The following is a 60,948-nucleotide window of genomic DNA, read 5'->3' as shown; positions in this document are numbered from 1 at the left end:
TGTGCTGTGTGACCTTGCCTAAGTAGCCTCAGACTCACAGAGATCCTCCTGCCTCTGCCTCCCAAGTGCTAGGAGTAAAGGTGCATACCACCATGGTAGGTAATTTCTACATTTTTTTTTTATCTAGGTCTGAGATTTTAGATTTCTTTCTAAGTCATGTGCAAAGTATATTAGGTAAATATATATAAATATATAGTTAGGAAGATAATGAAAACATATAGTATTTTAGAGTATGTGGGCTGGAGGTGGGCTGCCTCTGTCCTGCTTGACAGGGAGCAAAGACTGTGCTCTATAGGTTATCCCAAGGGAAATATATAGCCAATCCTTCATTTTCTGAACACTGGCATTTCCTTGGACTCCTCCTGTAGGCTGTCCCCAGAGTCATCATCTACAGTGTCTCCCTTAGGTACCCTGAGCTTGGTGCTATGGTTGGATTTCCACCTTGCATCTATCTATCTATCTATCTATCTATCTATCTATCTATCTATCTATCTATATTTTTTGTTACATTTATTTAATATTTTTTCTTATTTTACATATTGATCCCAGTTTCCTCTCCCTCCCATCCTCTCATGACTCCCCTACAGATCCCCTCATCCCAACCCCCATCCACTCCCCAGGGAGGATGAGGCCTTCCATGAGAAATCATCAAAGTCTGTCAAGTCATTCGGGGTAGGGCTAGGCCCTACCCCTTGTGTGTCTCAAGGCTAAGGGAGTATCCCTCCATGGAGAATGGGCTACCCAAGTCTGTTCCTGCACTAGGGATACATCCTGGTTCTATTGTCAGAGGTACCATAGATTTCCCAGGCCTCCTAACTGAGATCCACATTCAGGGGGTCTGAGTCGGTCCTATGCTGGTTTCCCAGCTATCAGTCTGGGGTCCATGAGCTCCCCACTATTTAGTTTTATTTATGTGTGTATATGATTGTATCCTGTCTTACAGAGCTTGCTTAATTCCATAAGCAGGTGGTCCAGCCCCTGATTTGTTTTAATTAATCAACCAATCAGCTAATATGCCCGTGTAGAGGCTGTAGGTTAACCTCAGGCATTGTTCCTTAGGTGCAATCTACTTTTATTGATTGATTGATTGATTTTTGGCTGAGGGCTCACTGACTAGGTTCTACTGGCTGGGCTCCAGGGACCTGCTTGTCCCCACTTCCCCCACACTGAGATGTGTGTGCTAACATGTCCAGTTTTTAATGTGGGCTTTGAGGGTCTGAATTCAGGCCCTCATGTTTGTGTGGCAAGCACTTTTACCAGCTGAGCTACGGTCTTCCCAGCTCAGTCTTCCTTTAAATGCACACCACACCTTGACCCTGTCAAGACAAGTTTCTTTGCAAGAGGACAGATTTTGGTCCCTTTGCCCCAAGAAGAGTTCAGTGATTTTTGCAAGTCAACAACAGGAAGAACAGGTCCAGTGTTTGTAAATGTTGAGGACCATGAAACAGCTGGGCTCGGTGAGTAGTGCATCTGCTTTGGCTTGTTTATTTAACAGATTGATTGAGTTTCTGCAGCTGCATTGCAGTGTTGGCTGCTGAGGTTGGGCACTTCAGGATACCGGACAAGAATTCAGCGGTCCGTGAACTCCCAGTACGGTCCTGGGAGGGACAAATAAATAGACTGGTACAATGATAAGTATGACTGGGAACGGTACCAGAGTAGAGACCTGAGACTTCAATGAGGGGCTCCTTGAGGTGCTTGGCTGGCTTTGAACTTGCTATGTAGCCAACTTGCTATGCCTCCATCTCCTGATTTCTGGAAATAGAGGCATGATCGGGCACACATGTGGTACTGGTGGGGGCATCAAATCCAGGCCTTCATCCTACATGCTAGGTAGGCACTGCACCAATTAAATTGTATCCTTAGGCCCACATTCAAAGTTTTCTACTCCTAAAGATAGCCATGGTGTAATTGTAGAAAACAAAGACAATATTTCCTACTATAATTTTTGAGTGTTCATATTTCAAATCAGTGTCTTTGTGTTGCACTCTGTTGGAATGTTTGATTTTGAAAATTGCTATTTAGACTGCTGACTTGAGTTTCATTAAAAAAATGATTAAATGTGTTTTGGTTTGGGATTAGGGCAGAATTTCCAACAATTTCTGAAAATGTCTTAAACACACATCTGCCATTTTTGTACTATGTATTGGTGTAATGCATATTGACAACTTTTGGCACTGATGGCTATGAATCACAATACTGACCAACTCTGGAAAATGCTGACAGTGCCTTGTATTCTATAGTGTCAAGTATCTGGTCAGAATTAAATTTTGGGGGCTGGGAAAGAGTGATTCCTGTGCAAGCACAGGGACCTAAGTTAAAATCCCCAGCATTTAAATAAAATTCTGAGCAATGAAAGGCTGGTGTGGTGGCTCACACTTTTAGTCCAAGCACTTAAAGGCAGAAGTAGCCAGATCTCTGTGAGTTCAAGGCCATCCTGGACTACATAGGAAGTTCACAGTAGGAACCTGCTTTTTCATTTTCTTTTCTTTCTCTGTTTTAAGCTAAGCAAGACTATGAGCATTTATACCTCTAGCATTGAAGGGGAAGAGACATGAGGATTCCAGGAGTTTCCTGGCCACCCAGCCTATCCCAAATGGCAAGCTTCCTGTTTATCAAGAGACTCTATCTCAAGCAATAAAGAGATATGGAAGAGAGAGAAGATACCCAATGTTCTCTTCTGCAGTTGCACACTCATGATCATGCCCACCCACACACTCACATGTACTACACACACACACACACACAGAGGCACACACACATACAGAGGCATAGGCACATGCACATACCCAAAATTTTAATTTACTCATGTAAAAGCAAACTAAGTATATCTGTTACTTTAGTATAAACACTTGCTTTGTCTTTAATAATGGTAAAATTACATACATATTAAATAATTGTTTTAAGATGAATTTCTGTATGATTATAAGTAAATATCTAATTTGTGTACTTTTTTATATACTTATATACTTGGGGTCATTAAAATTTATTGGGCATGAAGGGGTTCTATGTTGTTGTCAGTGTGTTGGGGACATGAGGTGTCAGTGTGTGGGTGCTGGGGGAGCTGAATCTCACTCTAGCTACAAGTCGATACCAGGATGCTTTTTGTTTTGTTTTTGTTTTTGTATTTTATTCTTACAAGCTAGATCACTCCCTCCATATGAGTACAACTGATTTATGTTTTATTTTGAGTGGCTAAGAAAAACTCTTAAACTGTCATTTCACACATTTGGAATTCCTAATATCATATCTACTTTTCATAGAAATGTGAAAGATGGAGCAATGCTGGCAGAATAAAACTTAAAAAAATTACCTATAAGTCTATGAGTCAGAAATGATCACTACTATCATTTACCAATCTTTGCCTTGTGTTTTTCTCTCCTAGAGCAATTGCTTGATTTAAATTTTTTTACTATAGAATTTTAAAAACATAGTAAAAAGAGAGCAAACAACAGAGCATCATTTCATTATTGATAACCAGTGTGCTCCTCCATTCTCTGGGTAAATCTGAAAGTGATTAGCAGGTTTTCACTTTTATAGATTTGTTTTTGAGACTGGGCCTTACTATGGAGCCCAGACTAGCGTTTAAGTCCCTGCCTCAGCTTCTTGAGGATTACAGCCTGCTGTCATTACAGGTGCATACTTCTACAGCAGAACATATTTTCCTTTAATCTAGACACGCTGTGGTGTGTGTGTGTGTGTGTGTGTGTGTGTGTGTGTGTGTGTGTGTGTGAGTGTGTGTAGGCCAGAGGTCAACCTGGGTGTTGTTTAGGAGCCATCCAACTTATTCTTGAGATTGAGTCTTTCTCAAGAACCTGGTGCTCTCCATTAGGCTAGTCTGGCTGGCCAGCCTGCCCCAGGCATCTATCTGCCTGACTCCACTCTCTGCCCTCACTAGTGCTGGGATTAAAAGTTTATGTCACCATACCATCTATATTTTTTTTTTTTTTGCATTAAGTGGATTCTAGGGATTGAACTCAGGTCTTCCTGCTTGAATGTCGAACACTTCAATGACTGATCCACCTCCTGAGCCTTGATGTTTAATTTTTAAAACATCTTTTTTTTGTAATTTTGTTGTTATTGTTTTGAGACAGGCTCTGGATGGCCTTGAACTCACTCTATAGACTAGGCTAGCCTCAAACTCATAGAGTCTCCTGCCTCTGCCTCCTGAGCCTGGGATTGTTGGCATGTACCACCATACACAGCCTCCACTCTGACATTTTCATACACACAGATGTGAGGGACTTCAATCATACTTCTCTCCTATTATACTTTATAGTTTCGCTCTTGTAGTTCTGAATGTTTGTCCTGTGCTAACTTGGTTAGCAGCTTAACTCTCTTCAGATGTTAAACCTTTACCCAAAACATCAAATTGGGCAGGAAAAAAAAACTATTTGAGCCTCCAGGAGACCCAACAAAAACACCCAATTCTGTGCCTTCTTGGGGGGAGGAAATGCAGTGTAGAGGAGAAACATTCCCAGGGCAGAGACATCTACTGCAGGAACAGTGTTTGCTATAACATACTCACCATGGTTGTCTCAGCAATGGAGCCAAAGCTGTTGATGAAGATGTTGCAACTCACATTCACAGGGGGACCTGCCAATCAAGAGAGTCCCATTGAGTCTTAGGCTGCAGAGAAACTAACTTCAAGGGTAGACCTCCCTATAGGGCCAAGGAGCCCCCTGCTTGTTATCCACCCCACCCCCAAGTGCCTGGAATCCTCAGCTTGCATTTAGCATCTCTGCCAGACTAGACTCCCCAGTTTCCAGGTGAGGGGCAGGTATACTGCAGAGCAGGCTGAGCCAAGCTGTGCATTCATTAACACAGGGTGATTCATCATTCTGCCATCTGGCTAAAATCCCTTCCCCAAGCCCCATCGGTGCCTTCTAATCTGTGTCTGAGATATATTTATGGCTACAACATTTGGAGGCCATCTCAGGAATTGCGAGGGGCAGCAAATTCTTTGCCTTGAACTTGTGAACTGAGAATGAAGGGGTGATGATGGGAATTACCAGGTGAGGGATCTGGAGGGAGCCTGATGGACAGTCAACAAGCCTTTGTTAAATACTTTCTGGACAAGTGGTTTTTCTTTTTTAGCCCTGTTCTGTCCAGAAAAGAAGGGAAGGAATGCCACTGCCTTGGTACTTGTTTCTGGGGGCCACTCAGCTGAAGCTAGGGCCCTTCATTTCACATTCTGTAAATGGCAGAAGTTACCAGCCTCTGAGTTGCTTCAGTGAGACCTTGACTGTCATGGTCTCACTGTGTCCTCCCAATGGCTCTGTGAGAAGGCTGGTTATCACCCACATTGTGCAGAGTAGGAAACTGAGGGTCAGAGAGGCCAAATTATTCATTTATGGCCTCACTGCTAGAGAATGATGGAGCTAGGGTCCCAGTTCTGATTTGTCTAATTCTTAACAGCTGGTTGATAGGGAAGAAGAAGCAGGGTCAGATAGCCAGGGGCAGAATGTGTGTGTGTACGTGCACAGATGGAGGTCAGATAACACCACCAACTATGTCAAAGCCTATGGGGGGCATTTCTCATTTAAACCACCACAATAGGCTAGGCTAGCTGGCTATCAAGCTCCAAGGACCCACTTGCCTCTACCTCCTAGCATTAGAATGATGTGATTGTTTTCATCCAGGTGCTGGGGATTGAACTCAGGTCCTCAAGCTTGCAAGGTAAGTACTTTACCAATTTAGTTATTTACTCAGCTTTCCCCACCCCCTTTATGGCACAAGTCCTGTAGTGCTACACGACGACAAGCTGAAGTGGAACTACAGTGATCCTTTGCCTCTCCCTTCTGAGGGCTGGGATTTCCAGGCATGTTCTATCATGTCTGGAAGAATCTAGAAGATGGAATGGGGTTTCCATATAAGCAATTGTAAAACAGCTAGAGAAAGGCATAGCACCAGGAGCAAAGAGGGCTCAAAAAAAGAAAGTTCAGCTGAGAAAGGGTCTGAGGACAAAGACAGGAAAACCTCAGAGAGGAGTTGACCTTGGTCTGACCTGGAAGGTGCTTGGGACTCAGATAGGTCTTAGACCTTCACTTGAAGGGTTATAACTGTGAGTGCCTCCAGGACTTATCTCTTGTTGATTCCAGGAGATGCACCAAGAGCATAATTGTCCTCACTTCTCAAAGGAGCACAGAGGGTTTTAGTCACTTATCTGGGCTCACTGGATAGAAGGCAGTAGAGCCAAGACTTGAATCAAAGTTTTCTGATTGTGGAAAGAAGAGAGTAGACAGCTTTATGTCCTCTGGTACCCAGTCCATCATGTCCATCTTCAAAAGGTAGTCCAAAGCTTGCACATAAACTTAGCTAAGATTCTTTCTCTTGGAAGGTTTGATGGATAGGAGGAAGCTTTCTCTTGGGGTGAGAATCCAGGTCTCCCCTCAAGGCAGTAAGTGTCAACCTCTGAGGTATGCATACAACTCCAGCCTCACCTGCTCTTGGGGCAAGGAACAGACTCTTCTATTTTCTGAATCTCAGTCCTCCCAACAGTTTAGAGGGAAGGCTGGACATTGTTATTAATATTATTATTAATTATCATCATTATCCTTCTCCTCATCCACCTCCTCCTCATCTTCTTTCTTCTTCTTTTTTTTTTTGGAATCAAATTCATTCAAAGCTGGTCTAGAGGAATATTAAGGAAATCTCTATCTCAAATAGCCATCTTTGAGGGCTCAGGGAGTATCAAGAACTTTTAGGGATACAAGGGTTTTTGTAAGACAGTGGGTAGGAAATCCCACAGGTGGCTGAGTGTTTCTCATTAAAGGGCCTTCCTCCTCCTTCTCCTCCTTTCTCCTGAGCATGAAACTCAGGACCTAGCCCATGTTAGGCAAGAACTCTACCACTGAGCTGCCCCCCCCATCTCCCCAATTTTTTCTTGAAAGTCAGTCTGCCTCTGACCTCCTGGGACATCTGTATTTCCTTTTCAGATGAACCAGTTCATAAGAAGAAGAAAAGGCAGTGTGTGTGTGTGTGTGTGTGTGTGTGTGTGTGTGTGTACATTCCAGAGAATATTATGTGTAAAGTACAATTAAAGGATAAGGAAAGGGTGGTAATGCGAGGGGCAGGGGACAGCCTGAGTGAGGCAGAAACTGGTGAGGGAAACTGGGTGGCCAGTTTTAGCTCTTGATGGTTTGGCATCCTCTCAGGGAAGCTAGCCTATAGTCTAGATTATGAGCTAGTGGGGCTGGGGTACTTTGCATCACTTCACCAATTACTTTCCAGAATTAGGTGTGGCTGAGGCCATCTGAAAAATTTTAATGGCAGAGCCCGAGAATTGTTGTGGCCCATGCCTGTCATCTTAACACCCTAGAGGCTGGCTGATACAGGAAGGCCAGAAATCTGAGGTCAGCATGGGCTCCAGAGCAAGACTCCTGTCTCAAAAAAACAAAAAAAAAACAAACAAAAAAAAAAAAAACCCAAAACCAAACCAAAACAGAACAAAAATTGCAGGGCCCTTGGCTCAGACCTTAGCGGTGACTCTTAGCACAAGGCCTATTGTCTAACAAGCCACCTGGGTGATTGGAATGCATAGCTAGGTTTGGGGGTTGCTGGGAAGGATCACCCCCTTCAGAATCCAGTGCCTCCATCATGGATAATTCTGCATATTAAAAGTATTGTTTGCCTATGCTGGGCAACAATTACTGCTTTGTTAAGGTCACATAAACAGATGCTTATTTGCCTTATTCATTTAGCCCCAGATCCAGGTTTTTCTTTTTATTTAGCCTCGTATCATTTAGATGCCCCAAAGAGTTACTGCTCGTGCCTTGAGGTGATGCACACAGGGCCTGTGTGCATCTGGCGCTGTGACTTCCATATAAATGAGATGCTGATGTATGAGTGTGAGAGGGCACCAGCCAAAAAGACCCCATGGGGAGGTTTGGTTTGTGGATATAAATCTGAAATTAAATTATCTTGAGAAAATTACAATCCAGTTGCCATTGGCAGCAGGATAATGTATATATTTCATTAAATATTAAAGTTTAATTTTGCTTTTGTGTATGTGTTTGCATTGGGCTATGCTGCTGACCCTGGAAGCTACTGCAGCACACAGAGCCTTAGCTGAGGCAAAGCCTCAGAGCTGGGAAGGTCTGGTCCTTCTCTTTGCATCTCTCTTTGGATGCTAAGACAGAGGCTCGGGCCCACGAAGGGATCTCTCAGGGCCGGGGGTGGGGGGAGTAGAGTGGCAGAACATAGGCTGGATAAGTAGTCTTAGTGCTATTTACATCCATATTAGAGTGTAAACTGACTTTGGACTCCTCAGACCAAGTGTCTGTAGTCCTTAGCCACCTCAGACTTCAGGCTGGTAGAAGCAAGTTGCTCATGTTGTACAGGCAAGCTGCAGAAGGAATAGCTACTGAGGCTTCAAACTGTGTGTGTGTGTGTGTGTGTGTGTGTGTGTGTGTCTGGGGGGGGGGCTTTGAAGTCTGAGCTGCAAGGCCATTTAAGGAAAGCTGGGGTTTTCCTGGGCTTTGGAAGTCTTGTTTGAGGAGGTGGGGTACAGTAGGCTTACCTTTCTGCTTTAGTCTTAAAGGGGAGGAGCAACGCCCTACTCCTAGCTCCTGGGTGAGAGCTGCACCTGAGATGACCTTGCTGCTAGCCAGGCATGGGCTGAAGGGGGAGCGAGTGGGGAGGAGGAAGATGTCTAAGAGATTATGTAGTCCTGTAGATTTAGGACTGAGGCAGGAGGATCTTGACTTTGACTCAGCTTGGGCTACATAAGCTTTTAGAGGGCCTTCTGTGTGTGAAGTATGGTGGCATGCACAAAGAATAGTCCTTGAACCTCAGCGTTAACTCTTTAGAGCATCTGTATAGTATGAGGCTCAATAAAAAGAAAAACCTTGGTCTGGGGCTCAGTGAAGGAGGAAAATAAGCCCCTGTTTAGGTGCTATCAAATCATAGCATTTGACAAAATGGATCCTTGAGGTACAGGACGTTGATATGGCGAAGTTCTGAAAGAGTCCACCAGGGGGCGTTGTAGACAGAATTCCTAAAAACAGGAGCTAGGGGCAATTAGAGCAGCCTTGGTGGCTAAGGTCCATAGCCTACTCTACCAGAATTGGTTTGGCTTAGCCAATGGTGTTATCAAAAGATGTTATTTAGTGTCAGTTTCAGAGATTTTGACATAGAACCTCAAACTTAAGTCCTGTCTTGGAGGACCTTACTGACCACCATTTTCATTCCTTTCTGGAATCCCTGGGCAGGAACTGAGGAAGACCGGACCTTGCAGGGACTCTGGTTTTCTACATTTTACTTATTTATTTGGATAAAGAGAAAACAGAAGGGGAGGTAGAAGTTGGGTGTCTCTGACTATTGCTCTAAACTTTATCTTTTGAGACAGGGCCTCTCACAGAACCCAGATCTCATCAGAGGGATGCTGGGGGGCCAGAGATCTGCCTGTGTCTATATTACTGGTGTTAGTGTTAAAGTCATGTGTGGACATGCCTGGCTTTTACATCAGTGTCAGAGATCTGAACAGCAGATACTTTTAACTCATTGAACTGTCTCTCTAGCCCCTGAGTTCTCTGTATTTTTCTTATCTTCATCTTTTTCTACCCTTGAATATAATATCTGCTTGATTCTGCTTCAGACATTTGAGATTTTAACTTGGGGAAGAATTCCAGTCAACTGTACTATCAAAGAGAACCAAGGTGTGCTAGCTAGTTTTATGCCAACTTGACACAAGCTAGAGACATTTGGTGACCTCAGTTGAGAAAATGCCCTCACCACATTGGCCTACAATGTATTTTCCTAATAAGTCATTGATGTAGGTGGACCCAGCCCATTGTAGGTGATACTTCCTTTGGAAGGTAGTTCTGGGATGCATAAGAAAGCAAACTGAGCAATCCAGTAAGCAGCATCCCTCCATGGCCTCTACATCAGTTTCTGTCTCTAGGTTCCTTCCTGGTGTTCCTGTCCAACTTCCCTCAGGGACTATGATGTGGAAGTGTAAGGTAAACCAAATTCCTTTTCCTTCAATTTTTTTGTTATAGTATTTACTTGGCAACAGAGATGCCAAGAAGCAAGGCTGTGCTAATGATGATGAGGGCCAGTGAAGGAGCTGGTAGGGAAACAAGGCTAAGAGGTGGGCATCCACACAAACTCCCAGGTGTCTCCCAGATTGCTTTCTGTCTGCAGAGAATTGTGGACAAAATGGTTAGAAAAGGGCTATAGGGAATGGGATGAATGTGTGTGTGTGTGTGTGTGTGTGTGTGTGTGTGTGTGTGTGTGTAGGCAATATAAGAGCAATCAGAGGAGGGGGTGTGGGAAATGGAATGGGGGACATGTGGAGGCACCCAGTAGGTAACTTTTCCCAGATGTCAAATCCATCTTTGCTCTTGGACTTGAGCCACAGGAGTGTCAAGAAGAAACACCAAGAACCGAGAATTGATCTTACTATTATTGGCTCTTAGAATAAAAATTTTACAGAGTGCTGTGTAGTAGATGTGGGTGCACAGGAACCTAAGAGGTTCTTAAGGCCATTTCTGCAGATTCAGGTCACTTAAGAGAGTATTCAAAGGTGTTAGAGAACATAGAGACCTGGTCTCCTCTTGTTAGTGGTACTAAGGTCCCAATGGGACTATGAATGCAGAGAACTTTGTCTAACTGCCTGGATCAGCATGTGTACTTTGGCAGTGATGGACCCTGAACATGTTTTGTTTGAATTTACATGATTTAGAAATTAGGAATTTCTTGTAGGGCTCAGTTTTGGGTCTTCATGGACTATTGGTTCATCTGGCCATGTGGGGCCCACATTCCCACCTACATGCTGGGGGCATCTTCATTTACAGGATCCCGTAACTCTTTTTATCCACTGTCTCTACCTGGGAGTGTCTGACCTTTGGCTGGGAGGACCCATCCTGAATGTGGGCAGCCCCATGCCATGGGCTTCCATCCTTGACTGAACAAAGAGGAGAAAGGGAGATGAACCCCAGAGACCAGCCCTGCTGCAGGGTCTTCACCGCCAAATGGACTGTGTCTTTCCAGACTGTGAGCCAAAACAACCCTTCCTTCCTCAGGTTGCTTTGTGTCTCAACAAGAAGGGAAATCAGAACTCTCTCCCAGCTTCAGTAGGCATGTGAAATAGTGAGTCTCATTTAGATGAGGAACTTGCAGAATTGTTTACTAGCCTCCTACAGCTGGATTTGAGGAGGACAAATGGAAGTGGTGCTCCTTGGGTCAAGGCTGGGGTGGACCCAGTTCTCACCCATGTCTTCTTCTCAGAGCTCCTGGTGGAAACCTAAAACCCCAAGAACCCTGCCTCATGACTGTACATGCAGCCACGCTTGCATTGCAGAAATGTGAAAACTGAGACCCAGACAAAGGGAGTGGCTTGTCCCAGCTCATAGAGGAAGCTGGTGCTTCAGCCAAAATTTGACCCACATTCCTTGTTTTACTGCCTATGACACTAGATATAGTAAAATAGACCTTAATTCACTTACTGACTCCCAGAAAGCAGATATACTATTGAACTGAATTCTCTGAGGCTCTGTCTGGACTTGGGAAAAGAGATTGCATTGATTAGCAATGTCTGCCTTGGGCGAAGAAGGAAATGTGTGTGTGTGTGTGTGTGTGTGTGTGTGGGGTCACAGCCTGTGCATACCATGGGAGAACATTTCCTGTGATTCTGAAAGAAATGTTTTCCTACCTTTAAAGTTGGGCCTGATCCTGGCATCATACCCAGAAGTTCTCCCCATGAGCTTATCCAGGAAGTCTGAGGGTGACATAGGCTTGGGTGCAGAGCGGGCAGCTTCAGCCTCCTTGGAAGCAGCAAGGCTAAGAAGAGAGAGAGAAACACAAGGTTGATGGTGGCTCTTCTCCATACTCTGATCAGACACCAGCCTTGTCTATCCATGTGAGACCCTGGGAGTGCTTTGAGTTTGAGCTGGTCATTAAGATGGTCTTTAATAGGAAGACACAGGCCATACTGTTTACGCAGCTCCAGTGGAAGCCAGCCTGGAGCCTGGCAGACAGCCAGTGTCTGACAGCTTGAGAACTCTTGGGCTCCTCACGGTGTCTGCAGTCATGAGTCATCACAGTGACTGCTGGGTCTCCTTGGGAGAGGAGGCCAAGGGGTTGGGTCTGTGTCTCCCTTGAGGAGGAGTGTGAGGGGTCAGTCTGGCTGGCTCAGCTCTGCTTTGGGTACCTGTGCTCTCACAGGTACATGGGCAGTGAAAGGATCTCAGAGGTAACACAACCATTTCCTTTCAAGTTCTCCTCAGAATCCTCCATTGTAAAAACAAACAAATAGATGAATAAAAGTTGCTACAGTCAAGTGCGTATGGAAATACAAATTCAACCACTGACCTTTTACAGGCTTATATACTTATGCACATAGGTGCCTACATTACAAAACAAGTGTTTTAGAAATCCGCCATTAGAAACTGGAGGTGGTTCTCTTCTGTAATCTCAGTACTCCAGAGGTTGAGGCAAAAGGATTGCTGAAGTTTGAAGCCATCCTATGTTACATAGTAAACACTACCCTCCCCCCCATCAAATAAAAAATTTGACTTCATGGATGTTTTTCTTGCTGAGCACTTCTCTTTTTCTTAGCCCTGTGCTTAAAGTCTATACCAAAATATCTTCAGTAACTTACAGCACTGCTTATAAAAAGGGAGCAGGGTAGGCAAAGTTGAGGCATGGTAGTGGAAGCTTGGAAACCAAGTGTCTGGTGGTGCTCCAAGGTATTGCTGTTAGGTCTCTTTTCCCTAATAAGGTAGATTAGTAATGTCTAAGCAAAGTCCCAAATGTGCCCAGATTTCAATACGAGTCACAGTTGGAGGCCTAAGGGTTGAAGAGCAATCATTTGGGTTGCTTTGGGTCCCTAAGAGACCTGAAGTCTACAGCTATGCTCAGATAGAGGAATCCATGTGCTGTCCTGACAGAAGCATGTGGGTCTTCAAAAATGGGGTGTGTGTGTACATACTTGTGAGCACACACTCATGATAGCCCTGTGTACCCCAAGGGTCCATACTGAACTTGACTCATTCTGTGCTTGTCTTCTTTCTTGAACCTTTGTCTTCATTGATGGGGACTGACCCCTGGGATCCGGTACACATTAGGTAGGCATTCCATCACTGACCGATTCATGACTTTCCCTCGCCCAACTCCTTCTCTATTGGCATCCTTGCTAATTGTCTAATGATCTGCTGTAATGGCTAGTGTTCATCTCTGTACTTCACCATGTCAGGGCATGTCCCTTTTCCTTCATGTCCTGCTGCAGCCCAAGTTTACCCACTGAATTCCAGGCCGCTGCTTCCTTTCCAACTCTACCACTATCCATGCTACCTAGGACTCCCAGTCAGTGTCTCCTGTGTCCCCATCTTCTCTCCCTCACTCACCATGTCCTGTTAAGCCATGAGACAGCTGTTATACATTTATTTACAGGGTTGTGTTTCTTGTCTCAGCTTCCTGTATGACAGGATCCCAGATGTACATTACACTGACTTTAAACATTTTTAATTACATCTATCTATCTACCTATCTATCTATCTATGGCATGTGTGTATGTATGTGAATACATATATGCATGATAGTCTGAGGACAACTCGAAGGAATATATATATATATATATATATATATATATATATATATATATATTTATGTCCACCTTGTGGGTCCTGGGGATCAAACTCAGGCTATCACTCCTGATGGCAAAGCACCTTTACCCAGTGAACCACTTGCTAGTCTCAACTGTTTGTTTTTGAAGCTGTATCTGTTTATATCCAAGGGCAAAGATCATATAATTTTCTTTTATTTATTCCCTATTCTATAATACCCCAAGTGTCTCAAACTTAATTGGTGTTCAGCCATTGTGTGATGACTGAATGATGAGTGAGACATTTATTAATTAATCAAATATACCTGCTAATAGGAAGTGTTTGTAAATATTGGTACATGGGTTAACAATTTAAAAATAATTAAACCATTATACACAGTAATAAAAACACAGACACAGTCTGGTGTTTCTTAGGAGATTTGTAAGGTATGTTGGGATTTCCTGGATATCCTTGCTCAGGCTCTGAAAATGCCCTATTTAGATCTCAAGGAGCTGTACTGGACTGATGAAGGACATAGCCATTGTATGTGGCTACTGGTGCAGCTGGGGTCCTGTGATGGGATGATCTTCTGCAAATATTGTTGGTAGTGTCATGTATCCCAAAGGAGGGCATGTAACAGCTGTGCACAGAGACTAGAGTGTGAATATGGAGCAGATAATGTGTCAGAGATTGTTGTGTGCAAACATGAGAGTGCCTGTATCTGTGTCAGGTCAAGGTCATTTATAATTGAGTGGGGTGCAGTGTGTTCAGGGATGGGTAAATGTTGACAACTATTTATGTATTTACTATACAAGTTTGTTTTGCTGTGCATTGTAACATAGAGTGTAGCAATGGCTCCCATTGGTGCTGCCTGTATCATCCCAGTAGGGAGAGGAAAGAACTGAGGGAGAGCCACAGAGGAACACTGCTTGCTCCCATGTCTTGCTCAGTTTGCTTTCTTATATACTCCAGGACCATGGCCTGGGGGGGGGGCACAGCCTATCATGCACTGGACCTTCCATATCAATCATTAAACAAGGATCATCCCATAGGTTTGCTTACAGGCCAATCTGTCGGAGGCAATACCTCAAGTGGGATTCTCTCTTACTGAGTGATTCTAGGTTGGGTCAAGTTGACAATGAAACCTAACCAGGATAAGGACCATATCAGTCACTACAATGTAAAGGGAGAGCTTTATACACCGGCACCTCTGCTGCTTGCCAGTGTCCACAGTCTGAGGTTGTCCTCACCAATCAGGGAAGAGCTGTGTTGGAAGCATTATAGATACACTCAGACTTAGCAATGACTGTCTCGGAGGCGATGAGAGCAGCTGAGAGAAAACTGATTCAATAATGATTCAAGCTGGGGATGGTGGCACGTCCCTACAGCCTCAGGACTTGAGTGGATGAGGCAGGGGGTTTGTTACAAGTTTGGGTCCAGTTTGGGATACTCAGTGAGATCCCTTCTGAAAAAAAAAAAAAAAAGAATGGGGCTAGAGCTGGCTCAATAGTTAAAGCATTTTACTGCTCTATCAGAGAATCCAAGTTCAGATAGTAACACCCACATCAGGTGGCTCACAACTGCCTGTAACTCCAGCTCCTAGGGATCCAACACCCTCTCCTGGCCTCTGTGGACACACTGGACACAAGTACAAGTGAAATAAATCTTGAAAATATGCTTCCCCACAGAAAAAAATTAGACGCAAGCAAACAAACCAACAAACATTAAATTCAACATTATTGTGTATGTTCAACAACAGCATCCAAATCTCCAAGTCTTCCTAATATTCCTCAGAAACAAAGGTTCCATCTTGATGCCAAAGTGGCCATTTCCCTGCATCTGACAATTCTCATCCATTCTCCCTCTGTTTGGACAGTGCAATTTGCATAGGATTATTTTAAGCCTCTTCCCTATCTTCAATGGATCTGTGCTCTGGGCATCTGTGGACAATAAACTCACTGCATTTGGAGTCATTGCCCCTGGGGGCTTTACAGATGCTGAATGAGTCTGGAAATGAGGCACCTGGCCACTTATAAGTACTAGGAAGCAAGGTAAATTACTTCACTTAAAAAATTATTTTAGATTTTGTGTATGTGTGCATATCTCTCTCTCTCTCTCTCTCTCTGTGTGTGTGTGTGTGTGTGAGAGAGAGAGAGAGAGAGAAAGAGAGAGAGAGAGAGAGACAGAGCGCTTCTGTAAGGCAAAAGAAACAATCAACAAGACAAAATAGCAGCCCACAGAATGGGAAAAGATCTTCACCAACCCCACATCTGACAGAGGGCTTATTTCCAAAATATATAAAGAACTCAAGAAGCTAGTCACCAAAGCACCAAATAATCCAATTAAAAAGTGGGGTACAGAACTAAATAGAGAATTCTCAATAGAGGAATCTAAAATGACTGAAAGACCATTAAGAAAGACCCTTAGCCATCAGGGAAATGAAAATCAAAACAACTCTGAGATAACCATCTTACTCTGGTCAGAATGGCTAAAATGAAAAACACCAATGACAGTTTATGCTGGCGAGGATGTGGAGAAAGGAGTACACTCCCCCACTGCTGGTGGGAGTGCAAATTCATACAGCCACTTTAGAAATCAGTATGGTGGTTCCTCAGAAAAATGGGAATCAGTCTACCACAAGATCTAGCAATTCTCCTCTTAGGCATATACCCAAAAGGTACACATTCATGCAACAAAGACATCTGTTCAACTATGTTCATAGAAGCATTATTTGTAATAGCAAGAACCTGGAAGCAACCTAGGTACCCCTCAACTGAAGAATGGATAAAGACAATGTGGTACATTTACACATTGGAGTACTACTCAGTGGGGAAAAAAAACAATGGAATCTTGAAATTTGAAGGAAAATATGGATTTGCCTTCATATATGGATTTTAGACATAGAGCAAAGGGTCAACAGCCTACAATCCACACCGCCAAAGAAGCGAGGAAACAAGGAGGACCCCAAGAGAGACATATATGGTCCCCCAGAGAGGGAAAAGGGACAAGATCCCCCAAGCAAATTGGGAGCAGTGAGGGAGAGGGAGTTAGGAGAAAGAGATGGGGAGAAGAGGAGGGGAGAGAAGAACATGAGGGAGCAGGAAGATTGAGTCGGGGGAAGAATAGAGGAGAGCAAGAAAAAGAGATACCATAATAGAGGGAGCCATTATAGGTTTAAAGAGAAATCTGGCACTAGGGAAATATCCAGAGACCTACAAGGATGACCCCAACTAACAATCTAAGCAATAGTGGAGAGCCACCTTAAATGCCCTTCCTGATAAAGAGATTGATGACTACCTTATATGCCATCCTAGAGCCTTCATCCAGTAGCTAATGGAAACAGATGCAGACACCCACAGCTAAACACTGAACTGAACTCCTGGAATCCAGTTGCAGGGAGGCAGAAGGGCAGGGAGGCAGATGAGCAAAGGGGGTCAAGACCAGGCTGGAGAAACCCACAGAGACAGCTGACCTGAACAAGGGGGAGCTCATGAACCCCTGTCTGATAGCTGGGAAACCAGCATAGTACTGACCCAGACTCCCTGAACGTAGGTCTCAGTTAGGAGGCCTGGGCAGTCTATAGGATCTCTGGCAGTGGAACCAGGATGTATCCCCTGGTGCATGAAAGGACTTCCCCATGGAGAGTTATTCCCTTAGCCTAGAGACAAAAGAGAGAGCCTAGGCCATACTCCAAATGTCTTGACAGACTTTAATGATCTTTCCTGGAAGGCCTCACTGTCCCTGGGGAGTGGATAGGGGTGTCAGTGGGGGCATGGGAAAATGGGAGGGAGAGGGAACTTGGATCAGTATGTAAAATAAGAAAAACTACACAATAATAATAATAATAATAATTTTTTTAAAGAGGAGAGTCCAAGGGTAGAAGCATTTGAGGGTGATTAATGGCTGTTATTAAGAGATTGGCTAATGTAGAGGAGTGGTTCTTAACCTTCCTAATGCTGGACCCTTTAATACAGTTCCTTGTGTTGTGGTGACCCCAACTATAAAATTACTTTGTTGCTACAACATAACTGTGATTTTGCTACTGGATCGTAATAAAAATATCTGTGTTTTCTGATGGTCTTAGATGACCCTTGTTAAAGGCAGTTTGACCTGAGGGGTCATGACCCACTGGTTGAGAACCACTTTTGTAGAGGTTGGACACTCAATGAAGTTGTGGGAGTGGGGACAGGCAAGAGGGAGTGTGGGTGGGATGACATTTGTGCTCAAACTCCTAGGCTGGTGTGGGGCTGCCTTGAAGACACTGGGGGAAAAGTGTGGGCAGGAGGATCAGCTTACTTAAAGTCTAGAGGGAACTTGGGAAGCAGAAAGAATTTTAGTGTGTGTGTTTGTGTGTGTGTGTGTGTGTGTGTGTGTGAGAGAGAGAGAGAGAGAGAGAGAGAGAGAGCAAATGAGCACAGTGGCAGGAGGGTAAGAGATGAGGGTGGAACACAGCACAGGTTTGAGTTGTGTGGTCATGTCTTTATGGTGGCTCTAAAGTCAAGGGAAGTGGGGGCTGGGCCTATGACTCAGTGGGTAAAGTGCTTGGTATGCAAGGATGAGGACCTGAGTTTGAATTCCTAGAACTTGTGGAAATCAGGGCACATAAGCCAGGCATGGTGGTGCATACCTTTGATCTCAGCACTTGGGAGGCAGAGGCAGACGGCTCTCTATGAGTTGGAAGCCAGCTTTGTCTACCTTCAGGTTTATTAATACATATCCACTATATGCATCAGGTGTGTGCAAATAAAAATGTCGATGCCAAACAGAATAACTCTCCATATGGATCTCCATCAGTTCCTGGCACAAAGCAATGGCCCTTTGTCATCAAATGGAATGGTCGTTGCCTACTGTTTATTTTCGTGTGTGTGTGTGTGTGTGTGTGTGTGTGTGTGTGTGTGGTGCATGTGCTCATGTGCCCATGTATACATGCAAACCCAGCATTGATGTCATCCTCAATAGCTCTGCACTTGTTCTTTTGAGACAGGGTCTCTCACTAGTGAACTTAGAGCTCACTAATGAGGCCACAGGGATCTTCCTGTCTCCAACTACCCAGGGATTATAGGTGTATATTTCAACTCTCAGCTTTTTAGTGTGGCTTCTGGGGATTGAACTCAGGCTTGCAATGCAAACACTTTGCCCACTGAACCATCTCTTCAGCTTGCCCTCTGGCTATTGATTGTTCAAAGGACAGGACTGGTATAGCTTTTAGTAGAGGAAGTTGCCATCTGGCTTAGATGGCACCATCAGACCTCTGTGGTAGTCTGGAAGAGGAAGGCAGTATTTGGATGATCAGAGACTCTGAGGTTTTAGCCATTTGAACCTCTGTGCACTTTTAGAAAGACCCAACAGACATCTGCCACTGAACAAGCTGTGCTTTGAATGAAGGGTATGGCAGATGGTAGGGAGGTGCTGTCTTCTGAGCTCTGGGGAAGAGGTGCCTCAGCCAAGCTGGTGTTCTTGACTTGATGGACTGGACTCATTTCTGTCCCTAACAGGTTTGGAGGTTGTCATAAGCAAGGGTATGGCTGGTCACCCCCAGCTTCTCCTGAGTTGCATCATCAAGTCAACATCTGGCTTCCCCTGGCCAGCTGTGCAATTCTGATTTTATTTGATTGCAGTAAGGGGCTTAATCTGGTGGGGGAGAGCCTGACATTTTATTACTTCCATTTCATGATCTGCTAAGCAGTTCCAGAGAGTAGAATGCCACAGCCATGTGCATTAAGTTTCTCTCCCTGGGATCTTAGGGAACAAGATGCCCTTGCTGTATCCTGATTTCCATGGTTGCATGTGGGAAAGAAGTATACATATTTCAATGTGATTCTTTTCTGCTATTGAGATAAAAGTCTATGCCCAGGGAGCTGCAAAGAACCTCGGAATTTTTCTGGTTCTGATTATGGTCTCTGTTGTCAATTCTTGTTTGGTGAGCTCAATAGCATTCCCTAGCCTTCCATCCACCAACTCTCTTTCTTTCCATGTTTGCACAGAGAAGGGCCAGCGCAGAATGGTTCAATGAAAGGACTAGAAAAATTTAAGGAGGCTCTCTCCTTATCAGGGCTGTGGAAGTTCCAGGCTTTGACTGGCAGGGACCTCAGAAAGAAAGCACCTCACTTGCTCACCTCACTGTCATGCTGGCATCTTGTAGGTATACTCAGGCCATCATTTCTTGTCCATTGTCAAGTATATTCAGCTGAAGAGAGTTTGTCTGTCTCTTTCTTTCCATCTGATTTTCAAAAAGCTTTCCTTGGGGGCAGGAAACATCATGAGCTGAACACTGACTGTAACCAACATGCACCCTGGATATACTATATCTTATTTTGTAGAAAAGTCCTTTCCATTTTACACAGAAGGAAGCTGAGGCTTAAGCATGTGACTTGATCAGCCCAGCTTGAGGCCTTCCACTGGGGACTTGCTAAACAATGTTCATGCTTTTCTTTATTCTCAGTTCCTCCCACTTTACAGGTATGTGTCAAAGCTTGGGTCAGGGAGGTCCTTATTCTTTGGTGGTTGGAGGCCAACCCTAAGCTCCATAGCCTTCCTTCCCTTAGAACAGGAACAATTGGTTCTTGTGCAGAAGGACTCAGCATAATCTCTAGGTTCATGGCTGTAATTCCGGTACTTGGGAGACTGAGGCAGGAAGATTGCTATGAATTTGGGGCTTTATTGTGGGTTTGAGGCCATCTGGGTGACAGAGAGAGACCCTATCTTAAACTAATCAACCAACCCATTCCTAAATTCTGGCCCTGGTGTCTTCAATCAGACCATTGGGAAGATTCTTTGTGTGTGTTTGTGTGCACATGTATGTACATGTAGAGGCCAGAGGTCAATGTTGTGTGTCTTATTCAATTGCTTTCCACCTTATTTTTGAGACAGGGTCTCTCACTGAATTTGGAGCTCATTACTTTGCCTAGACTGACTTGATTCTTCTGTTTCTGCCTCCCTGTCACTGGGGTTACAAGGGTGTGCCATAGCACCTGGGTTTTTCTCATGGGTGCTGTGAGTCAAATTCAGACTTTCGTGGCAAGTACATTACCAACAAGTCATCTCTCCAGTCCAAGTTCTCTGGGAGGATCCAGGACAATGAAGTAGAAACCATTCCATTTTGTTTCTGGAATATTCCTGAATAATCTATGGAATGACAGGGCAGCTTGCCATGGTCAAACCCATGTCATACATAGGCCCACATTCCTGATACCTTATGTCACTAATCAGAATTCTACATCAACTACTTTTCTTGTCTCCGACTCTCTCTGTGTATCTCACTGGATGGGAGTGGGGTTTCATACCAGGTGGGGTGGGTGGTAAGTGCTCCTGGATGAGACAGGGACAAGGGGATTCAGGAAACTCTTTAGAGGCTTTTGTGTTGGGGGACAGGTCTGTGGCGTTGCTGTAGCTGAGTCCAAGCTCTTAGCAGGCCTGGTATCATCAGCATGCATGCCACGAGTCAGCCTCAGCCGGGAGAGCGGACAGCTCTTATTACCTTCAGTGCGGCTTTCTGTTTAATCAGATAAATCTCACTGGAGAGATGTGTGTGTGCAGAGAATGGAGCTCAGGGATTCTGAACAGAAAGTTTAGGGAAAAGAGATTGAACAGACGAGTAGGGATTGGTCATTTGAGGTCACAGGTGGAAGAATATAAACATAGAGGACAAATAGGACTGAAATGGTGATGTGTGTTGGAGAGCTTGGGATGGTGGTGGCTCCTATTCACTAGGCACTTTGCATATATTACCATATTCAGTCTCCTTAATGACCCCACAAAGATGACATCATCACCCCATTTTACTGATGCAGAAGCTGATACATTCTCTTTCAGACATTCAGCCAAGATTGCACCTCTAGTGAACAGCAAGCCTAGGAGCCCAGCCACCTCTTTTGTCCACACTGTGACATCCACACTTCTGAAGACAGTGGCTGCTCTTTCATGTTAAGGTTTCCTCAACTCTTTGGAATTGTAGGTGAGAACCTCATGCACTTGGCATTGAAAAACACGGTTTGGGAACAATATGGACAACATTCTTGACCCATGACCACCTTAGATCCCCATAACAACCCCATAGCAGCATCACCAGCAAAGAGGCTTGTTTATGGCCCTAGATAGTAGGGCTGTAAGACATCGGGGGTCCCTGGATCTGATGTGGGACATTTGCTTGAAGATTTGCTCATTCTCAAAAGGCATAGATGAAATCTTTCTTTATTACTTATGAAATAATCTCTATCAACACTTGTCTCAAGGAAATCAGCGGTGGTGGACATGGCAGTGGGGTTGGAATTCACAGTAATCCCATCAATTTGGTATGTGGAGATAAGAAGATTGTGAGTTCAAGGCCAGCAGGAGCTACAGAGTGAGAGCTTTTCTCAAAATGCCAAGGACCAGGCATGGAGTTCACTATAAGAGGGCCTGTCTGACATATGCAGAAAAGAAAAAGGATCAAAAAAATCTTCCCCTTATCCCTTGCTGTTTGTTTTATCCCCTTCTGTCCAGTTCACACATTGTTAAGGCTCTGTTGTCTTTACGAACTCTAGCTCTTGAGTGATGAGAAGGCCCAGTGTGTGTGAGTGTGTGTGTGTGTGTGTGTTTTTTTAAATCAATGTTGTGGAAACAAATGTTAATTTCTCAGATTAGTCAAGGGTTTTCTTTATTAGGCACTTCAAGTTAATAACCATCAAATTTGAGATAGTGTTAAGTTCATTAGTTCATTTATTTACTTACTAAAATTTACTTACTAAAAAATAATTACAAATACTTATTACATGTCTGAATAGTCCGTGTTGGAGCAGAGTTTAAAAACAATATCTGCTAGTCCTTCTTGAGTGGCTATAAAATATCAGACATGAAATTAATTATATTCTGGCTGGAGAGATGACTCAGGGAGTAGAAGTATTTGCTGTACTGGAGTGAGAATCCACATGAAGCATGGTTGCACTCATCTGTGACATGAGTGCCCCTGTCACAGGATGTGAGGCAGAGACAGGAGACTCCCTGGAAGCATGTGGGCCAGTTGGTTTGGTACATAAAGTAACAAATCAGAAAGAGATTGTCTCAAACAAGGTAGAAGGCAAGGACCAACACTTGAGGTTGTCCCCTGACCTTCACACATGCTCTGTGGCAAGTCACACACTAGAACAATCCCAACACACACACACACACACACACACACACACACACACAACTAATAGCATCATATGTGCTGTTCACTCTCTTATACAGCTAAGAATGAGGAAGCTCGGGGATCCTAGAGTTTTAGTATTCTACCCAGCTCCTCTCTCTTACCTGTATCGGTAACCGATTTGTGTCAGCCAGTGTATCCCAAACTAGTAGGTGGAAATCTGAATATCTGTCACAACCCCTCCAAGTTTCAAAGAACTTTGTGGAAGTGGAAGTCCAGCATGCATGAGATGTTGGGTTCAATCCCCAACACACACACACACACACACACACACACACACACACACACTCATACACACTAGTTGAAGACAATTTAATACACTACAAATAAAAGCTAGTTTTGTAGCAGAATATGCTTTCTTTTTCCTATTGCTTCTCTTTCTAATCCTCTAGAACTATGAAAACCAATGTGTATTGTTTAAGTATGAAGCTCAGGGATTAAAATTTTTTTTTTTTTTAAATTTAAATGGAAACAAGCTTGTTTTACATGTCAATCCCAGTCCCTGTACCTTCCTGTCCTTCCCCTTCCCCCTCACCAACCCCCCTCCCATGCCCTTTCTATTCCCCAGGGAGGGTGAGGCCTTCCATGGAGAGTCTTCAAAGTCTGTCATATCATTTGGAGCAGGGCCTAGGCCTCTCCCATGTGTCTATGTGGAATGGGCTCCCAAAGTCCATTCATACATTAGGGATAAATACTGATCCATTATTAGAGGCCCCATAGACTGCCCAGTCTTCCTAACTAACACCCACATTCAGGGGCTCTGGGTTGGTCCTATGCTGGTTTCCCAGGTATCAGACTGGGGTCTATGAGCTCCCCCTTGTTCAGGTCAGCAGTTTCTATGGTTTTCTCCAGCCTGGTCTTGACCCCTTTGCTCATCACTCCTCTTTCTAGCTCAGGGTATTTTGTTGTAGCAGTATAAGGTGACTAACACACTGTAGGTAGATCATGATCTCCCCCCAGCCCCCATGTGTGTGGTGTGTATACTTGCTGTTAACTGGGGTGGGGTGGATTTTTATAGAACAAGTAATTGTTTTTTAATTCACATTATCAATATTAGAGTACTCCTATGTCGTCAGTGTTAAATAGCTTTCATTGACTCAGAGCTGGCTGCTCTGGGCTCTGTGATGGTGAAGCAAGGAGGACCTTCTAGAAATTTCTGAAAGCTTTTCTGTGCTCTACACTGGAATCTACTAGGGCAACTCATACTCTCATCTATAAGTATCATTCATCCCTCGGGTGATTATTCTGCCACACCCTTAGTAATTTCTCTGTAGTAAATTAATAGCCTTGCATTAGCATTTTGACAAAAAGGGTTAGTATCTAATGGTAAGAGGGCAGTCATTGTACCCACACAGATGGATGCTATCCAGTGGCAAAATGTCTAGCCACTAGCTGGCTGCTGGCCTTCAGACAAGAGCTATGCAACACTCTAAAACACAACATTTTCTTCCAACTATGGAGGCAGTAGATGCACATTGGAAAAGTACAATGAGGATTCGGTAGAGATGAAACTCACCAGCATCCTGTCACTTGGATCATATCAGGAATCCTTTTGATCTTTTGATAAAATACTGATAAATTTCTTCTAGTTTCTTCTTCTTCTTTTTTTTTCTTTTTTCCAAACAGGGTTTCTCTGTATAACAGTCCTGGCTGTCCTGGAACTCACTTTGTAGACTAGGCTGACCTTGAACTTACAACAGAGACCTACTCGTCTGCCTCTGTCTTAGGTAGTTTTGTTTCTGGGGTTTTCACAGAGGATTCTGAATGAGCATTTTTTCTCATTATTACATTTTTAGAAATATGGTTTTAAATGACAGCACATGCCACTGTGTGTTTGTCTTTGTCTTCACTCAGAGGCCCTTCTGTGGATGGGCATGGACAGTGGTTTCCAGGGCCATACCATTTTGTAAAGCAGCTCCATTTTGGATAAATTGAGGTAATTCCTGTGGCTATCCTAATTATTTAGTTTTCATGCTAGAGAAAGTTGTTTCTCTAGATTCTTGTCTCCCTTGGCCTGTGGATTCCCAGTAATGGTAAGTCAGGAAAGATGCCTGTCAATCATCTGACAGTCTTTAACTGACTTCTCATTGGTTAACCTTGGCAATGTCTGACTGTGGCCTAAAAAGAGGAGAGTTCAACCTACCCCCTCCCCTTTTCTCTAAAGTATACATACGTGAAGGGACCTCCCCCTGTCATGTGGACCTGAACTCACTTCAGAGCCCCCACCATGCTGCTATTGTCTGACAAATCTGTTACTCAAATAGCCAGTGCCTCAACATCCCCCTTGAACTGCAAACCAAAACCTTTTTGGCAGTAATTTCAACTTTGTCATAAGTCATGCTGAAAGTCCCCCTGTGACAAATCTCTGCTCCTGCCATAGAAATAAAAGCTGCTGAATCCAAAGCTGGGAATGTGTCTGAGATTGATGGCAGTGACAGAGAGAAGGAGCCCCCCTACTGCATCTGACCTATAGCACCATCACCACAGAAAGTCAGAAATGACATCTTCATAATGCAGGGTGTGAGCAGTTGACAAGAAGGGATGTGCCCCCCCACCTTCCCTTTTCTGGCACCAGCTCCCACTGCCCAGGTAGCCACAGTCACTGATGCAGGCTGGTGGGAGCCAGACGGCCTCTGTAGCAGATGGTTCAGATGCCCATGTGGTGTGGCACATTGCGTTGCTTTCTCTACTGAATCCCTCTGCTTGTGTTTGCCACCGTTTTCATCCTGACAGTCCTCACATCCTTGGATGCTTACGATATAGGAAGATCACGGTCAGAACCAAATACAGATCCTGCTTTTTTATCACCCAGTGACCTTGCGCAAGTCCCTTGAGTCTCACAGGACTGTTTATTAGGAGTAAAAGAAAGGTGCTAGCAGAGAACCCTCCAGGATTGCTGGGGTTAAATAAGAAAAGACATCTGAGGTGCTGACTGTACTGCCCGGAACAGGCACAGAGAACTTGTTTTGTCTGATAGCCATCATCACAAGTTCAGATTCCTGCAGAAGGCATAGGTGGCTTTCATTGCAATTTGATTCCAGTCTAGATTAAGACTCTTCATTCTGCAAACCCCAGAAGAATCTAAAGCCTGTAAGAGGCAGGGAGGGCAGGGACTGCTGGATGTGGGCTGTACTTCAAATCTTGGCTAATTTATTGTGTTCAGTTGTAGGCCCTGCATTTTAAGAGGGATATTAACATCTGGAACAGGTCCAGAAAGGAACAACTGGGCTGGTAAACAAACTTGAAATTGACCTATAAGGAATAATTAAGGACTCTGGGTGTTTGGCTGAGAGAAGATTTCTGCAAAAGGGACCAGTGTGCTGGGCTGTTGTAGGGGAGGCAGGGACCTGACTTAATGAAACAATGGTCTGGAAGTCTTCTTCTATTTTTCTAGGCACTGAGCTAAGCTGTTTGCAAATATTAGTTATTTTTCTTCTGCAAGATGCTCTGCGAGGTATATATTTTGTATTCCTTTGTATAGAAAGAAGGGGGCGAATGTTCAGGAGGCAGAAGTGAAGTGTCAGGAAGCTACATGACCCGTAGGTGGCAGGGTAGGAACAGGACCAGGTGTGTGTGTATGTGTGTGTGTGTGTGTGTGTGTGTGTGTGTGTGTTCTCATTTGTGTATTTGTTTATGTGTGTGTTTCTCATGCAGGTGTAAGTTCACATGAGTGTGGAGGCCAGATGTCAGCTTCAGTCATCAATCCTCAGGCACTATCTACTTTGTTTTTGAGAACAGGGTCTCATTGACTTGGAGTTGAACTCACAGCTAAGGCTAGCTGGCCAGTGAGCCCCAGGAATCTGCTTTTCCCAGCATCTTCAGTGCTTGGATTACAAGTGTATGCTTTTTATGTAGGTTGTCTACATCACACCCTAGGCTTCTATGCGTATACAATAGGTACATTACCGACTGTGCTGTTTCCCCAACCCCGAGTGTTCTGGTTCTGTAGTTTTGTAGGCTTGTTCCAAGCAACCAGGCAAAGTGAGTGGGGCTTTCAGAGTGTGACTGCTTCGTGCACACAAGGATGGGATATTCTGACCCTCAGAGCTTTCTTGTAATGGAAGAGGCTGCCTGAGGCAGGATGAGTTCCTGGCCAATTTTCAAGTAGAAGCTGGAATTTTGCTTGGCCCTATGATCTACAGGGCATAGCTAAGATGGTGGGTGTTGGGACTCTATTATGCACTTGTGTATTTTTCTGATAAATTAATTAAAAATTACTTTTTGAGGGGTTGGAGAGATGGTTTAGTGGTTAGGAATGCTTCCTGCTCTTCCAGAGGACCCAGTTTCAACTTCCAGCACCTATATGGTATCTTCATATAACTGCCTGTAATTCCAGTTCCAGGGAGTCACCCATCTCTGACCTCCTCAACCACCAGCACTCATGTGTTCATTCTGTCTCCTCCTAAATATACATGATTAAGAATGAAGTAAATATCTTAAAAATATAAGCTGAAGAATAGTTTTTGAGACAAGAGTCTCAGGTAGCCCATCCTGGCTTCAGACGCACTGATGAGGGATGTCCTTCTGTATATGTGTTTCTCTTACTTGTTGATGAATAAAACATTTTGGCCAATAGAGGAAGGAAGGACTAGGAGAATTTTGGGAAAGGTAGGCAGAGAGAGACCGTGAGGAGATGCCATGTAGCTGAGGAAGGAGCGGCAGGTCTAGACCCTTCTCCAGTGAGATTAGACCATGTGGAAATACTTAGATTAGTAGAAATGGGTTAATAGTTAAGGCAGAGCTAGCCAATAAGAAGCCCTAGCCATCAGTCAACAGTTTATAAATTAATATAAGTCTCTGTGTGTTTATTTGGTGCTGGGAAGGGCGGTGGGACCTGGCTGAGAAAGAAACTCCAGCAACAACACACTATGTAGGTAGGAAGACCTCAAGCTCTTGACCCTCTTGTTTCTACCTCTCCAGTACTGGAATTATAGGTACTTGGTCTATGTGGTACTAGGGATCCAACCCAGAGACCTTTGCATGATGGGAAAGCACTCTACCAAGTGAGTTACATCTTCAGCCCTCTTTTAGTTTTTATGAGTTTTTGTAAAATAATATTTTATTTGATATGTGTGAGTGTTTTGCTTACATGTGTATCTGTGCACCATGTGCATGACTAGTGCCCAGAGAGGCCAGAAGAGGGCACTGGATCCCTTGGAACTGGAGTTACAGATGGATGAGAGCTGCTATGTGGGTGAAGGGAACTCAACCTGGGTTCCAAATCTCCTGGTGCTAGGTAAAGAAGAAACCTGGACTTTGTTGCAGCAGAATTGGGGTGGGGGAAAGTCTGTCACCTCCTTTCTTTCCTGATAGACAAGTCTGTGATTTGGGGTGAGCCATTTATCTTTTCCTCCTCAGGGCCTTTCCGTTCTTTCATCACATCTCACGGCATAATCTTTTGCATATGGAAAAACTCACCAGATTCTGAAGGAAAATGGCTTTTCCACATGAACACTTTGAATTTGCATTAGGCAAGATGACCTTAAGGAGCCTCATGTTGGTTAAGATCCCAGTTTTAGGCTCTGCATGCAAAACATGGGGGTGATAGTGGTACCTACTTCATGGGGTTGTTATTAAATCAAATAGTTGTATACCCAGAGTGCTTATCTTCTTAGGTTACTAGGAATTGAACCCAGGGATTTGCACATGCTGAGTTAGGCACTCTACTACTGAGATGCACCCTTATCTCCACACATGGAACATTTAGAAATTTTCTGAGATATGGCAGGCTGAAAGCACGTGCTATTTGCTAATGCTACTAATTATGAGAATTCTTACTTAGAGGAATTCTTGTCTATAAGGCAAAGTTGTCATTCTAAAGTGAAATTCATGATGATGAAAACAAAATCATCCCATATCTTTGCTATTTATCTGCATGTCGCCAGCAGAAGTGCTGGGGAATGTTGTCATGGGAATGAGACATGGAGTCCTAGGCTCTAATCTAGTCTGGACATTAATCCATTGTGACTTTGGAGAAGATCTTTCCTGTGGCCTCAGTTCTCCCTTGGAATGTGAGGCACTAGGCTAGAGAATTTCTTCCATCTCCAGCTTAGTTCTCATTCTACTCCCAATCTTTTTGACAGTTTTATACAACAGCCCTCCGTATAGGGCTCCAGTTACCCTGTTGAAAATGTGTCTTGGCCATAACTTTCTTCAGTCCAGTGTTGGGGAGATGGCTGAGTTGGTAATGTGTTGTCATGCAGGCATGGGGACCAGATTTGGACTCCAGAACCTATACCAGAAAAACTGGCTGCTCTGGCATGTGTTTGTCATCATATCCCTGGGAAGTGGAGACAAGAGGATTCCTGGGGCTCTATAGCCTGGCCTGATTGGTGAGTCCAAAGTGGATGAAGAGCCTGTCTCAGATACCAATGACCCTGAGGAACTATAGCTAAGGTTTTCCTCTGGCCTCTACATACATGCACAGACATGTGCACACATACCCTCCATATGTATGAACATACTCTAACACATAAACAAATTAAAAACCCAAGTCTATAGCATAACTCTGGTCTTTCATGTTCCAATGACCTTGTACTTCTGGCATCATGATTTCAATGTGGAAAACATCTTCTAGTTGCTCAGAAAATCCCTGCAAACATACCAAAGGGTCTCAACCTTTATGCTCATTTACTCCATCTCAACCATAATCATTTTGGATCTGCCTTTCCTCTATGTGACTCAGGGGTGTCTTTACTCTTACAAGGTGGGCCCCCACCTTTATCATGCTTCTCTCTGGCATTCTCTTCCTTTAAAAACATTTTTTCACACTTAAAAGTGCTTTGTAATATTATGAAACATCCAAGCATTGCAGAACCATTTAATGCCAGAAATAAGAGTCCCCCACAGTCTCATTCTCAAGAGATGGTAATTATAAACAGTTTTGGGTCCATATCTCTTCACTCCTCCCCCCTCACACAGAACACTTAACCACATTAAAAAATGAAATTGTTTTCTACCAAATACACTTCTTTGATGATTGAGTTTCCCTAACCCATTCAATCTCATCATTAACCTTGGATAGTAAAAGATGTTTTCATTTCATTTCACTTATTTGTTTATGTGTATATGGAGGCATGTATGGAGGTCAGAGGGTAACTTGTGGAATCAACTTTCTCCTTCTACCATGAGAATCAAACTCATGGTCTGGCTTGACATCAGGTGTGTTTACTCACAGAGCCATCTCATTGGTTCCTCTCTTGGACATTTTTGACTTTCCTCCATGAAATGGGATAACTTTGTGCCTCTTTCTGGTCATATGCCATTGGTCTCCCACCTGACTTTTAGCTATAGGAAAATACAGTTTCCTCCCATCCGCCCATCTCTCTGTATTACAGGTGCAATGAAAAGAGGGATGTGGTGAAAGAGAAGGCTTTTGGACAAAACTCTGGACTCTGACCCATTCTCCTGTTCTATAGGTTTTGTAATGCTACCAGTCTCTGAAGTTATTGTATGTGTGTTATATACTGGTTCTTGTGTGTGCCTATGTGTGTGTTTGAGGGCACACATGTGTTGTAAGTATGCTAGCCAGAGCAGAATGTCTAGTATTTCCCTCAATTACTTCTCCACATTATTTTTTTTTGATATGGGGTCTTCTACTAAACTTGGAGGTCACTAAGTTGGCCTAATTGGTTGGGCAGTGAGCTCTGGGGGTCTTCTTGTCTCTGCCTCTCCTGGGCTGTACACTGTCCCTAGCATTTTCTGTACCTTCAGGGGATCAAAGTCATGTTTGTGCAGCAAACACATTACTGAGTGAGCTACAGACTCTGAACTTCTCATTTTCTCATTAGTTCATTCAGTGTGTTACTTAAGCCTCTCTAGAAGGAAAGCATTCTAAGGCCAGGACTCTCCTGCTTGTTCCTCCTTGTAACTTAGAGCAATGGCAAGCCTCTAGTTGGAATTGGTATTTTTTTGCAGAGTGAAGAACTGACCCACTTTCAGCTGGATAGAAGGCCACTGGGAGGGGATAGGCAGAGTGTGAGCAGGCTGAGCCTGGGTGACAGGGCCTAGAACTGTGCACTCTCGTCCTTGGGCTTAGGGTTACTCTTTTCCTTTTATCTGCCCCACTCTCTTTACATCCACTGGTCCCTGTGAATTAGTCATTTCCCATGGCCCAGTTTAATAATCTGGGGCCTCATGAAGCTGTGGTCATCTTTACACTGTCTTCTCATCTCCAGACTGCTAGTCAGGCTCCTCTATGCTCCGCCCACCCTTGGCAACCAGCCCTCTTTAAATGGCCATTGTGATGACTTCCTTGCTTTGCATGATGTCCAGGTATCTGAGGCAGTACACCTACACTCTGCTAGACACCTGTCATTCAACATAAATGGTCCTGTTAGGGAGGGATTACTATTTCCATGTCATAGATGAGGACAATGGTGGCTACAGAATCCTTTAAACAATTTTGCTCTAAGGCTTACATCTAACACATGGCGTTACCAGGATTTCAGAAAAATGAGATTCCAACCTCAGGGTCTCCTGCTAGTCAGCTTAAATGAAGTCTTATGCATGGCAGCTGGAAGCACCATCATCTTTATGTAGTATCAACTCATTCTAGACGTGGAAAACCTGAGACTCAGCTATAACCCTCTGTGAAGCAGAGGGATGGAGAGATAGATGGCTCAGTAGGCAGAGTGTTTGCCTCACAAGCATCAAGACCCAAATTTCATCCTGAGAACCCATGTTAAAAAGTAGGGGGTGGTGGCCTGTGCTTTTAATTCTGGCACCGAGGAGGTGGAGATAGGAGGATCCCTGGAACTCATTGGCCAGCTAGTCTAGTCTACTTGGTGAGTTCCTAGCCCATGAGAGATCATGTCTTCAAGCGAGGACACATACATGTACACACACACACACACACACACACACACACACACACACACACAGAGAGAGAGAGAGAGAGAGAGAGAGAGAGAGAGAGAGAGAGAGAGGATCTTGCTAGTGGAGAAAGATTTGAGTAGCTTTCAATTCCAGGTCATGTAACCTGAGAGAGTGTAGAACATCCCATCTTTTACTTGGTTTGTTGCAATCTTTCAAGAGATGTAGCTTTTTATGTGTTGAAACCAACAAACCCTTTTAAGGCTCTTTCCAGACATGATGTGACCCTTCTCATTAAGAGAAAATTTTTTTTCTAGTAGCACAGAAAAAGTCACCTCCAAATAAAGTCCATGCCTTCTTCACAAATAAAACCATTCCTAATGAGGTCACATGCCTTCAGGGTAGTAGGGCCATAGAAACAAACACCTTAGAAAATCTGTCTTATTCCATTTGGGCAGTGGTGGTGCACCCCTTTAAGCCCAGAAACTTGGGAGGCAGAGGCAGGAAAATCTCTGTGAGTTAGAGGCCAGCCTATAGAGTGAGGTCTATAGAGTGAAGTCCAGGACAGCCAGGACTGCTACACAGAGAAACCAAAAAAAAAAAAAAAAAAAAAAAAAAAAAAAAAAGTGTCTACTTGTCCTATTCCATAGAAGAGACTTTACTGTTTGTCTGCTGGCATGCTGGGAAGCAACCTTATCTTATCTGCAGTAGCTCATATATTTGGGGGAGGCCCAGCTCAGACATGCCCTGGTAGTCTGTGAGGATAAGGCTGAGCGACTTCCCGCAGCTGTGTCAGAGACAGCACTTTTAAGTCCTGCTCTTCCCGTGACTCATTTATTGGAGCAGAAAGGGGTCACAGTGAGACACAGCAGTGCTTCAGGGTTGGTTGGGCGGAATCCTCCAGGTCCTAGGCTTTGCATAGCCAGTGACAGGAGGCTGTGAACAGATATGTAGGGACAGAGCAACAAACTCTGTGTTCAGTGTACCCGAAGCCACAAGGATGGCACAGCTTGTGAAGGGCAAGAAGGGCTGGTTGAAACCTTGGGAGGCACCAAGGGAGACAGCTTGACTTTTGAGGGGTTTATAGTTCAGTGAGGAAGCCAGAAGGGCTCAAACTGAGGGCTGAGGGTAAAGCCAACATTTCCAAAGACTTTAGAAAAAAAAAAGATTTATTTTTAATTTTTGATCTTTATCATTTTTCATTTAGTGCATTTGTCACTGTGTGTTGGGATATCCACAGAGGTCAAAGCATCAGGTCCCCCTGGAACAGGAGTGACAGGTGGCTATGAAACAATTGATGTGGCTGCTGGCACCTGAACTCAGGTCTTTTGGAAGAGTCGTGTGTGCTCTTCAAACAGGCTAAGCCATCTCTCCAGCCCGAAAGGAGACATTGAAAGGAGAATTCGGGCTGAGTTGGTGGTAGGGATAGTGGTTACCCAAGGGACGCCATGAAAGAAGTGAAGCTAGTGATGGGTCTTGAGGTGTGGCTAGAATCTCAGCTGTGGAGAGGAAATTACTGTCTGTTAAGGACTTGTATTCCCCCATGTATAAGAGTTTAAAGTGTTTAAGGTGAACCTCAGTCCCCATTCCTAGCTTTAAAAATTGTTTTTGAGGTAGTGTCTCGTGAAGTTCAGTCTGGCCTGGAACTCATCATGTAACCCAGGATGACTCTGAACTCCTGATCCTCCTGTCTCTACTTCCTGAGTGCTGGGACGACAAGCTTGAGCTCCAAGGCCAGGTTTGTGCAGTGGCAGGATCAAGCCTAGAGCTTTGTGATGGCGGCAGGCTTCATCCCCCAGCTCTTTAAAGACAGGACTCTTGAGATGGGGAAAGGTTGAGAAGCCACCAAGGTCCTTCAACAGGGAAAGCAGGGTCCAAATAGATGTACTCTAGCACAAAAATAGCTGTTCTGAGTGTCTCTGAGGGGTGTGCAGTTCCCAGCTTTATGTGGGACGCTGGGGGCCACTGACAGTCCATAGCAGTGATAGAAATAAAGGTGGGAGCTTCATGGGGCAGCTGGGAGGTTATGTCAGGTCAAGACATGGTGTGCTCAATGGAAAGCCAGCACAGATTCTGGAACCATTGTGGTCCTGCACATCATTGACTGTGGATTGAGACTAACTCCATCACTGTATGGCATATATAGCATCACCACAGCAAGAAAAGGGTCTGAAGGCAAACCACTTGCATTCCTGTCTAGGATTGCCTGGTCCAGATTGGGTGGTCCTAGGAAGACGCTATGCTCTTCCGTACAACAGGTTGAATAACAGGTTTTGCTTAACATCATAGCACTGAGGAGCCCACAGACTTATATTCATCATTGAGTGTAAAGCCAGGTACAAATGCACTAATATTTTGGTGACTGTTATGGTATAAAAATCATCTGAAAAGATGGATATGAAACTGCTAAATGACTCACCCTAGGGAACAAGATGCCTGCGTGTTTTGGCCCTGAACTTTTCTTCTTATGTTGCTTAACTCAAACCAATTATAATGTTTATAACATAAAGAGATAAAGGAAATGAAAGGGACCAAGCAGCAGGTCTGTCTCAAAAGTTGATTGCCAGAGACTTGTGTGTAATGACTTTTTTCCCTCCACTGGCACTGGCCTGTTAGAGGCATATGGGGGAATGTTTCTGTATCATTTGGAGAAATGCTAGGAACAAGTTTCAGAGCCAGGCTGACTGACTCAAGAGGGTCACCAGTAGCACCTGGTCACCCAGTGTCCTGATCTAGAGAGGTTCTGAGGAGACTTCTTCCTCTGTTTCCTGGCAGCACTGTGGGAGGCATGGGGTGAGGTGGTCCAAACCTGAGGCAGAACTTCCTCTCCAAAGTCTCAAACAGAAGGTAAGGGTACACTAAGACCCCCATGCTCGGGTTAATCTGTGTGGCTGCACAGTCAGTTAGTCTGAGTACAGGGGACCAATAGTTCTTAATATTCTGTTCCTAGGCCAGAGTGCGTGCTGCCCTGCACAAGCAGGAATGTACTCCCACCATCTAGATAGCTCTTCAACTCAGATGGTTTGGGGACAAACAAGAAAAGATGCCTTAGCTACAGCCTTCCTGTGGGGATGTAGGGTAGCCAGCTTCCCCCAGTGGAAGAGATGAAGGTTGGAAACTTGTGTGTGTGTGTGTGTGTGTGTGTGTGTGTGTATTAGCTAACCATGGAAACTGTTACTATCTACATCCACCTGCAAGTAATTGGCTCTTGATTCTTTGGAGAGACAAACTTGCCTCCTCATATTCCCATCTGCTTCAGGGTTTCCTGGTGTGTGTGGGAGGATCAAAGATAGTATAATAATTCTGAGGACCTCCTCTCCTCTGCTCTCCTCTCCTCTCCTCTCCTCTCCTCTCTTCTCCTCTTCTTTCTTTTCCTCTCTTCTCCTCTCCTCTCGTCTTCCCCTTCCCCTCCCCTTTCTTCTCCCCTCCCCTTGCCTCCCTTCCCCTTTCCTTCTATACCCTAGGCTGTCCTGGAACTCATTATGTAGTCTAGGATAGACTACATGTTTCATGGTAATACTCCTGCCTCAGTTTTCCAAATGCTGGGATTACAGGCATTCCCTCTTGTGGTTCCCAGTAGAGAGGAAAGGTTGCTAGCTTGATAACCACAACAGTTCTCCAGGCATGTGACTTTGAGAGATTAAAAAATCCCTGTGGTGATTTATAAGCAAGGAGAGCTGGCTTCTCTCTAGTATTAGAATGTCTAGAAAAGAGAATGGGTGCATATGTCATATGATTAAAATGATTAAGAGAGTTCAGTGAGATGGGTGAGGTAGTGAAAGTGTTTACCACTAAGCCTGAAAACTAGTTTGGCCCATGAGACCCACATGGTTGTATTGAGAGAACAGGTTCTTGCAAAGTTGTCTTATGACCTCTACACCCTGTATTGTAGCATATGCACATTTGGAAACATATGTGGTGCACACAAAATAAAAAGTATAATTATTTTAAAAGCAATTAAGAAAAAGGGAAGGAATAAATAATATGGCTCTGTTAACTCCAAGGCCAGATGGGAAATTTCTAGTTCTCTTCTCCTAAGGTTGCCCCCACCTCAGCTTCATTGTGTAGACCAGGTTGGTTTTGAACTCATGTCGCTTCTTTTTCAGCCTCCCCAGTGCTGGGATTATAGGCAAAATTCACAGCACCTGGCTTTCACAGAATGGGAGGATTAACATCTTGATACCAGCCTGGAGATGTCAACTAGTGTGGTGACTTAGCAGCCAGAGTTTGAACCTTGGCTTTATCCTGTGATTATCAGCCAGGATTTTTGCATCACCCAAAGACTCACAGTATTTCTCCTGTAAGCCTCAGTTCTCTCAGCTTTGGAATGGAAATAGGTACCATTGTCCTAAGTGTTTTTAAGGTGATTGGATGACTGGGCAGTTTATTCTACAAACTGAAGTGCTACTGCTGGAGCAGGGTGGCTTGCTGCAGTCCTCTGGAACTGGGGAGGATTGCAGAATGGAACATATAGCAATAAACACACTCTCAAAAGCCAGAGGAACAGAGCAGTGGCTCTCATGGGTCTGAGGTAGCAACAGATTCCTTGGGAAGATGGGCCAGTCAAAGGGGTGCAGAAGGAAGGACATAGTCCCGAGGTCAGAACAATGATGGCATGATGCAGAGCCTTCCAAAACTCTGGGAGTCCCAAGAAAGGCTCTAGTTGATGCCGAATTGAGAGTATCAGGTGCTCAGGAAGATGGGTGAGTGAGATTTATAAAGAAACCCTATTCTCTGGAGTCTCTTCTGACATTAGATCTTCTCCTCCCCCAGTCCTTATGGATGCCCATTGCTGTGTCCTAAGGTCTGTGGGGCCAGGGTAGCATTCCCATCTCTTGATGCCTCTTTGTCTGCATCCTCTTGCAGAGCAGGTCTGGTGTGTGTGTGTGAGAGTTGATGTCTCAGGGACTGCATTGACATCTCAAGGTGGGGCTGGCTGCCCAAGGGAGGAGCTATCTTCAGGAGTGATTATGTTTAGGAGAGGGAGACAGAACTTGCAAGGAATAAATGGGGACACAGTGGCATCATCAGGACACACAGGCTCTGCAGACAACACACAGTGACTATGTTTGGGGAATGATATATGACTGATGATTTGTGGAGCCCTGTCCCCCTATAAGCAACTTGTTTACATTTTATTTTTTATTTGTCAAGTGAAAGAGCTTCTCCACACATGGCCTCAGTCAGGATGACCTAGGGCCTTGCTATTCCCATTTCCTATCCTCGTAAGCTTCTGTGCTTGTGAGGGGACTGGCAGGGAGACTGACTTTCATGCTCTGGATCCCAGAAACTGCATCTCCACAAGACCCTTGGCACTTTCTATGAGCCCGATTCTGTAGTGTGGTCGGGTATTTGTATTTTACTATTAAAATACTGCTACTTTGCGACACTAGGGACTCTATCCATCATCTCATCCTCAGTAGGTACTATACCACTGAGCCACTTTTCACCCCCAACTATTTAAGTTTTAAAACTATGCATGATTGACATGGGCAAAGCTTACATATGTATCCATCTGTGTGCACTTGTGAGGTTATCTCCACCATCAATCCACTGAGTCTCTACATCACCCCCATCATTGACTCTTGCTCTTCACACTCTATTATTTAGTAAGAAGACACTATGTAAGCTTGAACCTCTCAAATTCTTGGGATCTGTCTCTTTGGCAAGTCCTTCTCAACTCGATTTGACAGACAGATCTGCTCAGAGCTCATTCTGCTTTGGACTCCTTGACTCATAGGGACAGTGTGATTGATCCCCCTGGAGGGAGTGGGTGGCAGATCCGAGGACGTAGTGTCAGAGGATGGGGTGGGGTGCCTTGTGGGCAGCTCTTAGATGTGAGGCAAGAGAGGACTGCTGCCCACTTCATGACTGGGATTCCCAATTATCAGCAGCATCCCGTTAAGATGGTAAACTCATTAAGTAATAGATCCTACAAAACAGGCGGATTCAAAGGCTGAGAGTGGTAATCTAATTGTGCTGAATTAGCTTCAGACAATATCAACTTCAGAAAAGCCACAAAGGGATCTTTAAACACCATTTCTAAAGCTCTGGTGTCCCCCGGCTCCCCTCCTAAGGAATCACATTCCAAAGCCTGGATTCTGTGTGGCTAAAACCCCTATCCTATCATTCAGCCTCTGTTCTCTTCTAACTGCTTTCTCAAAGAAGTTGCTGGCACCCTGTTGTGTCTTTGGTTGTGTGTTAGGCTTAACAGAGAATGGGTCTGTGTGAGACAGTTGGAGCAGTTCAGGGTAGAGAGGCCATAAGTGCCAGTAACAGCAACAGTGACTGTGCTTTATTTGTGGACTGTTAGTTTTTCTGCTAGGTCCTTCTATTGCATTCTGAAGTCCTTTTTCTTTCTTAAATGCAGGTTTTTATATAACTAAGGTGGCTTCCTTTTAATAATCCCTTGCTACATTTTGTGTGTAGGTTCATTGCCCAATTTAGTTATTATCTAATCTATTTTGAAGAATAAGGAAAATACCACTGAGTATGTGCTCTTGGCCTGATTTAGAGCCCACAGATTTCAGGTGGAAATTTAGGAGCCAGGGCAAGAGGGGGGTGTAAGCATTGTCAGAATTGCCTCTGACCTTGTATTCTATTTATTCTTTTTCAGGAAATCACTCACAAACTCATAATCTATAGAGGATGTGGGAATTTCTATATCACTCTATTATGTACATTTTCACTCCCTGCTTAGACCCCTCCTCTGACTATCATGACCACCGTGGCAGCTCCTGCACCACTCAATAAAGATTCCAGAAAGTTCCCAGTTCCTTTGAGCCAGAATTGCTGGTGCATTAAAAATAAATCTATTCTTCTCTCGCAGTCACACAGGCTAAATCAAAACCAATATTTCCCAATGTGGATGCTGTGGCTACCTCAGAGGTACAGGCGATCTTCAGGAAGACTTGGAATCTACTTAAAATGCTTCAAAGACTTAGCCAATTGTGTATTTGCCTCTGACAAAGTCATATGGGATGACTAGGAAGTCCTTAGCAGTGCTTCATCTTAAGTAGACTCAGCCAGGGTCATGGCTTATGCTATGGTAGTCAGGAGGGGAGGTATTTCTGGCATTTGTGTATTCTTTTGACTAGGGCAAGCATGGGTTCAGTAACCGGCTTAAAAAAATAGGCTTTATGTGTGTACTTGTGGTGGTTGGGGGTAAACTTTAAATAGTTGTAGACAGTGGTAGGATATCATGTTGTCTCACGACTCGGAACCATTTCTTAGGATGGGAAGGAAAGATATTTATAGCCTTTGTCAGTCATCGCATCCATCTTAGGGGAACTGTTCAAAATGAGAAGTAGCTGGGTGAGGTCTTCAATTTTTTTCTGACTTCCGAGGCTGGGAGTAGCTGGTAACAGCTGCTTATTATTATTATTATTATTATTATTATTATTATTATTATTATTATTATTTTGGTAATAGCTGAGACACACTGCAATCCCTTTAACCCAGTCTGTACTGTTTTGGCAAAGATTGGGAAAAGGTCATTGCAAATAGGAATAGCTAAAAATAATTTTTGAGAGTGTGATTGGTGGAGTCCTTTCATTTTACAGGTGGGCAAAGTGAGACCTAGAAGGGTCATAGAGTCTTCTCAAGGTCATGATACTGTAGTTAAATTCCAGATCCCAGGTTTGCTGTGGCAGAGGTCATACTGTCTAAAGCACACTAAATATCCTGCAGAGGAGCCTTGAGATGGGCAGACAGGAGACGTTAACATCCATCTTAAAAATCATTTTGGCTTCTGCCAGCTGATGAAGGAAATATAGTTAATGACACCCACATCATTGTGATGCTGTTGTAGGCTCTGTACACAGGCTGCCCGGAAGTGAGCACTGCAGACCCTCTGATGCAGGAGAAAAGGGTTCTTTCTGCAGGAATGGCATGTGTCCCTGCAGAGTGCCTGGTTTTGAATGGGACACATGATCACGTAATTAGTTAATACCCGGTGAAGGGATGAAGGCAGGGGAGCCACTAAGGCTGGTTCATCCAGAGCCTTTGTGAAAATAGGGTCCTGTCTTTGTAAATGGGTTGCTCAGAGGCTGAAGGGAACTTATAAGAGTTGGAGTTAGCCATCTCAGTTGAAACTAGAGTAGCTACACAGAAAAACCCTGTTATGGTGGTGCTGCAGGAGAACAGAGTTGACTCTGGAAGTCAGAACCTGTGGACCATAGGTGTTCTGCTCTCTCCATTGCCCCACATAGCTGTGGCCTTTCACAAGGCCATCTCAAAGATAAATTTCCCATGTGTCCCCAGTAGGTCATTTCCAGTTTTATAAATATGCAGAAGTTATAAGCAGATTTATAATTTCATTTTTTGGCTTTGGGTCCTTGTCCAAATGGCCCCTTGGGAATAAAAACATGACATTTCTTTCCCATCTTTTCTAAGCCTCTGGAGGACATTTTGTTTGACTCTGAGGCAGAGTTGCCCCACGGGTTTTATTCTTTAGGAAAAAGTCCTTAGGCCATTTCAGAAACTTCTAGATGTATTCTGCAGTGCCTCAAAATTCAGTGGTTAGGACTCAGGCAGCACATAGCTGTTACTAGGGAGAAAGACCAAGGGCCTGTCTGCCCTTCTTGGTAAGCTTAGGAAACTTTCCTGTCTCAGGAAAACACTAATTTATCTGTCCACAATGATAGAGATAACAAACATTATTAAACATGGTATTTACCATCTTCTTTCTTGTCCTAGAATTGATAGAAACATTTGCATTTTAAAGTTGTAATCAGCTTTCTTAGCAAGTGATTGACACACATGATCTAAAACCTTAACACAAGCCTTCTTCTACTGGGATGGGGAATGAAAGAGGTACATAAGGAAAAGGTGGTTATCTTTTGGAAAAACCACTTGGTTCATGTCTCTATATTTATTATTTATTTCCTGCTAAAGTACAAGCTAGATCCCTTTCTGTTTCAATGGGATGTGCTGTGTATTCTACTAGGAACTGTTTCCTCAGGCAAACTCAACTTTTTCATTATTATGATTAGTGCCTGAAAGCAGCTGATTAAAAATTTGGTTATTTTTATTGTCACTCAAAACTTGGGCAATTCTGTCCCTTCTTCCTGTACTTTGGGTTATTTTGCAGTGTTTGGAGACATTTTGGTTTGTCACTATCAAGGAGAAAAGATGCTACTGGCACCAGACAGGCTGCTACAATGCACAGGGCAGACGTCATGACAAAGAATAACAAATATCGAATTATAAAGATCAAAATGCCAATAGTGCAGAGGCTGAGAAGCATCCTTATAGATCATGTCTGTCTGAGTTATTGAGAAGGCAAGAACTGTTCGGGTCGTACTAGTCCCATCCTTGCTAGCCTCTGTAAGGACTCGGAGGGCTCAAAGCCATGTCCCCTTTAGTTTAAAGGAGAGCTGAAAGAAATTCATTTCCAATATTAAATAAATAACGAAAAAATGAATATTAGTCTTAGCCCAAGTGGATATAAGGCTCCAGCCTCCAAGTGATGCAAAATTTATGTTATTGGATAGCAGGATGTAATATTAAATTTAAAAATGTCAGGCTGCTTAACATGAGAGCAGAACTTCAGCCAAATAGGTTCCCTGTATTTGTGGGGACATAGGTGGTGGGTACTGCATTGCTGCTGGTCTCCTAGGACACCAGTCTGCCTTTCCCATGCCTCCATTTACTCCCCGAATTGGTAGCATGTGAGGCTCCAGTACAGCTCACTTCAGTTGTTTTTGTTTGTTTTGTTGTTGATGTTGCTGTTTTGCTGGTTGCACACAGATTCAATGCAGCAGCACCTTGTATTTTCAGTAATTTGAAACAGGGGAGCAGCAGGCCTTACTTAACCTAAGAAGGGCCTGGGCCCCTTGGAATATACATTGGCTCATCCAGCCCTCAGCCTGTCCTTTGGTGAGAAGGGCTGGTTATTCTCCTATAACCTGCAAGGGAGCTGCTGGCCTCTGTTTACCCTAGATTTTAAGGCTGTTATATGTCTTACCTAAAATTTGAAAGATGAAAGTATTAAAGATGCAAATATCATTTGAGCAAGGACAACTTGTTTGGCTAGCCCTCTTATGACCCCCTGGCTTCATCCATCCGGGGAAATTACAAAGGGTGTGAAAGTTAACCCCTGAAACAAAGCATGCATCCTCCGGCTTTGATAGTGTCGCAGCACCAGCATGATCCAGATCTCTCTCGTCATGCCTCACAAACACAGCAAGTTCTCAATCATGTCTATTGCTGCTCACATGTGCCTTCACCCATAGAGGGGAAGGAAAACACAATGAGACTCTCTGATGGGCCACCACCATCTCACTTGCGGAATCAACACAGCGGAGTCTTACCCTTATCTAAGCGATTATAATGCAGACTTTTTAGATGGATTATCCCTTTTATTAAAGCTCATGTCTGGGAGAGGAAAATCAAGGGATGAGTCAAGAAAAAAAGGAGTAGGGTGGGTAGAGTGATGAGACACTTTCTGCCTCCCCCTATGAAGTAGGTAAATCTCACAAGGCCCTGGAATGTTGAACTTAAGAAAATACTTGGCTATTTGCATTCTAAGCTGTGACTGGGACAGTGCCATGATAAAGAATTATTTTAAGAGGACATTAAAAGCCTTAGCAGTGGGTAACCCTGGGAAGGCAGGGGGTTTCTTTCCTTCATCATCTTGAGGGAGAAAACACAAAGAGAAGCTCAAATTCAGAAACTGGCACTTGGGAGAGGAGGCCTCATCCATATCACCAACCAATGAATTAGTCAAACCAACAACTCTTTGAGGTGTAATGAAATCACAAGTACCTGCTGTTTTACCATCAGAGAGGATCTTATTTGGTGGTCATATGGTTTTTTCTTTCTTTCTTTCTTTTTTTTAGAACAATCTGAGTGGGTTTTTTTTTTTCTTAAATGCCTATTAACTCACTAGAGTGGTAAAACATGAGAAGCAGACACGCCAGAACGAGGAAGATTAACGATCTCTGCAGAGCTGGGAAGAATATTTTTCAATTCATATAGGTGGAATTTATCATTACCACCTCTGAAGATGGCATGATTTGCCCACTTACAAAAGGCCTATTTGTTTCAATACTTTCTAAAGATATGATTTTTCACTTTTCAATTGGACTAACGCACGAATGCTAAGCCTGTAAGCAGAGAATTAGGAGTCAATGGGTGGGTGTAGGGAGCCTAGCTACAGCAGCTGAGATAGGAATTCATTCATAAGAACTTCCCTTTGGAGTAGGGGAGGGTCTGTTGTAACAGAGTTTGTAAAGAAGTGTATCAGGGAGGATGGAGTCAAAGTTTTAAAAGGAAAATATTTCTCAGTGTCTATTTGTAAGTAGGTCTGATCGGTACTTAAGTTCAGGCTTTGCAAGCTGAGGTCATAACTGCATTATCCCCTAGCTCCAAGCCACAGGAACCCTGACACCTTCCTCCCCCAAAAAAACAAAAAAAGGGAGACAGAATGCTCTGTTTTGTGCCTAACCAGTTCAACTGCAACCTTCCGCGTCACCGCTAGTTGTCACTTCGCTCCCAGACGGGAGACCCGGGGTTTCCAGCACTGCGGTTTGAGAGAATGCGGTCCCAATTAAACTAAAAAACTCGTAAAGCTTCCCCTTAAGTCCTCAGCCGAGTGAAGGGTAACCAGCAGAAGGGCCAGGGGTCAGTATGGGAGGAGTAGTGTAGCAGTCAGACAGATAGACAAACCGCAAGAAACAGGCAAACCACTGCCTGAGTAGCCACTGTCTGGGACCTACACGCACCAGCCAGACACCCTGCGGGTGAAGGTGGGGGGAGGAGGGGAATGAAAGGGCCTTCAGTACACAGCACCCCTCCCCAATTGATGAGACCTCGGTAGAGTCAGCCTCTTTACTCCATCTGAACCCCATTTGCTCCTTAAGGATAGTCGTTGTCAGTATAGAAAATCGCGTACCTGAAGAATACAATGGTCTCCCAAAGGTAGAATCGCAGAGTGTTGAAGCTGTACATTTTCCAGATTCTTGTGCTGTAAAGTCCACGAGTTATAGGGGTGCAAAAATGTTTCCGATGGGCACCTATGAAGCCAGAGAGCGCCTCTGGGGAAAATAATCCAGATGTTTGAGGGAGCTGGGGAGTAGAGGGACGAGGCGGCAGATAATTGCAGCCAGGAGGCTTGGGTACCGAGGAAAGCGGCGGTCGTGCAGGTTCAGCACCACGGAGAGCGTCCAGCCAGGCTGCGGGCGGGAAGAGCGCTGCTGATGCTCAACTCGCTGGAGGCTCCCTGCGGCGCTGGGAGGCACTCTTGGGGGTGGGTATATTTTCTTCTTTTTCTTTTCTTTCTTTCTCTCCTTTTTTAATCCTTGTTTTTATGTTGAGAGGCCAGCTTCAAGCAATCAAGAAATCCGTGGGGATTAGAGCCCTGGCCTCGGACCCTTAGACCTGGCTGGCACCTTCTTTCTGGCCCTGGGCTGGCCCGTGGGGTTTTAGGGGTTGTGTGTTTGTGTGTGTGTGTGGGGGTGGGGTGGGGTGGTGGTGGTGGAGCAGGTGATGGTGCTGGCTTCAGTTAGATGTCGGAGAGTGTGCCAGGCTGGCGCATCGCAACCCAGTCCCGGAATCTCGTTCTCCTGCCTCCGTTTCAGTCTGCTGTCGCCTTGCGGTCCGCGTTCTCTGGTCCCCGCCGAATAAGTTGGGATTGCTGCAGGAAAGGTGTCCCATTGCTTGGGGCTGCAGTCGCAATAGAGCCCACCACAACTTTCAGGGGCTGCTGGGGTCCATGGTTTCCCAGCAGGGCTCAGGAGCCCAGGCTTTCAGAGGCAAGTCGGGTTTCTGAGCTCGCCCATCTTCTGGCTAGACTCACTCAGATCGTGAGACTTTCTTACTGCATTAATTTAACAAACTGGCGGCATAGAGGATGGAGGGGGGGCGGTAAGGGCCAACGGGAGGGGGTGGAGAGGGGAAAATGGGGGGAAAAACTCCTTAGAAGCTTCAAACCCTCCCACTCGAGGTATTCATTGGCCCACGGCTGCAAAAACCATATCTTCTCTTCAGGTTCGGCCAATTGTGTGTTAGGCTCTGGGTTGAGTTTAACCCTCAAAGTGCTGGCAGAGACCAGCTTCCTGCACTTCCCAGGCCCCAGTGTCTGTGCAGGTCTTCTGTTGTTCCAGAGAGGTTATAGATTTCACCTTTTGAAGTCTTTTAAAATCTTAACCTTGATTTTTTTTTTTAAAAGAAAATAGTTGTATGTAAGTGAAACACCATGAATTCCAGTCCAGATGTGCTTGGGGGACTCAGTTTATCATTTTAAAAGGGTCACTAGAACCAGATCCCTCAAATTCTTTAAAGTGCTGAAGCTGTACTATTTGGGCTCAGAAGACTTAGAAAAAAGCCTGGTGGACAGAGTAAGTCTCCTTTCAGGGACCCTGTGGTAGGGAAATTCAGGAAAATCAAATAACAAACAAACAACTAACTTAATGTTTAGGGCCAAAGGGGAGCTGATCTGCCTGGTTCACTTTTGAGAGAGACAGAAGATATACTCCCCCATCCGAACAGAGGAAGTTTGAGTCACATCATACATCTGGGAAAACTGGGCTGCAAATGAATGGCAGAGAAGGAGTGCACACATATATCTTGTTCCTATGGTGCTTCTCCCCCCTCGCCCCTTTTTCTTTCACCTGCCTTCCTCTGTTTCTCTACCTTATCTGACTCTCAGAAATGAGATATCTATTTCACTGTTGAGCCCATCTGGGGAGGTAGAGTTAATCAGATTTTCTCCCAGCCAGGGGACTTTAGTGGATTAATAGCCTCTGCAGGATTTTCTGGCCTGCTGGAACTGACTGGGACTCTGGGGGCTCTCCCTTCCCATGCTGCTAAAAGACAAGCCTTCCACTTACCCAGCATATTCAGGAAGTCCTTTCTTGGGGCAATAGTTCTACATCTCTGTTCTCTGCAAGTTTAGGTCTTTTCCAAGCAAGGCTTCCCTTCCCCGCTCAGGACCAGACCAGCAGACCTCCCCCTCTCCTGTGCTGCAGAAACATGTCTCAGACAGACTTTTATGGCTTCCCTACACCAGGCTCCCAAAATGTTTTTCAGTACTGACTGAAAAGGAGATTTGCTATCCACAGTAGGTGCTCACCAATCTGATACAAATGTCCACATAGATGCACCATATTGAATACATGCATGTGAATACGTAGCATATGTAATCAAAAGCACATCAGCAGACATCCCACATGGCCTCACTGCTCTCCAGTCACACCTTAAAGTAAACATAGTTGTCTTTGCTCACATGTTTGTGTGCATATATGTGTGTGCTCTTGAAAGTGAACTTCCTCTCTCTCTTGATCTCCCCTTCTCTCTTGTCAGACAGTCTCATTATGTTGTTCTGATTGGCATAGCACTGGAACTAGCTCTGTAGACCAGGCTGGCCTCAAACTCACAGAGATCTACCTGTTTCTGCCTCCTGAGTACTATGACCAAAAACTTGCACCACCATGCCTGGCTTAATAAGTGCTGTACTCCTGTGTGTATCATTTTTGATCTTTGTCTTGCATTAATCCTGAAGTGAACCTGAAGTGTTTATTTGTATTTGTATATTTCTGTTTGCAATTAGTTTCTGTCCACATAGACATATATGTTGATATCTTCTTGTACATGTGTATGTGTACACATATGAATCAACACGTGTCAGTGTGGTGCCCCAGATACATTAATCAATTAACAAGTCAGCAGCTATATCCTAACCTCATCTGGCTAGGAAACACTTGCACAGTTAGACATGAAAACAATATCTAGCACTTTCTTTTACTCCTTCCACAACAGAAGTATGTGTGTGTATGTGTGTTGCTACTTCTGGTGAGTGTGACTTTTCCAAGCTTATGGTAAGAGAAGAGAATGACTACGTCACAATAGAGAAGCAGTGTGTTTGTGTGAGGGTGACACTTTCATTCATTCAGTCCACACACATGAACCGAGTATGTCCCAAGCATGGGATAAAGGTGGTCTGAACTCTTGGGATACACAGCTGCTTCAGAGACCAGTGACAAAAGCCAGATAGCTAAGACTATTTCACCCTTGGACATATACCCAGAAAATTTTATTCCCTGTCACAGAGATATGTGCACCCTTGTGTTTATTGCTGCTCTATTCACTATAGTCAAGAATTGGAATCAACCTAGATGGCCATCAACAGATGAATGGATAATGAAAATTATATCTATCTCGAAAGTTGCTCACTGACCACTATGTGTGAACTATACCATGTGCACACTCACACACACATACCTCCCTCTACACAAATAAATGAATAGAAATGTATTACACTTTTAAAAGAAGAAGAAGAGGAAGAAGAAATTTAAGGGGTATATAGTAACATGGAGATATGCTTTTATATGGGGCAGCCAGATCAGGGGATGTTCTGAAAGCTGACATGTGAACAGCTGTCAAAAGAAGTGGGGACTGAGACAGAGGAGAGCTTTCCAGGTGAGGATAAAAGCTGGACCAGTGTGCCTGGGGGTGGGGAGAGGTAGAGAGGCAGAGAGACTTTGGGGTTGGACTACTTCCAGTCCCTGGGGCTTAGTATTACCTCCAGGATGAGAACTGTTAGTTTTACTCAATTGAGAGAGAGAGAGCGAGAGAGACAGACAGACAGACAGACAGAGACAGAGAGAGGCAGAGAGAGGCAGAGAGAGACAGAGACAGAGAGAGCTTGAATGCATGTGTTTGCATTTATTTTTGTGTGTATGTATGTGATGTATTTGTGTGTGTCTATGTAAAACAAAGTAGGAGAAACTCATCAGGAACCGCTGAAAATATTCTTAGTCACTAGCCTTTTGTTCAAGTGTTTATATACAGAAGGGAAAAATTAATCTGGAGAGATTAATCAACTTCCCCTTAGACCAGTAGCAGTTGTCAGAAGAACACAGAGATCTTCATTATAGCTAAAATGTCTTTCCATTGCTTTTGCTTCTACTAAGAGGAAGGACATAATAGAAAAAAGGATCTAGAAGGAAAGGGATTCTACCTGGATTATTAATGATATACAGAAAATGCTATGTATTTAGAAAATGCTCTTAATACTCTTACCATAGCAGACAGATTAGTTAGCCTGGCTTATGTTAAGCACGTGCAAAACTTTTACATTTGCCTACAGTTAGGCTACATCATTAAGCACAATGCTCATTTGATTGTAGCCTGTGTATATATATATATATATACACACACACACAGGGTGCTCAGCAAATACTTCTTGCAGGAATGAGTGAATAAATAATTGAAAGCAAAATAAAAAAGTTTCAGGCAGAGGACTTGAAGAGAAGGGAAACAAGAGTGTTAATCAGGTGAGACCATCACATGACACTTGATATTAACGGGGGGGGGGGTGTAGGTGTGTGTGTGTGTAGGGGTGAAGAGTGGCTGGCTATTTTCACACTGCTCTGAAAGGCATTAATTATGCTCTATTAATTAAAAATGAAACAAAATAGGGCCTAGGAAGGTGATCTGGAGATTAAGAGTGCTTGCTGCTCTTATAGAGGACCTGAGTTCAGGTCTCAACACCCACATTCAGGGGATTGTAACCACCTGTAACTCTAGGTCTAGAGGATCTGCTACCCTGTTTTGGCCTCTGAGGGCACCCGCATGAGCACATACACACAAGTGGGCACACACATCTATGCAATTATATACACATAAATCAGTATGGTGATGGATGACTTTATTTATTTATTTATTTATTTATTTATTTATTTATTTATTTATTTATCCAGTCAGGGTTTCTCTGTGTAGCCTTGTAGACCAGGCTGGCCCCAAACTCATGCAGATCTGCCTGCCTCTGCCTCCTAAATGTTGGGACTAAAGTCCTGTGCCACCACTGCCCAGCTGATGACTTTAATCCCAGCACTTGGGAGTCAGAGGCCTGAACTCCATGAGTTCAGGGCCAGCCTGGTCTACACCTGAGTTTATGCCAGCCAGGGCTACAAAGTGAGACCCTGTCTTTAAAAAAAAAAAAAAAAGATGGGACCCCAGGACTCCTCAGAAACTCTGTGTTCTGAGGAACAGCCGCTAACAGTACTACGAGTAGTACCAGTGCACTGAACTGATTAGATACTCACGGCCCAGGAGAGCAGAAGGACTGACTTGTCTAGATCTCAGAATCTGAGTCTGCAGGGATGTATCTGAAGCCTGCACTCCAAAGCCTATAGTGAAAGAAGAGAAGGGAGGCTCTGTGAGGAGGAAATGAATGACTGCTATCAATGCAGATCAGACCCCAGCTTCCTGCCCCAGCAGCTTGACATCCACATGAGACCCAGCATTATCTTCCGAGACCTCATTTCCATGCTTCCCTTCAGCTGCCTCACTCCTTTCTTCTCAGCCTGGCTTTAACTCTTATTTCATCTTTATTCAGTCTGTTCCTCTTGCTTAGCCTCTTATCTCTTAGAGCTCCGCAAGGACTTTGTGTATTACCCAGTCTTGGCAGAGGATACATTCCCCCCCCCCCAGTCTGTTCTTTTACTTGAGTTCATTCATCTGTTTTTTAAAAAAATCGTGTATGTATTGAGCTTCAGCTGGGTGTGATGCTGTATTGAGGTTCTTTCCCTCTTTAGCCAGTGTTTACTGAGGCTTTGTGTGTGTGTGTGTGTGTGTGTGTGTGCCTGGAACTGTGTAAAATGGTAGTAGGAGAGTGAAAAGAGGAGGGTTTGAAACGAAACACTTGCAGTTTAAAGAGACTTGAAGGCTAGGCATGGTAATACTTGACTGCAATCCCAGCACTATGGATGCTGACATAGGAGGACTGTTAGTTCAAAGCTAGCCTGGGCTACTGTATTAGTTACTTCTCTTGTCACTCGAAGTACCTGAAAAGAAGCGGCTTAAGGGAGGAAGAGCTTATCTGAGTCACAGTTTAAGAAGGGATGTGGTGAGTGTGGCTGTGAATACAGAGGGGGTGGGGTGGGTGGAGGACAGTGGGTATACTGCTTTGTTACTTTCTGTGTTAGTCTCTTGAGACAGGGTCTCTTACTCAACCTAGAGCTAGGCTGGTGGCACACAAGTTCCATCGATCCTCCCATTTCTAGCCCCTGCCCCCAGCACTGGGATACAGGCACACACACAGCCATGCCCATCTTTTTATGTGGGCACTGAGATCCAAACTTAGACCTTCGTGCTCATGCAGCAAGTGCTCTTACCAACTAGGCAAACCTTTCACCCTAAAGTGTCTTTGTTCTTTGTGCTAGGGTTTAGAACTTGGTGCTTGATGCACGCTAGGCAAGTGTTCCACTTCTGAGCTACACTCCCAGCCTTTCTTTCGTCTCTTTATCATCACCTATGTAAGATTGGTGTTATGGGGCTGGAGAGCTGACTTAGTGGGTAAGAGGGTTGCTGTTCTTCCAGGGCACCCAAGTTAATTCCCTGCACCCATGTCTGGCAGCTCATAATCAGGTATAATTCCATCTCTAGGGGATCTGATGCCCTTTCTTGTCCTTTTGGCATTCTCATGCATGTGGCATGCACTCACACACTCATTTAAGAAAATATTTGGTCTCTGTCATTTTTTCTTCCAGGGTTTACAAGTGTCCACTGGTGAAATTCTTTGGATGTGCAGATTTCTTTGTGGAAGGCTTTTACTTTCAGGCTTTCACCTTTTCTATTTTTTAAAAAGCAGATCACTCCAGTTTCACCTTTTCCAATAACTATCTTAATAAGCAGTGTATTTCTAAGCATCCATCCACTTCATTTAAATGTTTAAGTTTATTTGCATAGGATTTGATAATCCTCTGACTTTGTTAGTGTGTAGGCTTTTGTTACATCTTATTCGTCACACTGACACCATGTTCTCTCTTTCTAAGTAGTTCTATGAGAACAGCCATTTTATTAGTCACTTCGAACAGTAAACATTGCTTTTTCTTGTATTATAAATTTTCTTTCTGTTATATTTTTGGGGCTCTCACCTTGTTCATTTTGTGGTGGTTTAATTTAATTATCTCTCCTCTGACTTCATAGATGAATAGTTGTGTATCTGACATTCAAGCTTTCTTCTTTTCTATTTAATTGTTAAATACTTAAGATGTTGAATTTCTCCTAGGCTTTGTACCCTCAAAGTTATGGTAAGCTATATTTTAAAAACTTTTGAGACAAAATTTCTCATTGGATCCATTGGAGTTCACTAGTTCATTAGTCTGGCCAGCCCCCCCAAAAAATCCAGGGACCCAACAACTTCCCAGTATTGGGGCGATAGACCTGAACCGCAATACTCAGCTTTGATTGAAACTCAAATCCTCATGCTTTAAAAGCAGTCTCTTTACCAACTATTCCAGCTCCACAGCCCCTTGTTGGTTAATGTTATTAGTAAATGGATGTAGTTTTCTCAAGTCAGTCCCATTGTCCTCTCTCCTGCTAGTTATGTGGTAAAGATCTTTGCTAGTTTACATGGTACTTTGGTCTTTAGTCTTTAGAGATACTTATTTATTATTTGTTTGTTTTTTGGGGGTGGTGATCACAGTATCACCCATATAGCTTCATACAAGCTTATTTCTTTGTCTTTTTTCTCTTTTAGAGAACAGTATGTAACCAAGTATGACCTCACACTTCTGATCCTCTTGCTTCCAGCTCCTAAGTTACTGGATGACAGCATGCATCACCACCTTGTATGTGTGAGCTCTGATGGAACCAGGGCCTCCTGCATGTCAACAAGCATTCCACCAACCTAGCTACACATCCAGTCCTCTTCAGAGTTTCTTCTTTAAGTGTCCACTTTGATCATTTCTTGGCCTTTAGGGCTAAGCTCATGAGTGTATTGCTTGACAACAAAGCTCCATTCTTTCCTGGCTTACACCTTCTCTTGAAAAAAATTTACAGTGAGTTTTATCCGATGGTTGGAAGTTATTAATCTGTAGTTCTGATTGTTTTTTAAGGTTCTTCTACTTTTGACCTACAATCAATCTGATGTGAGGTAGCTAGTAACCCACCTGGGACTCACCCAGCTTGGTGAATGTGGGTCTTGGTGCCTTTTTTCAATGACTCTTTTTTGTCCCCCTTCCTTCTGCCTGGTCTCTCCATTTGGGAGTCAATTATATGTGTGTTAGACCTTCTTATTCTTTGCTCACCTTGCATATTCTGTTTTCTCTTTCTGTCTTTCTGCATCAGTCAGAATTATTGCTCCTTTTTTTTTCTCCCAGTAACACGTTTTGCTGTTTTTAATCTGATTTACACTTATCTGTCAAGTTAATTTCAGTTGTTTTAGCTTTTAGCTCCAGAATTGTCACTTGGTCTGTTCCTTTCCTTCCTTCTTCCCTCTCTCCATACCTCCCTTTCTTCCTCCCTCCATTCCTTTTCTTCTCTTCCCTTACCTCCTTACCTCCTCTTCCATCTAGATTTACTTTTATTTTTACTTATGTGTCTCTGTGTGCCATGTATGTATGTATGAGTGCTGATGGAGATCAGAAGATGTGTGCCATGTATGTATGAATGCTGATGGAGATCAGAAGATGTGTTGGATCCTCTGGAGCTGGAGTTAGAGGCAGTTGTGAGCCTTCCAACATCGATGCTTGGAGCTGAACCCAGGTTCTGTGCTCTTAGCCACCGACCTAACTCTCCAGCCCTCACTTCTACTTTCATACTCAATTCATAGTCTTCAAAAAGTGGTGAGAGCAATTCCATCCTCTTCTTCCTCCTCTTTTGTGTATATATTTATGTGTGTGAATGTGGATGTATTCATACCATTGTACATGTGTAGAGGTCCAGGGATTATTTTAACTGTCACTCTTCACCTTTAACCTTATTTGAGGCAGGGTCTCTTTGTTGATTTTCTGTTGCTTATGCCAGTATAGCTATCCAGGATTCTCCTATTCCTATTCCCACTGCACCCCATCTTTTCATAGAGCACTAGAATTATAGACATGAGCTATTTTGCTTTATATGGGTTCTGGGCATCAAACTCAGATGCTCATGCTTTTGAAGCAAGAACTTTTACCCACTAGCTATCTTCTAGTCACAAGAGTAACATTTAAACATCCAGTTTTAATATTTTCACTGTATCCCTTGTGCACACAGAATGAAATACAGCTGATCACACAGACCTGAATGATTGGCACTGTCCTTCTCTCTGACCATACCGCTGTCGCTCTCTACCAAGCTACAGATCTTTGGTTACTCTTGTTTGAGTGCATATATTTACCTGGTTGGTTCTTTCCAGCATGCAGATCTCAGATAAAACATGAACTCTCTTCTGACCACTCTTCACAAAGAGTCTGTTCTCAACTGGCACCATTTGTTGTCTTATTTCTCTCCATAGTGTTTGCTCTTATTTAACTTTTTGTAAACATATGCATTTCTTTTGTATTTTAGAATATAAACAGCAACATAATAGACATTTTATCACTCTAAATTTATTGTACATTTATTTCCTGCTGCTGAGATAAAATGCTCCAACAAAAGCAACCTAAGTGAGGAAGTTTCACTTGGCTCACAGTCCATCAGAGGGTGGTGGTGGTTGGGAATCAGCATCAGGAGCTTGAGAAGCTAGGTCATGGTAAGTCCACAGTCAAGAGCAGAGTGCAATGAGTGAATGCATGCACACTTGCACTCAACTTTCCCTCTCCATTTCACATAGTCCAGGATCCTCTACTCAGGGAGTGGTCCTGCCCACAGTTAAGATGGGTCCTTCCCACAGTAATTCACTTGATATAGTTTTGCACAGACATTCTCAAGTTGACAAAACAACACTCATAGCTATTAAGCATTAAATGAATGAGTTGACCCTCACAAGATTTACTTTCTGTGTTGAGCTGTGTTTCATGGCTCTGAATCATAATGACCGTATAGCACAGAACTGTCTCCTGTTTGCAAAGGAATAGTTTTAAAGGTGCAGAGAGACCAGTTTTCTTTACTTATAGCAGAAAAATGGTGGGCTGGAAGGTTCAACTCCACCTTTAACCTCTAATGTCAGGTTTTAGACTCATGGTTTGTATCATACATTGTGAATTATTTGTTATAATCGATAAGGTTTTCTCTCTGACATTTTCATGGGGCCTCTTTTCTAAATACGGATGGCTTCATGTAAGATGTATTGGTGTGTGACTGTAGTATTAGCACTTGTGAGGCTGAGTTAGGAAGGTTATGAGTTTGAGGCTAGCCTGGGCCACACAGGAAGACCTGCTCAGAAGAATGCTTTCCTTGTTAACAAAAATGTGACTTTCTCATGTTTTTTTTTCCATGTCCCTAATTACACTTTTCTTGGAAGAGATTTGAGTAGAGGTATCTGCTTTTTTTTTTTTTTTTTACCCAGAATACATGTCACTCTTCTGGGACTCCCACTGGGATGCTGAGCAATACTTCTCTCTTGTCCATTGTTACTGTGGTCTGTGAGATATAATAGTCACAGTGCTGAGTTCTGTGACTGAGGAGCCATTTAATGGAGGGAGGATTTGGTTTGTATCAAAGTTTGAGGGTGTGGATATCATGTCAGAAACTGCTGGTCTACAGGTGGAGGCCACAGCTGTGGTGACAATCTTGTGAGCCTGCTAGCTCATATGTGAATGTATCAGGAAGCAGAGGAGGTGGGGATTGTGGTACTCATCCATTTTTTTTCTTCATCTTTTCTTTATTCTTCTTTTTCTTTTTTTTTGGTTTTTCAAGACAGGATTTCTCTGTGGTTTTGGAGGCTGTCCTGGAACTAGCTCTTGTAGACCAGGCTGGTCTCGAACTCACAGAGATCCTCCTGCCTCCCAAGTGCTGGGATTAAAGGCATGTGCCACCACTGCCTGGCTTCTCTTCCTCTTTTCAATTTGGTTTTGGACTCTAGCCTGTGGGACAGTGCCACCCCCATCCTGGGGGTGGGTGGGTGGGTTATGTCTCTTGATTTAAACCTGTTTGGAAATGTCCTCACAGGCACACACAAGGTGTACCTCACTAGTACCCTAGGCATTTCTTAATCAAACCAAGTTTATAGTACCATCACATAGAAGGTTAGCCAGAGATTCTAGGATGGGGGGGACGCAGGGCTGTCGACCAGTTTCTAGCAGGTGACTAGTCAGGATAAACACATAATGCCAGTCCACTCACTATTTCAGTTGTGCATTTTTTCACTGGAAGAGACTCACTTTAAGATGTTTTTCTTTTTGTTAACTATTTCTTTTTTGACAAAAGATTGGCTTCAAGTGCAATGTCTTCCAGCCTCAGCTCCCAGATGCTGAGATTGTAGGCAAGTGCCACCTCACTCAGTTCCTTAACTCTTAACTCTTAGGATATATACATAGGAGAACCCAATGTACCAATCTCCACAACCAAAACAAAATAAAAAGAAGTCAATATTAAAGAAGTAAAATCTCAGAGCTCTAGAGAGTCAGGTTCATCGCAGTGTGCTGCCAGTGTCTGTTTCTAGCCAGTCTCAAACCATCATCTCCTCTGGCCTTTTCAGTTAAATGGACCAACTAATGTATCTCAAGCCAGTATTAGTTGGATTTTTCTTTCTATTACGTTGTAGAGTCCCAATTCATAACGCTTTGTGAAGGCTGGTTGGTGGTTGATTGACTGTGGGTGTAGACTTTTGCCTAACTTAGGAGTCCATAGCCTGATTAGAGGTGTGGGGGCTTCTGAATGACTGTGAGGAAGCCTTCCCCTACCTCCCCTTCCACAGCTCTCTAGTGTGCTTTTCTGTCTCTGGTATCTCAGTGGAGGGGTTGCTGATGTTTGGATGTTGATTAAGCAGAAATGAGGATAATAGGGTGACATCCTTCAGTACAAGATCCTACATGGGCAGCTCTGCTGAAAGGAGAAGGTGGTACCTTCTAGAGAAACCGAGGCATGTGTTACTGATGCTATGAAAGCAGATACTGAGTCATTGAGTCACATTTTGGGAGTTGGGAGATGTCAGAGCTTCAAGTCTTCTAGGATAGATCATGCTTCCATGCTCTCTTCCTACTCGTAAACAGCATGTAGGAGCCCTTCTGTGTAGCTGGCTTTTGCTGATCTTGGAATCAAAGCTTATACTTAGAAGGTAAGTCCCCACTCACTTGCTTTGCACAAGGCAGTGGGGGCAAAGTATGTGTGTGTGGGCTTTTGCGGTCAAATTTGGGCTTCCCTACTGGCTGGTGGTGATGCTGGCAAAGTACTTACCACCTCTGTACTTTTGTTGTCCTATGTATAAGATGGTGGTGAGAATGACACATACCTCATTAAGCAATGAAGTTTAAAACACTTAGAACAGCCACATAGAAGTGTGCAAATATTATCAATACCTCTACTCCACCTTCACATACTAGGCAGTCCTTGGTCTGTGTGCTGCATAGTTTTACGTCAACTTGACACAAGCTAGAGTCATCAGAAAGGAGAGTTCCTCAATTGAAAGAACTCCTCCATAAGATAGGGCTGTAGGAATGCCTGTAGAACATTTTCTTAATTAGTGATTGATGGAAGGAATGCCCAGGTGGTACCATCCCTATGTTGGTAGTCCTGAGTTCTATGAGAGAGCAGGCTGAGCTGAGCAAGACATGAGGAACTAGCCAAGAAGCAGCACGCCTCCATGGCTTCTGCATCAGCTCCTGACTCCAGGTCCCTGTTCTGCTTGAGTTCCTATTCTGACTTTCTTTGATGATGAACTGTGATGTGGAAGGTGTTAGCTGAACAAACCCTTTCCTCCCAAAGTTTCTTTGGTCTCAGTGTTTCATCATAGCAGTAGTAACCCTAACTAAGACAGTCTGTGTCCTGCATTTCTTTGGAACTGCTTTGATCAGTCCTTCCTGGTAGCACCATGGGCTTCAGGCTGGAGGTCAGAGTAAGTCCCCCTGAGACCCTAAAACCTATTGCACAGTTAACAGATAACTGTGAGACTTGGGATCTGAGCCATTGAGGCCTCTGGGCACTTCCCAAAGACAACAATATTAGATGAAAATTTCAGTATCTTCTCTCTAGTGTCTTCTGGGTTCCTGGATGCTGGTGCTCATTAAAGGCAGTTTTCTCCAGATTTGAGACAGTGTTTTAAAAGCTTGGAGTCAAACACTGGTCTCCCAAAGGGCTGGATGCAGTTTCTTCAGTTTTCCCCCAAATCCCTGACCTGAATTTCCAACAGCTCAGTTATTAGTGCATCAACAAAACATGTGCCCGGGGGATAGAAAATCCATTCTTGTCCTTTGGTCATTTAGAAAACATCAAGAAGAGAGAGTTCCTGCTTCCAGCTCACTCTGGGATTGAGAGCACAGTCATACCCAGAGCTGTGTTCTGTCCTACAGTTATGGGATTTAGTGAGAGTGCAATCAAATTTACTCTGGAACTCTCTTCTGTACACGTTTACCCTGCGTGAAGTCATCAAGAAGACATCCTTAGACTTTGTTATCATCTTAATTAGCATTCAAAGTGATGGATTTCATGTCTCTTGGTCATGAAACCCCTCCCACACCTGTACTCTCATGCACAACCTGTCCCTCCCATGTACACATTCAAAAACAATAAAACACATATTTAGAGAGCCATCCTCATCACACATCTTCTGTAACTACTTTCAAAGCACTTTCAGTTGTCCTTTCAAAGTTTCCCAGTTATACAAGCTTGGGAATATGGACTTCTGGATCCAGCTTACAGCCTGGGAGATTCACCTAGTGTCCAACAGCGAGGCATGAAACCAACCAGAGTCTTCCTGTCTCAGTTATGTGAAGTTCAATCTTAACTCTTTCCCAATCTCCCTCTTCATCTATATCTATAACATTTATACATCTATTTGCTGTGCCCCATCTTTTCAAATCCCTAAGACTGCAAGTTTCTGTGGCTGCTCAGTTTCCACTCTGGTGCCTTCTGTTCCTTCTTGGCCATTGTTCCAGTTTGATTTCCATTGCTGTGATAAAATATCCTTGCGAAAAGCAATTGAGGGCAGAAAAATTTGATATGGCTTCCAATTCTGAATTACTCTCCATCACTTTGGAGAAGTCAAGGCAGGAACTTGAAGCATCATTGCCCACAGTCTGCATATAGAGAAGAAACACCCTGACTCTTACTCACTTGCTTTGTTTTATATTCAGCCAGTTTTCTTCACTCTTACACAGTTCAGGGGGCAGCCTGGGACATGATTGATGGCCCAATGTAGGGCTGAGGCCACCTACATCAGTTAACGATTGAGATAGTCTCCCACAGACACACCCACAGGTCAGCCTGATGTAAACAGTTCCTCACTAAGACTCTATTACTAGATGACTCTAAGTTTTGCTAAGTTGGCAGTTAAAACCAATCAACACAGACATTTATCCAACTTTTCAGCTATATGCCAAGTGCTACAGTCATCATAGATAAAAGAATTCATCTGAAAACCAGTTCTCTGAGTCTTGTGGTATTCCTTCATCCTCAACCCCCCCTCCACTGGTGCCTATTCCACTCTTCAGTCTCCTCAGCTCATAAAATAATTGTGTATTAGAGACATTCCTGGTAGCCTCAAGTGTTACCTTTTGTGGAACAAGATCAACATCAGGTTGTCAGACAAGAATAGCCTGACATGGGGATTCAGAGGTCTTTGGGGCCAGACTGTACGTGTTTAAGTGTCTGTTTTGTCCCTTGTTATAGACAGGTAATCTTGGGAGAGTTCATGGACTCCCTTTTGGTCTTGACTTTTGAATCAGTTAAATGACATAGCTTCTAGGGTTGCTGTGATGATCCCAGGAGATAATTAAGCAAGTGTTTAACAGAATGTGTATAGTGTTTGGGTATTAATTGGAATGGCACGTAGGCTCAATATTTTATTTCACTTTTCATTAAAGGATTTATTTTATTTTAAATTGCAACCACGTGTGTGTGTGTGTGTGGTGTGTGGTGTGTGTGTGTGTGTGTGTGTGTGTGTGTGTGTGTGTGTATGTCTATATATGGGTATGTGAATGCAATACCCAAAGAAGCCAGCAGAGTGCATCAGATCCCCATGGAGCTGGAATTACAGGTGGTTGTGAGCCATGCAATGTAGATACTGGAAACATAACTCAGATCCTTTGCAAGGGCATTGCACTCTCAACCTCTGAGCTACCTACCCAGCCTTCAATTTATTTACTTAATTTTTAATTAAATTTTTATTTATTTTGTGTGTGTGTGTGTGTGTGTGTGTGTGCATGTGTGCACATATATGCATATGTGTGAGTACACATTCCTCATCATGCATGTTTAGTTAGGAGGATAATTTGTGGGGTCTAGTTCTCTCCTTCTACCATGTGGCTCCATTAGGTTTGACATCAGATACCTTTGTCGACTGAGTCCTCTCACTGGCCCCAACGCCATACATTTTGCTCTTTTTTAAAATTTATTTTACATACCAACCACAGTTTCCCCTCTCTCTTTTCCTCCAGTTCTCTCCCCCACTTCTCTTTTATGTCCCCATCCACTCCTCCTCCATCTCCTTTCAGATGGGTTAAGGCCTCCCACAGGAATCAACAAAGCATGGCATATCAAGTTGAGGTAGGACCAAGCTCCTCCTCCATGCATCGAGGCTGAACAAGGCCTCCCATCATAGGGAATAGGTTCCAAAGAGCTAGTTCATGCATCAGGGACAGGCTCTGGTTCCACTGCTGGGGGGCTTCACAAAAGACCAAACAACACAACTGTCCCCAGAAGCAGAGGATCTAGGTCAGTCTCATGCCCGATCCTTAGCTGTTTGTCCAGAGTCCATGAACTCCCATAAGCTCAGGTCAGCTGTCTCTGTTGGATTCCCTATCATGATCTTGACCATCTCTCACCATGCTCATACAATCCTTCCACCCTCTCTTCAGCTGGACTCTCAGATCTTGGCCTAGTGCTTGGCTGTGTATTTCTTCCATCTGTTTCCATCAGGTACTGGATGTAGGTTCTATGATGACTACTAGGGGAGTCACCAATTTGATTACAGGAGGTCAGTTCAGGCACCCTCTCCACTATTGCTAGGAGTCTTAGCTGGGGTCATTCTTGTAGATTCCTGAGAGTTTTCCTTAACCCCATAATTGTCCCCTCTTTCAAGATATCTCTTTCATTACTCCCCCCCTCTGTCCTGCCCCCAACTTAACCATCCTGATCCCTCATGTTCACCTCCTCCTATCCCCTCCCCTCTACTCCACTCTGCCTCCATTTTACTGGAAACATCTCACCTATTTCCTCTTCCCATGGAGGTCCATGAATCCCTCTTAGGGTACTCCATGTCACCAAGCTTCTTTGGGGCTGAGGATTATAGCCTGGTTATCCTTTGCTTTACATCTAATATCCACTTACGAGTTAGTGCATGCTGTTTGTCTTTCTGGGTCTGGGTTATCTCACTTAGGATTATTTTTTTCATCCATTTTCTGGAATATTTCATGATGTCATTGTTTCCCCCCACCACTGAGTAATAATAATCCATTGTATAGGTATATCACAATTTCTTTATCCTTTCTTTGGTTGAGGGACATCTAGATTGTTTCCAGGTTCTGGCTGTTGCAAATAATGCTACTATGGGTATATGCCCAAGAGTGTTCTCACTGGGTCTTGAGGTAGATTGATTCCTGATTTTCCGAGAAACAACCATGTGGAGGAGTGTTCCCCTTACTCCATATCCTTTCCAACATAAGCTGTCATCAGAGCTTTTGCTCTTGGCCAATCTGACAGGTGTAAGATGGTATCTCAGAGTCATTTTGATTTGCATTTCCCTGATAGTTAGGGATGTTGAACACTTTTTTAAGTGTATCTCAGCCATTCAAGAGATTCTTCTGTTGAAAATTCTCTGTTTAAATCTGTACCCCATTTTTAATGGGATTATCTGGTATTTTGATGTCTAATTTCTTGAGTTTTTTAAAATATATATTTTAGATATCAGTCCTCTGTCAGATGTGGGGTTGGTGAAGATATTTTCCCATTCTGTAGGCTGCTGTTGTCTCATTGACAACATCCCAAGTCCTACATTTTAAAGAGTTGAGGGCTCCCGCTGTTTATCTTAGCACCTGCACTGTAGCTATCAACATCATCTACTGAATACTTTCCTTGCTCCTGGTGTGTGCTAGAGTTCACCAAAGGTTTGTTATTGAATCCTCTAAACATTCCCAAGAGAGGTGTTCTAGCCTGCTTAAAGACACCATATATGATAAAACTAAAGCTGGGAGAGCTGAAGCAACTTAGTTTTAGTTTAGACTGTGAAAGAATAGAGAGGGTTAAGATTTGAAAACCATGATGTCTGACTTTCAAGTGTTCATTCACTGCTTATCCAATAAGAATCTTTTCATTTCTACAGTGTCCTTTGAGCATCTCCATAGAGGGAAGCTGAGTGTGGCGGTTTCCAATGGAAGTTCAAATATAGTGGAGGGACCTTGGACAATAGGAGCTGAAGAAGTCACTGGGAATTTGTTGAGCACTTACTGGGTACCAGACATTTTGCTGGGGTATTTCATGTTTACTTTCCATCTTAGCTTATGTTCCTGTTGTCATATAAAATACTCTGACAAAAGCATCTTAATTGGGAAAGGGCTTATTCTGCTCAAAGTCCATCAGTGCAGAAAAGTCAAGGCAACAGGAGCCTGAAGCATCTGC

At 43.8% G+C, this 60,948-nt stretch overlaps 1 protein-coding gene across 1 annotated transcript; it reads right to left on the bottom strand.

Moving 5' to 3' along the window:
* Nucleotides 1–4,470: 4,470 nt before the first annotated feature.
* Nucleotides 4,471–43,619, bottom strand: LOC127219265 (glycine receptor subunit alpha-1-like). The gene is made up of 3 exons (XM_051180645.1): nucleotides 43,424–43,619; nucleotides 11,657–11,784; nucleotides 4,471–4,596 (listed from the first exon to the last, which is right to left on the bottom strand). Exons 1-3 carry the CDS (start codon nucleotides 43,477–43,479, stop codon nucleotides 4,514–4,516), a joined length of 267 nt encoding a protein of 88 aa, XP_051036602.1. The 5' UTR covers nucleotides 43,480–43,619; the 3' UTR covers nucleotides 4,471–4,513.
* Between the last annotated feature and the right edge of the window lie 17,329 nt (nucleotides 43,620–60,948).

The sequence above is a fragment of the Phodopus roborovskii genome, unplaced genomic scaffold, assembly GCF_943737965.1.
Source record: "Phodopus roborovskii unplaced genomic scaffold, PHOROB, whole genome shotgun sequence".
Lineage (NCBI taxonomy): Eukaryota > Metazoa > Chordata > Mammalia > Rodentia > Cricetidae > Phodopus > Phodopus roborovskii.
The sequence above is the reverse complement of the archived record's forward strand: the minus strand, read 5'-3'. Positions and strand labels throughout refer to the sequence as shown.

Bases quoted from the DNA above. Each gene is read 5' to 3' on its own strand.
- LOC127219265 (XM_051180645.1), bottom strand. From the start codon at position 43,479: ATGTACAGCTTCAACACTCTGCGATTCTACCTTTGGGAGACCATTGTA. The intron at 11,785-43,423 runs GTACGCGATTTT...CTCTCTTCTTAG, and splicing joins GAGACCATTGTATTCTTCAG to CCTTGCTGCTTCCAAGGAGG. The intron at 4,597-11,656 runs GTAGGAAAACAT...CTTGATTGGCAG, and splicing joins GATCAGGCCCAACTTTAAAG to GTCCCCCTGTGAATGTGAGT.